The 72,089-nt window shown below is 32.6% G+C and overlaps 2 protein-coding genes across 3 annotated transcripts; both read right to left on the reverse strand.

Annotated features, from left to right (window-relative positions):
* Positions 1-36,926: 36,926 nt before the first annotated feature.
* On the reverse strand, positions 36,927-57,409 carry LOC133703226 (cation-chloride cotransporter 1-like). Of its 2 annotated transcripts, XM_062127684.1 has the most exons (13): positions 56,861-57,409; positions 56,701-56,788; positions 56,514-56,605; positions 55,218-55,332; positions 46,532-46,632; positions 46,296-46,357; positions 45,937-46,164; positions 43,322-43,436; positions 42,247-42,441; positions 40,446-40,846; positions 38,550-38,711; positions 37,147-38,262; positions 36,927-37,066 (listed from the first exon to the last, which is right to left on the reverse strand). In XM_062127684.1, the coding sequence occupies exons 1-12, from the start codon at positions 57,115-57,117 to the stop codon at positions 37,172-37,174; spliced, it is 2,907 nt and encodes a 968-aa protein (XP_061983668.1). In that variant the 5' UTR covers positions 57,118-57,409; the 3' UTR covers positions 36,927-37,066; positions 37,147-37,171. The 2 variants fall into 2 exon arrangements, with proteins under 2 accessions (XP_061983668.1, XP_061983667.1); XM_062127683.1 differs by having other exon boundaries at positions 36,927-38,262.
* Positions 57,410-63,909: 6,500 nt separating this feature from the next.
* LOC133703715 (BTB/POZ domain-containing protein At1g30440-like) lies at positions 63,910-70,214 on the reverse strand. Its single transcript, XM_062128328.1, has 4 exons — positions 69,451-70,214; positions 67,075-67,144; positions 65,516-66,727; positions 63,910-64,690 (listed from the first exon to the last, which is right to left on the reverse strand). The coding sequence occupies exons 1-4, from the start codon at positions 69,507-69,509 to the stop codon at positions 64,142-64,144; spliced, it is 1,890 nt and encodes a 629-aa protein (XP_061984312.1). The 5' UTR covers positions 69,510-70,214; the 3' UTR covers positions 63,910-64,141.
* Positions 70,215-72,089: the final 1,875 nt, after the last annotated feature.

The raw sequence follows: 72,089 nt of genomic DNA on the forward strand, positions 1-72,089 counted from the left end.
CTCTAGATTTATTAATCAAATATTTAATTCATTAACCAAACATTTTATGAATATTAAAATAAATAAGCCTTAATTAATAAATTAAATATATTTAAAAAAACAAAGTTAATATCATGTGTAACAAATTGATTGGCTACAAGGCATATACACTAACAATCTCCATTTGTATTAAAGCTAATCACTCATATATCAAATACCATATTACTTTACTTGACGATAATGCTTTCACTAAGATATTGGCTTAGTATGAGGGTCTATAGGGTTCTTTTCAGTAGTTACTTGCTCTATCTTTATATTTATCTTTTTTATGATATTGCAATAAATTGGAATTGTTTGAGTATTTTTTTAGATCATTGATGAGACTTTAGTTTGTTTGCTTATACAATAACTCCATTGTTATCACAATATAGGGCTACTGGATCAACAATGTTAGGAAACACAATTAGTTCATTAATGAATTTCTTGACCAAACATCCTATTTTGTTCCCTCAAACATAAAGGTGTACTTAACTATAGTTGTAGAATCTACTTTGGTATCTTATTTGGAACTCTTCGAACTTACAACACCATTATTTAGAGTAAAATATAACAAGATTTGATTTTCTATTTTTAATATCTTATTGAAAACTAGCATCCAAATAACCATGAACTACTAGTTCATCCCCTTCATAGACCAAAAAACATTCTTAATTCTTCTAAAGTATTTTAAAATATTTTTAATTATGTTTCAGTGACTCTTACCTGGATTAAATTAGTATATACTCATTATGCTCAAAGCATAAGATACATCTAGTCTTGTATATAACATCACATATATTATGGATCTTATATTCGTAGTATGTGAAAGTATTTCCATCCTATCTCTCTCAACTTGTTTTATAGGGCACATATCCTTGGAGAGACATATCATATGCGAAATATGTAAGTATCCTCTTTTGGATTCTTTCATTTTAAACTGTTTCAACATCTTATCTATATATATGGATTGAGACATCCAAACAACCTTTTAGATATATCTTTATAGATCTTTATTTCCAATACATAGGTTGCTTTTCTCATATCTTTCATGGAAAAATTCTTAGACAACCAGATCTTTACTAACTAGAGTAAAGAAATGTCATTTTTTATTTAATAATGTCATCTATATATATTGCTAGGAAAACAACTTTAGTCCTATTAACCTTTTATAAATACAAGGCTTATCCACTTTTTATTTTTATTTTTATGAAATCAAACTATTTGATTATTTCATCAAAATGGATATTCCAACTCCTTGAAGTTTGCTTAAGTCCATAAATGGATTTTTATAGATTGCATACTTTATTGAAAAATTCTTTAGATTCAAAACTTTCATATTATGTCATATACACATCTTCTTAAAGATTCCCTATATAGGAATATAGTTTTGACATCCATTTGCCAAATCTTATAATCATGTTATGTAGCTATAGCAAAAACAATCCTTATGAGTTTTAACATAGTTTTTGGCAAGAAGGTTTCATCAAAGTCAACCTATTTGTTATTGTTTGTAACCTTTGTCAACTAGTCTAGCTTTGTACATTTGTACATTGCTTTCCATGCCAATCTTTCTCTTAAAGACCCACTAATATCCAATAGGTTTTATCCCTTCAAGTGGATCAACCAAGGTCTCTACCTGACTAATGTACATAGAATCCATTTCAAATTTCATGGCCTCAAGTTATTTCTTAAAATCAATAACATATATTGGTTTCAAATAACTTGTAGGTTCATTAAGTATGAGCAACTAGTCATTTTTAGCTTTTATGAGAAGTCCATATCTCATTAGTGCATGACATGACCTACCATATTTGTATAGTTCTTATGTTTCTTAAGCTTTAGGTTGAACATCCAATGTTATAGCCTTAGATTTAAGTTTTATTTGTATGTTAGTTTGTGGTTCTTGAATTTCTTCAAGATTTATTTTTCTCTCACTACTCATTTAAAGAACAAAGTTTTTATCTAGAAAGGTAGCATGTTTCGAGACAAACACGTTTTCTCAACAGGATGATATAAATAATATCCTATAGTTTTTTTTTGGATATCCCATAAACTTATATTTATCTGACTTCACTCCTACATTTTCAAATACAATTCGCTTCATATAAGCATCACATCTCAAATCTTTTAAGTATGATAAGATTGATTTCTTACCATTCTATATCTCATATGGAGTCTTATCAATAAATTTTGATGGAACCCTATTTAAAAAGTAAATAGTAATTTGTAGGGCATAACCCTAAAAGAAAGGTGGAAGGTCTATATAGCTTATTATGGACTGCACCATATCCAATATGCTACAATTCCTCCTTTTAGGAGATGTCCATTATGAGAGAATCTCATTCTCTTTTATATAATCTTGAAAATTTTGATAAAGTATTCACACTTCGATCCGATCAAATCATATTAATACTCTTTCCAATTTATTTTTTAATTTTTAATTTGAATTTTTTGAACATTTCAAATGATTCAGACTTTCATCAAAATCACATGACCACATCTAAGATGCTCATGAATGATGTCACATGTGTATCCATCTATGACATAAATCATTATTGGTCTATATATATCTGTATGTATAAGACCTAATAATTCACATCTTTCACTCTTCGATATATGGTGTTTTGGTTATCTTACCCAATAAATAAGATTTACAAGTTTCATATACTTCATAATCAAAAGGATCAAATATCCTTATTTATGTAACTTAGTGATTCTTATTTTGTTGATATGACCTAGTCTATAATTCCATAAATAATATGGATATTGATTATCTAATTTGTTCTTCTTGCAATTTATATTGAACTTGGACATTTTAAGATCAAATATATACAAACCATTTGTATAAGTACTAAATCCATAATAAACATCATTATTATAAAAGGAACAATATTTACCCTTAATAATAAATTTAATCCATTAAAAAATGGATACAATGTTTCTAGAAAGTGTTATAATAAAATAACAATTATTAAGTTCTAATATTAGTTTATTTGACAAATTTATTGTAACAAACCTTGCTTCATTACCAACTCATAGGTTCATTTTACCTGTATTCAATCATAAACACACTTGAAGAAAAAAATTCAATAAGCTTTTTAGTATTCATGGTTGTAAGATAATTTTGTAATTCCTTTTTTAATGGTTGTCCTTGCCACAATGATGACAAGTTCCCTTATCATTCTTGATGCCCTATGTAGACTTTTATGCTTGGATTGCAAGACCAAGTCAATGCGTAACTCATAGTCCACAAAGATCAATTGGCCTAATATCTTAAAATAGCCAATCATCCTTAACATTTAGGTGTTCATCAAGAAATCCTTTGTCATCTTACTACATAACAATTCCTTAAAGGGTCTCATACCTCTTAGTGCATTAGCTGCAACAAACAACTTTTGAGATGCATAATTATTATATGGGCATCTACATTCTCATGTTGTTTAAAGTTCAAGTGAAATGCTGGCTAACATCACACATGTAGCCTGCTCATTGTCATCAATATGACATTGAAAATCAGTCTTTTTTTTTTGTTATCAACGTCTTTGTTAAGAACATGAGGAATTGGATTTTCAAGAATATATAACATTCTTTCTTGTTTGAGAACAATTGTCACATTTTGATATCAGTCCAAGAAGTTTGGTTCAATCAATTTATTAGTATTAAGTATGCTATATAGGGATATATTTATTTTTACTCATGGTAATGTATCAACCTATTCATATAAAGATAACGAGTATTGATTTCATGCATAAATATTTATAACCAAATTTATATAAGATCTTTAATTATAATTTTATCTCCCACTATTTTCCTATAAATTAATAGCCCTCACAATTAATTCAAGAAATCTTGCTTAGATCTCTTAGTGGGCTAGGATCCCATTTAATTTATGTGACCTTAAGTAACTTAACAAATCACAATAAATTAAATGAGGTAGATTACATAGCTTATCAATCAGATATGTATATGACTCCTAGATCAGTTGAGTGATAACTTTTGTCTAAGCATATCATATATGTTTTGCCTAACTACTGCCTCTAATCTTAAATGATCATAAGTAACTTATCCAAATCATGTAAGTTAATTAATTATGACCTAATTTTATAGAATTAAACATATTTGATTACCGATAACCTTGAGTAGCTCAACAAGTTATCCATAAATAAAACTCTGGTTTTCTGCATATAAAACCAAAAGGCAACAAATCATATTCTTAACATATACTTAATATATTAATCAAAGATTTGTTATTTTAATTAAGTCTTATGCCATGGCATTAGTGATATATCATACATAACAATTATATATAAACAAACACCCCAATCATGCCATTTTAATTATATGATTATGAACATATCTAAACTAATTCACTCGAGCTATCAAACTTAGGTAACTGTTGCAAATCTTCATATTAAAATTTTATTTAATACAAATTTTATTTGAAAAAAAATTTTCAAAACTTAATAAGAAAATTAATCATATTAAAATTTTTATTAACATCCTAAACTATTTTTGGATCAAATAAATTAAATTTTATGTCTTAAAAACTCTCTTTATTTTAGAAAAACTATTTATTTAAAAACAAAAATATTATTTCATTAAAAATTTTAATTAAATCCTAACTTAAATAGGATATTACAAAACATAAAAAAATCTGAATGAAACATTTTAATTAAATTCTAATCCTATTAGAAAAATTAATTCTATAATTAATTTAATTTGTTTTTCAATTTTAAAATATAAAATCAACATTTTATATAAGGAGGGGTATAATCATAATTCTATCTCTAAAGCAAAAAAGTAATAAGGAATAAATGACAGGGATAAAATCATAAATTACACCCCCAAAACCTTTTGTGATTAATTATAAGTGGCAAGGGTATAATAGTAACTATATCTAAAAACTAAAAAAAGGCTCCAAGGGTAGATCGTAAATTCTTTGCCTTCTTCATCTTCATGCTACAATAGCTGCTGTCACTACTGTTGATGCGAGCTACCAACGCCAATTCAATTCCCTTCAAGGAGAGTGGCTGGAAGCCCCTACTAGAGATTTGTAGTTAGGAAATGTATGTCAAAGATACATTATTATTATTGTTTCAAAAATAAACTTACATTTTCATTGGACATTATACATCATGAGGTGATTTGTCAAGATTCAGGGAGCCTATAGAGTTTGGCATGAAACAATGAGATTGGTAACTGAGGTCCATTCTACGGTAGTTGAGGGAGTGTTTATAGAGTATCGACTATGTGCACAGGTATCGCAATGGTGCGAGTGACCCCTAGAGGAACTTGGCGAGTATGAAGGCATAATACTCTCCTGGAGGTTATTTTGCCCAAGCTTTTTTTGGGAAAATAATTTTGAATTGAAATTAATACCAATAACAATTAAAACATGTAACAAAAAACCCTAATTGTCTAGAGATGACTCTTATACCATTGTTGAGTTTCCTGAAACTCATACACATAGTAGACTTGGTAAATTTAATTTTTTTTGGGAGTTCTAGGGATCCCGTTAGACAAATCTAAAGTTTTTTAGGGTTTATGCAAAGATTACTTGAAGATCTGAATTTTTTTTCGACTTTGAATATATGCTTCAAAACTGGGTTATCACAAACCACAAGTTGTTTAATTGTCCTGCCTCTAACGGTAATTCACATGAACCACCAGTGAGAGATATCCTAAACTCTTTTAGGAGAAAAGGGATGCTATACCTAAACTCTTTTAGGAGAAAAGGATTGCTATACCTGAATTCTTTTGAGAGATATCCTAAACTCTTTTAGGAGAAAGGGATTGCTATACCTGAATTATTTTGAGAGATATCCTAAACTCTTTTAGGAGAAATGGATTGCTATACCAAAACTATTTTCTTTTGTGTTTAGGTGTTTATGCACTGTACTTTTCTCACTTTAAAGGGATGTTATAACTTTTAGGAGAAATGGATGCTATACCTTAGAGTTCTAGCTGTTTTCTTTTGTGTTTAGGTGTTTTTGCATTATACTCTTCTCACTTTAAAACTCTATCCACAGGAAATAAAAAGTATAACTTTCTATTTATAGGGAAATCTAAAAACCCTTTTAATGATAAAAAATCAATTTGCTCCTTAAATAATATCATATATTTTATTTTATTCTAATTTTAGAAATTTATTCAATCAAGTTCCTAGTTGATTTTTTTAAGTCTAGAATTGTAATTTCCTGTATAAATTACACTCTACTGCTCAATTCATAAAACTTAGTTATAATCAAGTCATACTTGATTAATCATCTCATTTTAATTTCTGATCAATGATTCTTATGCGTGTGACCCATTAGTTTTCCTAATAAGTTGGCCCAAGTATAAATCACAATCTTAAATAAAATAGGATTAAATGAATTAAATAAATTAACTTATTATCAATTTAACAATTGATTGGTTTATATTTGGAGATCAAGTACAATGTTTAACAACTTGTCATAATCCCTAAAATATTAGGAAAGTAAAAAATGATTTGACTTAACTTTTCAGTGACTAGTTTTTTAGTGTAATTATTATCGTTTCATAAAAAATGCTTTGATTTAGATATTATAACATGAAGTGTATCTACTATGTCAAATTATGTTTGTTATTAACACCATAGTCATTGATTTTTTGGATAAGATTTGAAATTCTATATAAATCTCACTCTATTTTGCGCAAGGATTTACAATTAATACTATTTAAGAACATATGGAATAATTTCTCTAATTCACCAAGGGTGATGAATCCTCTCTTGATTAATTAAATACCTTTATATAAAATATCTACCCATTCATTACCCTTGATTAGGACAACGTGTAGCAAGATCAAAACATAACACTCCCTATATAAAATAATTTAGTGATTTCAAGTCTAAGGATCACTTACACAACTGTCACGTGAGCCTTTTCATAGACATATATGATATCTCCATATAGAATTCTCATACGAGCCAATTCATTGAACATGTAATCTGATAAGCACCTACATATTAGTTTTAGGTATCTCTCATACCTCAACTTATGAATAACTACTTCATCTAACAAAAAAAAGAACATAATATGTATCAGTCTCAACATCTCTAATTAATATCTAGTCTTAATAGAGCATTGATCAATAGTATTTTAGAAATATTGCTTTGATGAATAGAAATTCTATAATTATAACAACTTTATAATTTTCTTTACAAAACAGTTTTTTTTTCCAAAATACTTTATCTTTACTCTAGATTTGTTAATCAAATATTTGATGAATATTAAAGATTAATAGTTTTTATTGATAAATTAAATATATTTACATGAACAAAGTTAATGTCACATGCAACCAACTGATTGACTACAAGACATATACACTAACACCGGTATGATTGAGTTAATATAAAATTCTTCTTTACTACTTTTTTCAATTGTAAATATTAAACTCCACACCTCTTGGATTTTGGATCATTGATAAAACATGTATGGAAATGGAACCAACAATCAAGTGAGAAAACTCAATTCTATAGAAGGAATTGCTCCAACTTGCTTTCTAAAATTGGATTTCATGCACACCATTGAGGTGTCATTTGATCTTATTCTATTTGACATGAAAATTTGAACAAGTTATGTATGATTTCTTAGGTTAGGATTGTGTTGATAATTCCATGGACTAAAGAACGTGGTCTCACTATAATTACCATTCCATCAAACCAAAACTTATTATGCTAGATTCCCCATTTAATGGCCTCGACATATTCTTGATGTTCTTTTTTTTTAAATCCACAAGATATAAATCCAAGGTTACATTGATATTTTAAATAACTCATATATTTTACAAAATTATCTGATTAATCTTTCAAATATGATAGCTCATGATACTTATGAAATGGCTTCTAAATCGGACTTTGATAACGCCATCAGGATTTTAAACACCTGAATGGTCTTTGTCTTCATAGATAAATTCTATAGGGCATATTTATTGGTGGTAGTTAAAATTATGAGCTTTTATAAAAGATCTCAAACACTATTCCATTTCTAGCTAGTCCATCAACTCCATCCATCATCAATTTGGCCATGTGACATTTATCCTAGAAAACTCATGGACGATATGATGTGTAGTTTTGGACATAAGAAATTCAATCATACAACCTTCATTGTCACAATTAGTAAATTGACTAGTGCTAGTATCTCCATCATATAACCAAAACACTCGAAGTTGATAAGTGATGAAGGTATCCACGTGTTAGAGTGAATCAAATCACTTTCTAATAAAATTCATAACAAAAAAAATGTTTGGAAATTTTAGATCCCAATAAGTCAATAGAAAGAACTCTGATGGTTTCAAAAACCCCCCTAGAAAAATCTGACATAATGACATTTGAAGGAAACATATCTTATTTTTTTTATACCTTGGTAATTATAGAATAAAGTAAATTATTGAGAGCTACCACATTATCAACCAAAACTCTCAGAATGGGGAATCCCACAAAAGTTAACTTCAACATGGAGGTTTTATATGTTGAAACATTATTGGGGTCAACCTAATAAAGGTCAACACTACTCCATCTTATTGCATTTTGAAGTCACAAGTACCTCATCAATAGATAAAATCACTGTTTCCTTCTCTTTTTCATTTTTATCATCTTTAACTAAAAATGAAGGTTGGCTAGATTTTGTCTTAAAGGAATATAGAATGAAAAAGACCATATTGATTATGTATGTTCTTATCTAGGATTGAGAATCACTCATATCAACTTTTTTCTTAGATGGATTGTCATTCTCTTTACTTTCTTCTTAATCTATGACTCTGATAAACTCCTTTGCAAGTTTAGGAAATAAAAAATTAAGGAGTCAAAATCTTTAGTTTGCTTTGGACTTTACTTATCTAGTTTATTCTTTAAACTAAAAATCAAAAGGACCATGTTTGGTTTCATTTATCTAATAATAGGATGAGACTACTACTCTCTTGCTCTAGTCAATACCTGAATTATATGATAGTTTTATTTCTTTTATGGCTCAACCTTCTTCTACATTCTATCATTTTGATCATTTTTATATTTGAATATGATGAGTCTTATAATGGTATTTGGTGACTTGATATGAAAAGCTAAAAGGATTGATAACTGATGATGTTTGGTAAGTCAAGTGACTAGTAGTTGTGGTAGTAGCAGGTAGTACCTAGTAAATCAGGTGACTGATAGCTGGTATTTGTAAGAGGTCCTTTTTTGATGGACATGAGAACTCTCTGATCGTAAAGTCAGTAACTTTATAGAGAGAGAAAGCACAATGATATTTTAAAGAGATAGACTCTAAGAATATATATTCTAAAAATATTGAGAGTGAAGAGATTGTGAACCTTTGACTTGAAGGATTCATGGTGTATTTATAACCCATGAATCTTATCCTTTTTGTGGAGAGGAGGGGCTGAAGTGTAATTTCATCCTTATGATATTTTGAGTTGTATTCTACTTAAAATAATACATATTAGATCAATATAAAATAATGAGGAACTCATGTGGGGTCCGGAAAAAATTTCCTAGCAAGTGTTGGGCTCGAGCAAGGTGCTCAAGCCTATTAGAGGTGAAAGTGGGTTCAGACGCATTGTTTGGACCCAAACATACTGGGCTCAGGTGTGACAACTCGAGCCCATGAAAGTGCTGGGGTGCATGTCCAACACCCTTGGTGGTGGGCAGCACGCCTAGTGCATTGCATGGGCATACATGTGTTGGGCGAACGCCCAGTGCACTGTATGACAACCATGCAGGGTGCATAGGCTAGGGCTACTTGCCCGAGCCCATGTTCCTGGTACGTGGGACTGGGCTCTTTACCCGAGCCCATGTTCTTTAGGTGATTTTTCAGGGTTTTTTTAGAGGATTTATTTAGGTCTATTTTAAGGGATTTTTGAGTCTATTTTATTTAAATTCATCAATAGCCCCTTAAGTCGACCTTACTCTTGATTGGATCCATTTTGGGGGATCCATATAAGGTTTCATAAGGAGCCATCCGCACATAAGCTTGATAACTGTTATTGTAGGTAAACTCTACAAAGTGGCAAATGGTCCTCCCAATTTCCTCAAACCCTAATACACATGCTCTTAACAAATCCTCTAAGGTCTTAATTTTTGTTTTAGATTGCCCATCTATTTGAGGGTGGAAAGCAATGCTTAAATTCAATCTTGTTCCTAAGGTATGTTGTATACTTGGCCATAAACAAGAAGTGAACCCGAGGTTGCGATATGAAACAATTAACACTAGTATCCCATGCAATCTTACCACATCGTTCACATATATTTTAACTAATTTATCGACTGAATTTGTTATCTTCATATGTAAAAAAAAAACTATACTTGGTCAATCCATCGACTATAATCCAACGATATCATTGCTTTTTTTTCCTAAGCAAACATGATACAAAATCCATAGTGATGTTACACTTTTAGTTGCTAAAAAATACCATAACTAGCCACATATTTAGTTATCTCATTTTTCATATTTTTCCATCAGTAAAACTCTTTTAAGTCTCAGTACATCTTAGTGCTACTATGGTGTACAACGAACCTCGACTCATGGGCTTTTTATAACACTTCTTCTTTCAATGCCATGTTTTCATGTAGATATATTTGTCTTTCCATTACTATCATTCCATCTTCTAAAAACTAGAAAGGAGTTTCAATCCCTAACTTTAATTTGTCTCTTATTTTACCAACTTCAACATCTTTTGTTGAGTTTCTAACACTTTATCCTAGAGCATCGACCTTACTCTTAATTGAGCTATTAAAGAGTGCTCAAGCCTTGTTTCTATATTGGCATTAATTTTTCTAAATTCTAATAATTCTTTTTCATCATAATCATTCAACTCAGTAGTCACTGCTTTATTTTTGTGATTAAGGGCATCTGCAATAACATTTGCTTTTTTTGAATGATAGTTTATTACACAATCATAATTTGATTAATTTTACCCATCATCTTTGTCGCATATTCAATTCCTTATATGTCATCAGATACCTCAGAGTATTATGATCTATAAAAATTTAAACTTGAGATCCATATAAATAATGTCTCTATACTTTTAAAGCAAACACCACAACAATTAGTTCTAAGTCATGCACCAGATAATTGACCTCATAAGGCTTTAACTGTCTTGAGGCATAAGCAGTTACTTACCATGTTGCAGTAATACACAATCCAGACCTTTCTTTGATGCATCATTATAAAACTATAAATCTTTCAGTTCCCAAATAAACTGTTAACATTGGGGCAATCGTAAGCCTCCTTTTCAACATCTGGAAGCTCTTTTCACCTCTTTAGGCCATTTTCATTTTGTCTCCTTTCGAGTTAATCAAGTCATTGTAATTGCTATATTGAAGAATCATTCAATGAATCTCCTGTAATATCCAGCTAACCTAAGAAAACTATGAATTGCAGTTACATTCATAGGTCTTTCCTACTTTGATAATGCCTCAACTTTCCTATGATACACAAATATCCCTTCGAAAGATATGACATGCCCTATAAAAACCACTTTCTTTAACTAAAGTACACACTTACTTAGTTTAGCATACAATCGATGCTCCTTTAAAATCTGTAATACTTGTCTTAGATGCTATTCATACTCCAAATATAAGCTAGAGTAAACCAAAATATCATTAATAAACACCACCGCAAACTTATCCAAATATGGTTGGAAAACCCTATTTATCAAATCCATAAACACTATAGGATCATTTGTTAATCCATATAGCATCACTAAGAATTTGTAATGTCCATATCAAGCTCGGAACGCACTCTTTGGCTTATCCTATTCCTTCATGTTCCTTAACCCTTAATTGATAGTACACTGATCGCATGTCTATCTTCATACATAACCATTTCATTCCTAGAATAACATCAAAATCATGTAACTCGAAGAGTATTAGATATACTCTCATCTCATACCCCTTTATATCTATCTGAATTCCTTTAAACACATGATTAATATTTATATTTGTGCCTAAAGTAGTACTTCTAGTAAACCCTTTTTTTGCCCTACATTGATTGTTCCCTAGTTTCCATATAAGTTTATTTGTAACAAAGGAGTGTGTAGCCCCATAATCAAATAACACATACATAGGCAGAAAATTTAACTATAATGTACCTACCACTATATTAGGAGTAGCCTTAGCCTCTTCATGTATCATACATAGTACCATGCCCTAAGTCCTAATGCCCTAGGCCCTATCACTATGAGCTCAAGGTTGGCCTCTACAACCCCTGATCCCTCACTGTCTATAGTGACCGATTGTTGTTGGCTCTAAGTCTATTGTTACTGTTGGCTCTAAATAAACTCATTCCTCTGAGGGTAGGTCCTTGAAAAATATCCCTGACACCTACAATAATAGGACCTTTGGCCTAAATATGGGCAGTCTATGCTCTCCTCTACAAATATAGCACAATCATGGTGATGCAGAACAATACCCTGAATACTTTTGCCCATACTAAGCATATTACAGATAGATGATCGTCTTCTGCTATAAAGCTCCTCTGTTGAAACTATCTCTTGGGTTTGACTACCCTCCAATCGACCCTATATTAGCACACTGAGAAGATCTAGTTGTTACTCATCCCATTTCTAAACTACCAAATTGCCCTTTGCCCTTTTTTAGAATAAGAGGTCTACCTGAAGAATAATCCATATCTTTCTGTTTGCCAAACCCAGACTGACCCTCTTTTATACATGCCTTTAGGGCTTTTACCGCCTTGATGAGCTCTATGGCTGTGTCAAACTTAAATGTAATTAGCCTTTGTCTCAATTCCTACCACAATCCATCTTATAATCTCTCAATCATGTACTGTTCAGTAGGAACATAATACGAAGCAAACATGAAGAGGTTATAGAACCTTCTCTCATAGTTAAGTACTCATATGTCTCTCTATACCAAGGCTAGGAATTCCTTCTCTTTCACCTTATACTAATATGATAAATAAAACTGATTTTCAAATTGTACTCTAAAATTAGTTCATATCCATATTCTTACAGGTCTTATCGATCATACTATATCCCACCAATATATACTCTATTTAATAGTAAGTGAGTAGCATAGTTCACTCGTATATCCTCCGTTACGTGAATATGATCTATAATATTCTTAATTGTACGAAGCCACCTGTAACATCCCCCATTTCTGGGATAAAACAACAATCTCATGTCAATAGAAAAACAGAGTAGTTAAATTTTTTATATATATACATATTCATGGTCTTCGTATTAACATCTACCAGAATTTCGACGGAGTCCCCCCTATACCGGAAGGTCCCAAGTTACTGACATGTAACCTGTTTACACTTCTAACAGTTCACATCTAATAACTTAATTCCCGACCCAATCATCCTGGGTTTCAATTCCACAATTATACTCACACCTATCAACCATAATATTTATGATATGCATTATATAAGAAAAATATCATTATGGGTGGATAATTTAAATAAATATAAATACATAGACATGAAAGATGGTTATATAAACTACAGCGTTAAATTCATCCAATCAAGTTTAAACATTTATTATACAAATTAAGTTATACAAACATTTTCATGTTTACAAAATACAAGGGTATACTCCCTAGAACCTAGATTTCAAGAAGGGAACATAAGCTAGGATCTACTCCTGTCGTGCATGCGATGATCCTGAAACAAAATACATATTATTGCAGGTGAATATCACAATAAATATAACAATATGAATATCTAATAATTTCAACAGGGTAACATGCATTCATATTTCATCTACTTCTCCCTTCTAGTTTTTTTTTTATATTAAAATCCCTTCCTTATTCAAACTATTGATGACCGTTCCCTCTGCCACTATCAACCTTCATTCCAGACCTTATAAGATCAACGTGATTACTTTTGCTTATCATATTATCGACACCAATTTCACTGGTATCGTCATCACCACCCCATAGGAGTCGATATAAGGCGATCCCTTTACCCGGGATCCTAACATGCACTAATGTATGCTGTCAATACATGGTGATCCCCTTACCCGGGATCCTAACATACACTGAATGTATGTTAGCCAATACATGGAGATCCTCTTACCCGGGATCCTAACATACACTGAATGTATGTTAGCCAATACATGGAGATCCCCTTACCCGGGATCCTAACATACACTAAATATATGCTAGTCCATTCGTGACGATCCCCTTACCCGGGATCCTAACATACACTAAATTGTACGGTAGCCAATACAAGGTGATCCCCTTACCCGGGATCCTAACATACACTCAATGTATGCTAGACAATACATGGTGATCCCCTTACCCGGGATCCTAACATACACTCAATGTATGCTAGACAATACATGGTGATCCCCTTACCCGTGATCCTAACATACACTCAATGTATGCTAGTTTATGCCTCAAATCACACTTCTTATATTTCCTTTGTTAGTGACAATTTCATCACTTGGCAATTCACATAACAACTTTTCACCTTGAATACACATTCATTCAGTAATTCACATTTCACATCAAAAATATATTAAATCATGGAATTTAACTAGAAAGCATAGGTGTGAATCACCTACCTGCAATAGAAGCTCTACTCGTGCTCCCCTGCTGCTGCTGTTGCACCACGTCTGTGGTCCCTCCTACAAATCACAGGTTTATCTCATAAATTTTCCTCACTCAAGGATATGTTTTATAATAACCATATCAACAACCAATAAGTCTTTCTTTTAGTAATTTCTTAGTACTTTATATTTTTCTCATTTCACTCATTATTACTGTCTTTCTTTTTCCAATCCTAGTTATCATTCCTTTCTTTATATTTGGACTATCACTGTCCAACTGTTACTGCCTCATTTTTGAACTATTACTGTCTAATCTCTCCTCAGATTTTTAACTATATCTGGAGTTATGGAACTCCGATTCAAGCGAAATTTATGGCGTTGGAAAGGTAAGACATGAGGCTACAAGTTCTATGTTTTGAGAAGAGCCCAGTTCTGCCTCTAAGATAGTCAAAATTGCTCATTAACAAACACTTGGACTGTTACTGTCCAACTATTATTGTCTGACCTCTCCTCAGATTTTTAACTATATCTGGAGTTATAGAACTCCGATTTAAGCAAAATTTATGGCGTTGGAAAGGCAAGACATGAGGCTACAAGTTCTATGTTTTGAGAAGAACTCAGTTCTGCCTCTAAGGTAGTCAAAATCGCTCATTAACAAACACTTATATTGTTACTATCCAACTGTTACTGTCCATTTTTGAAATGTTACTATCTGACCTCTCCTCAGATTTTTAACTATATCTGGAGTTATAGAACTCCGATTCAAGCAAAATTTATGGCGTTGGAAATGTAAGACATGAGGATATAAGTTCTATGTTTTGAGAAGAATCCAGTTCTGCCTCTAAGATAGTCAAAATCGCTAATTAACAAACACTTGAACTGTTATTGTCCAACTGTTACTGTCCATTTTTGAATTGTTACTGTCTGATCTCTCCTCAGATTTTTAACTATATCTGGAGTTATAGAACTCCAATTCAAGCGAAATTTATGGCGTTGGAAAGGTAAGACATGAGGCTACAAGTTCTATGTTTTGAGAAGAACCCAATTTTGCCTCTAAGGTAGTCAAAATCACTCATCAATGAACCAGACCTACTACCCTATAGGGTCTGTCATGACCCAGTCTCGGTTGGTGACCCATAACTGGAGTTCTATGACTCCAAATTATGCAAGACCAATTTCATTAGTTAGTAAACATCCAAAACTACAATTTCTATGAAGGAACTTGATCCTAATTCCTTCATTCTCCTACCCAAAATCTCATTGAAGGTCAAGAGACGAAACTGTCCAGATTCATCAACCTTTCCATTTACACACAACACATGAAGTTCTTTACTTTAACAACTCTTACTTTTTCCTCAATTCAAGTCTAAGAACTCAATATATAAATTAACATCTAGGCATCAATTCATAATCGACTTGAAATGACTCATAAGACCAGGTTTAGAATATCTTACCTGGTGCGAATCAAGGCTTCAATCCCTCCTTTTGTTTCTAATGACAGCCGACCCTCCCCTCTTCTCTTCTTGTTCAATTTTTCTTGTTAATCCCTTTCCCACCAGGGTTTATTTTACCTATAACCCTCAATCTGGGATGGGTTCTTGAAATTTTGGTGTTTCTCTCTTGATTTGTAAAAATAGATATAAAAACTCCCTCTTTTCTTTCTTTACGTAGCTGCAGATCTGTTTTTTTTTAGTGAGAATAGGAGTATTTATGCTCTATAATTCTTCTTATTTGTATTTAAGCCCTATTTTCTTTAAGTATATTTGTTCTTGCCCCCACTTCTTTTTAGTTTAGTTTATTTTCTTTAATTTAATCCGACCTTGGTTTTTCTCGGAATTTACACCACCTACCCCCAATCTCAGCATATGGCTTTCCTGAATAGGGTTCGCACCTCAACTCTCATATGCTCTTTACAATCTGTACCAATGTGATTGCATTATCTGTAGATGTCATAACTACTAGTGTTGTTCACACTGCCAGAGATATTGGAACTGTCAGGGTTAGTGTACGAGGCATCACCTTCATCACTACACTAACTATCTGGGCTATGAATGCATGGTTAGTGTGCATTGTAGGTATTTATATAGGTGCTACTATTACTAGTAGGGGGTACCAATCGCTGTATCTACTGGCCTGGCCCCTCAAGTTATGACACTCTAGCCTGTCTCAAGATAACATCATCCTAGAGTCAAGACGCTTCTCCAGTCTTAACTGATGAGATATCAGTGGCATACAAGGGGTAGTATCCTTGAGAGGATCCTCTACTTCTCCTCAAGTTCTGTACGTTTGTCAACGTACCTTTCCTTGTAGAAACCATCCCGATACAATTTAATAATCATCAAATTTCATTCCAACTCTTGAACCCAGACCAATGCTCTAATATCAACTGTAATAACTCCAATTTTTATCGTACACAATATTCCATGTATACATATTTTATTATTGTTGAAAGCAGAAGAATTGTTTTTAATCTATTTATATTGAAATTTTAGCAGAGTTTTCTTTAATTTTTTAATAACTTATAAATACAATTTTCAATATTTTCCCATCATCTAGGACTTATTTTTATTAAACCCAACACGAGAATAAACTTCCTTTTCTTCTTCTTCTTTTTCTTCTTCTTCTTCAATGTTACTCAAATGAATCAATTATTATATTATTGAAGAAATATTACAAATAACTTGATGTGACAGTAATCTAATGACGACATGATTCAATACATATTTTTTATAAAACCAAAATAAATCTAAAATAAGAGTGCATATAATTACAGTAATGTGTTTTCAAAACAAGCTAATTTAGATAAATCGTTCATACTTAATTTAGATTCAAATATTTTTTCTTTGATACAAAATTACATTACATGGCAAAATATGCATTTGATTACCAAAAAAACAAAAACTACAAGTACAAGATCTACTACTCGGCATGACACTGCAAGGTACCTGAAAATTTACACAAGTAGTAATAATAAATATTCATTATGTATAAATTGATTGTATTGGTTGTTATATAAATTTTTAGGTACCTTATAATATTCCCATCTAATACAACTTGTATAGTTTAAGGGCATATAAATGTCCTCTCTAACCCAAATTGGGCATTCATTCCATTACTAAGAAGAGCATTAATCCTATTAACCTAGGAACTAGTTTCTCCTATTACCTATTAATCAAGACACTATCCCATTAACCAAAGAACTATTATCACAATTTACCCATTATGTAAGGAACTATTCCCATTTAACTAGGAGGGTAACTAGTTTATTCAATTGCCCATTAACTAGAACTCTAAACCCATTATCAAGGTAACTAGTTTCGCCAACAACTTAACATTTATCAATGACCTTATGATACATTTAAGAAAAATTACATTCACAGTTAAATAATACTTTAGTTTTAAGGTGTCGAGCACCTACTTTAGTTTCCAAAATCTAAAATACAAGTCCACAACTTTACTGAAAGGAAGAAAACTCGGTTCTGCCATCAACACATCTAAAACTACTCATTATTGCAACATCTAAAAATCATCTAGCAAAATTTAATCTGAACCTCCCTTAGTTTTAACCTGTATGGATCCCGGGTAAGGGGATCAACATGTATTGACTAGCATACATTTAGTGTATGTTATGATCCTGAGTAAGGAGATCAACATGTATTGGCTAGCATACATTTAGTGTATGTTAGGATCCCGGGTAAGGGGATCACCATGTATTGGCTAGCATATATTTAGTGCATGTAGGATCCCGGGTAAGTGGATCACTTTGCATCGACCCCTACGGGGTGATGATGATACCAGTGAAATTGGTATCGGTAATGTGTTAAGTGGAAATGATTCTGGTTGATCTTATGAAATCTTGAATGGAGGTTGATAATGGAAGAGGAAATGATTTTTAGTAATTGAAGGAGAAAGAGTTTCCAACAAAAACCAGAAGGGAGAAGTGAATAAAATATGAATGCATGTTTGTCGTTTTAAATTGTTGGATATTTGTGTTGCTATATTATTGTGATTTTCATGTTTCAACAATATGTATTTTGTTCTAGAACCATCGCATGCACGACAAGAGTAGATCCTAGCTTATGTTTATTTTTTATAGTCTAGGTTCTAGGGAGTATACTTTTGTATTTTGTAATATTACAACTTTTATATAACTTAATTTATATAATTGATATTTAAACTTGAATATATGAACTTAATTTTGAAATTCAAATAATCATGTTTCATGTATGCGTGTTTATCTCATTTATTCCCCTATAATGATATTTTGTTATATATGTTGTGGTTGTGATGATGATGATGATGATGATGATGTTTGTGGGATTGAGATCTAGGATGATTGGGTCGTGATTGAGTTATGAGATGTAAGATATTAGAAGTGTAAACAGGGTATATGTCGATAACTTGGAACCTTCCAGTATAGGGGAGACTCTGCCAAAATTTTAGTAGACTTTTATATGAGAACTGAAAGAAAGAAAAAATTAGTCGTATTTTTACGTACCAGATTATAGGAAAGTAACTATAAACACATATGAAAGTGTGGGGCGTTACAGTTGGTATCAAAGCTACTAGATAAGGTTCAGTGGGTTTATGAAATGCAAAGGATACAAGAAGTAACGCAAATAAAAATTGTTATATTGATAAGTGTTATATGATGGTAATAAAGCTTTTTAGATTTTATGGGAGATTAAATTGCCTATATGGTTTAGACAAATCAGGATAAACATATCAACAACTATGTGGTTCTTGATCCCTTAACTCATAAAGAGCTAGGGATGAAACCTTATGATTTAGATGGATTATAAGGAGAACTTTAAGGATATGGATGAATCAACAAAGGTTGGACCCGTTTTGAATGTTGAACGGTTATGTGACCAACACCATGATGAAACATACGATTTTATATTGGTAAAATATTGAACATAATTTCCGGTAACAAATTAGAAGAGCCCATTAGAGAGTGAAGAAAAAAGGGAGGAGAAAGCATATGATCTTTTTCAAAATGGTTCCAAAACGATGGGAAAGTTGTCTTTGCCCTTGATTCTTTTGAATTTGTAGAAATTAGCTCAGAAATGTATGGAAGTTGACTATCTATAGTATGGAGAATTCTGGAAGTCGTGTTTTGAAAAGGTTTAAAATGTGTGTAGACTCAATGTAAATGTGTAGAAAGGTGATAAGAAAATGTAAGGGATTATGTATGATTTTCTTAAATGGAAAATCCAGTTAAATAGGAAATAAAAGGAGGAAGTGGTGAAATGGGGTTTTGCACATGAATTGCAATGAAATGCTCGTTTTGTACTTGTTTTGAATATTTTGTTACAAAAAAAATGATGATGGCCGAACCATTTTCAGCAAAATATCACATGAAGTACTATACCAAATAGTATTCCTACCGACAATGTTTGGGATAAATGAAAGTTGTGCATAGAAATGGATGTTACGTATGTAGCACAAGATGATACACATCCTATGATATGATCAATGAGGATGATAGAGTACACCTGGAAGTCACATGATGAGAATAGTTTAAGATAATTCATACAAATGAAACTAAAAAAATCACAGTACAATGAAAGTGAAGGGAGCGTAGACGAATTTAAAATTTATATAAGTCTGAAGAACCAAGGGTGGTGAACATAGTTTAAAATCCCAGGAATGAGAACTAAAGTGAAGGCCCTAAAGGGGGAGACAAAGTTGTTGTTTTGATAAATAAGTTACGAACAAACAAAGGTCATGCTGGATGACTTAATAATGCATGATTAAAGGTTATAACAACATTATGGTGTAAGAATGGTGGCTGAATTTTGCTAATATAATTGTATGCAGAAGGTAATAGTTTTAATGGTGGGATTCCACATAAAAGGTTACTGCTAGACAACACATAATGGAACAATTTAAACTAGTTCTTTACGGTGTAAAGGTAAAACTATAAAGGTTGGAAAAAGAAGAGAGATGGGGTGATGCAATATAGGTGGTTGTGGACCATTTAACAAAGTCAGCCCTTTTTCCTACCACTAAGGATGACTGACCCAATAGATAAATTGGCCAATTGTATGTTAAAGAGGTTGTAGGGTTGCATGGGGTGACGATATCTATTATGTGTGACTATGACCTAAGGTTCACATCTAGATTATGGCTAAGGGTTTAAAATGTTATAGGTATGGAATTGAAGTTAAGCACTGCATTCCATCCATATACAGACGGAAAGACTCAGAAGATCATTCAAACTTTAGAGGATTTGTTGACGACATGTATACTAGACTTCGGGGGGTAGTTAGGAAGAATACTTGCCTCTTGTGGAATTCATGTATAACAATAGTTATCAGGCCACCATAGGAATGGCTCCTTTTGAAGCATTGTATGGCTGAAAGTGTCGTACCCCTTTATGTTGGGAAGATGTGGGAGATGTTATAGTTTCCATTTTGAGTTGAAGTTATGTATTGAAAATTATATAAATTATATGAAATGATGATGAAATTAGTGTGTAAATTTCATTGTAAATTGATTAATGATGTGAGGGATCATTGTTATATTTTGAGAAAAAGATTTTATACACACACACACATCACTTAAGGAATGGTGGATTAAAATAAAATGTGTGTCTGATGTTAAATGAATGAATAAAGATACAATTGAATGGTGATAATAGTTGAACCATTATTGATATGTCTTGGAAATGTAAAATATTTAAGTAAGGAATAATTAAATGCAAATTATATGTATGAGGTGGATATGATACTTAGGAGAGATAAGTTAGTTAGTGATTAAAGTAGTGATAAAGAGACTTGACCAATGATTATATAGAATTGATGAATTGGTAACCAAAATGATTTGTTGAAAGCTAGTGTGGGAATTTGAAAAACAGTAGGCTTGTGATCTACTTGGCTTGCAATTTTCATTGTCATAACCTATTTTTTGATTATTCCCTAAACTTTACCCCTTTTCCTTTTAAACATAAAAAAATAATAAAGGCAAGAAGATTGGTGATTTGGAAAAGGCAAGCAAATAGGATTTCAAATATAGAGGAAGATCAAACTGTAATTTTGAATGAATTGAGAGTCTAATTGTACCCTATTGTACTCAAAATTTAAGAGACAATGCAGATTTAAGGTTGAATTAAATTATTATTAAACGAATCTGCATAAAATTTAGCCTAAGGATATAATTAGATTTTTAATAGGTTAATTTGATTTAATCGTGGGTCAAATTAAAAGTTTAATTATGTTTAGGACTTAATTTGGGTCAAATTAAAGGATTTAATGAAGTGTAAGAACTTAATTATACTTTAAATGAGTCAGATTAATTTGATTAGAAACTTAATTGGTGAAAAATTAAGTTTAGGAGCCTAATTTGGACTTAATTAAAAAGATTGAAATTTTAGATGATCAAACTTATTTTTTTACAAAGTTAATTGGTTGAAACCAGGGGTAAAATTACAAGAAAATTAAAGTTAGTCAACTAAGGGTTAAATTGAAGAAATTCACACTCAAAGACCTTTTTAAAAAAGTTTTCGAACTCTAGGGACTAAATTGATTGAAATCAAGGGTCAAATAAGTACTCCCCGCACTTTTTGACAAAGAAATGGTCACCTTATTCACAAATATGCTCAAGACACCATACTACGAGCATGTGATGGGTAGTTCAACACATCAATTCACTGACGATGTATTTGTACCTGAGTGTATAAAGCAAGAAGTAATAAGTGGCAGAAGTTTTGCACCCATTGGTAAAAAGGGCTTCGAAACGAAGAAGAAGGAGGTCGATCATGTTGAAAGTAGCTACAGGGGTAAGAAAAACCAATTTTTAAACTACCGCACTCCATCCCCTTCATCCTAAATTGTCATCATCAACTTCAACCCTTTATTTCCTACCAGAAAACTTGAGCCTCAAATCAAGAAATGAATTGAGAGTTTTCAAAGAATCCAAGAATAGCTACCCCATTACCATTACCTTTTAAAAAAAATGTATCAAAAGCTAACAAGCATCAGGTATGTAGCTTCAGAACCACTCGCGTCTTTGCAGCCACTTTACCCCAACTGGTACAAGTCAAACCTCACTTGTGAATATTGTGTCGGCATTGCAGGACATAACATTCATACTTGCAATGCCTTCACAAAGAAGCTCTTGTAATTGATTAAAGCTAGTTGGATAACGTTCAAAGAAATTCCAAGTGTTAGATAAATTAACCCTCTACCCAATCATGTTTCAGATAGTGGATCGATAAATGCATTAGAAGTGGAATGCCTAGGAAGTTTAAAGGTGTCGATGGAAAGAATTTATGAAATGATGGTGAAAGAAGGGTGTGAAGAAGGTAGCATGAATTTTTGTGAGCATTATAATAAAGAAGGCCACTAGATCAACCAATGTGAAGGCTTCTACAATAAGTTGATACAAAAGATGATTCGAGGAATTCTTTGAAAAGAGGAAAGATAGAGAGGTGTCCATGATGGAGAAAGATGATGAAGAACTTATCATCCCACCACTCTAAACAAATTTTCCAAAGTCTGTAGAAGTGATTAGATCTGGCATGAGAAATCTTAACGACAATACTCTGGAATGCGAAGATAAGGAACAAATTGAAGAAGTGAGAGCTAAAATAGAAGATGAAGTTCTACCACAGCTTTCTGTCTACACAGTTGATGAGATCCCCGTAAGATCTTTTGTGAGAAGGTTGGCCGAAGAGGAAGTGTACCATAATTGGAAAAGTAATTGCTTGATCATGTCCGCAAAAAGTGTTTGGACTTACAATGTTCTTTTGACCTGTTTTAGTCGTGCTGGTAATTTGACTTATAATGTCACAAGACTATCCCTGTTAAATGAGCCATTCTTTTTAATAATATCTTGAATTTTCTTATGTTTATGACTGTCTTTATTCTTACACTTTTAGGGATCTTAAAAGTTCCATCAATTCACAAACTCACTACAATAAGAATAATTAGCTAAATTTTGATATTCCATCAATCAATAAAAATTGAAGTTTGGCCAAGAATTCGTTGGTGTGTTTCCTTTTCCCTAAAAAAAACTATACATTATCTCATGTTTTCTCAAAGGTGTCTGGAAAAATAAAAGTTTTGGTACAAAAACAAAAATCAAATCGGTGTTTGTTCTAATAGACACGTTCTGAAAATTCAAGTGATTTTTTAAAAAGGTGACCATACACCTAGAAAAACCTAATGAATTTAAAACTGAGTTATAGCTGAATGAATAATGAGAAACCATTTCTCAAGATCACATGAAAGAAAGCAAAGCTTACCAATCCTAAATGCATGCGTTTGAAAGAGAAAATATCGTTTTTTATAATCCTTTCATAAAGCTAAAATATACCTTTTGTAGTCCCCATTGAGTCTAATAAGTTTTTCTTGAAAAAATAATTTTGGCTAAGATCACACCCCACACTAGGGGGCAAGTGCAAGAAATACGCAAAAAAAGAGTCATCAATGATTAAAGGTGCCCAAACAAAGCTAGCAGCCTGAAAGAAACCAAAGAGTCAAGAAGGTTTGAGCATACTACAAAAATAACTAATATGATGACAATGCTCAAAACCAAATGAAGAAAAACAAAGAGAAAGAACTCAAGCTCAACACTAGGGGGCACGATGGATCATTTTGTAAATCAATTTAAAGGTCTAGAAATCCATGGATCAAAAAGTTCTTGAAATAAGTAGTAGTGATTCTTAGTCTTAAAATCCATTAAACACCTATTTAGCCTATAAATATCTTTTTTTTGTCATAACCAAGAGCTAAAGCCTATGTTACCTGCCCAATTAAGCCCTTTTTCTTTTTCTTTTTATCAAAACCAGGTAATTTGGATTGGTAGGCAATGTTTTACCATGTGAACAAGCTTTATTATTTATACAAATAAAATGAATGCTTTAAAGATCGGTTCTCTAAAACCTTCAAATTAAAGCTTGAACCAGTTTGGCCAACAAAAAGTCACTTCATACTTATACCAAAATAGCAAAACATGGACTTTCAATCCTACCCATAGGAATCACTTAAATTTGTTTTAGAACAACTTTGCTTGAAACTGATATCAAAATGGTTTTTGTGTTTAAAATAGCTTTGAAATTCCAAAAATCCTCTATAAAAACAATTCCTTGTAAATAATCAAATCTTCTTTCGCACAACCTCATCCCCAAAGAAAACCAAATTAAATAGTTAGGGGCATGACTAGGTTGGGGGCAATAAAAAAACACATAATAGGGTTGGCTTCAGAATTCCTTTTCTAAGAAAACAGAAAATATAAGGGCAGAGCTAGTAAACTTTTTGATAAAGATTTATAGGCAAAGAAGTATGTTGATATCATGCCATTCCCAGAGGTCAAGATCATAAGTTGTGACTCGAGTAAGGAAAAGCGAAAAGCCATGGAAACTTGCCTATAGAGGATTAAACTTTTAAAAATAAGGAAAGTCTATAAAGAAAAGGAACCTATATTTCTCAGGTTAGTATGCCTGCATATTGATCATAATGCATTATACTTTGATCTTTGACAGACTAGTGTCTTACCAACAAATTTCTTTTAAGTGTGTCTTTGAGCCCTTACCTCTCAAATAATATGCTTGCATGCTTTATCTTCTCTTTTGAAAGCAGCTTTGAGCCCTCATCTTTTATATAGTGCACATTTAAGCCCTATCTTATTCTTTTGAGCACGCCTTTGAGCCCTTATCTCTTAGATAATGCGCCATCAAGCCTTATCTCTTTTCATTTTGAGTGCTCCATTGAGCTCTCATTCCTAAATATGCACCTTTGACCCCTATCATGTCATCCTTTCAAGACATCTCTGGCCAAATCCTTTCGCCAGGTAAGTTATATTTTTCATCTGGTAGGTCAACCATTATAATAAGATTATTTGAAAAATCTTTGCAGTTTTTACCTAGACAGGTCACCCATTACAATGAGACCACTTAGAAAAATATTTGAATTCTTCACATGGATAGGTCACCTATTGCAATGAGACCATTTGGAAAAATCTTTGTATTCTTCACCTGGGCAAGTAACCCATGACAATTTGACCATTTTAAAAATCTTTGAATTTTACCAATAGGCAAGTTGGTTGGTATAATTATACCACTTCAAAAACATCTTTCAGTTTTTTCTTTAAAAATCTTATCTTCGTTTTCTATGAGTGCACTTTCAAGCCCTCGTCCTTTAGATAATGTGTTTTCTAGCCATATCCCTTCTCTTCTTGAGTGCGCCTTTGAGCCATCAACCTTCAGATAGTGCGTTTTCTAACCTTATCTCTTTTTAAATGGGCTTTCCAACCCTCGTCCTCTAGATAATGCGCTTTCTAGCTTTATCTCTTGTCTTCCAAGTGTGCTTTCTAGCTCTCGTATACCAAATAATGTACTTTTTAGCTCTATCTCCTTTTTCTATGAGTGCACTTTTTAGCACTCACTTCAAACACTTTCAAAAGGATTGACCATTTTTTAATCAAGTGAGTCTGTTATCTCTCTTTTTTTTTCTTTACAAAGCTTACTATCCAAAGTCTTTTATGAGACTTTTTGTCATAAGCATTGTAAAGAGAGGACAACTATCATAACTTATTTTTGGGTTATTCCCTAAATTTCACCCTTTTTCCTTTTAAAAATAAAAAATAAAAATAATGGCAAGAAGACTAGTGATTTGAAAAAAGTAATCTAAGAGGATTTCAAATATAGAGGAAGATCAAGCTACAATTTTGACTGAATCATAAGCCTAATTATACACAATTATACCCTAAACTAGAGAGACAATGCAAATTCAAAGTCAAATTAAATCATTATTGAACAAATATGCATAAAATTTAAGACCAAGAACATAATTAGAATTTTAATAAACCAATTTGATTGAATCATGGGCAAAATTAAAAGTTTAATTATGTTTAAGAATTAATTTGGGTCTAATTAAAGTATTTAATTAAGTGAAAGGACTTAATTATACTTGAAATTGGTCAAATGAATTTTTTTTAGGGACCTAATTGGTGAAAAACTAAGTTTGGAAACCCAATTTAGGCTTAATTGAGAAAATTGAAATTTTAGAGGACCAAACTTAATTTTTTACAAAGTTATTTGGTTGAAATCAAGGGTAAATTTGCAAGAAAATTAAAATTTAGGGTCAATTAGGGGTTAAATTGAAAAAATTAATAGCCAAAGACTTTTTTGGAAAAGACGTTGAACCCTAGAAACTAAATTGATTGAAATCAGCGGTCAAATTGAAGAAATCTGAAAGTTTAATGGTCAATTGAGGGTCAAATTGAAGAAATTTGAAAGTTTAATGGTCAATTGAAGGTTAATTTGAATAAATCTAAAACTAAGAACTTAAATGAAAAGGGTGTTAAAATTTGAGGCTGATATTGAATTTCAGCAGGGTTACATTGCATAAAAATAAAAGTTACAAGCCAATTAGGGACGCAATTAAATAATCAAAAGCCGAAGGACTAAATTGAAATTTTAGTCAAATCCCCAAATTAAAACACTAAAAGCCAAAACGATGTCGTTTATTTTAAATGAAACTACGTATTTTGACCAAAACGATGTCATTTTAACCAAACAGTACTAAAAAAAACGAACCAGACGACGCGTCGTGTGGTTGTTGTTAATCTTTTTCTTTCTTTTCACCTGACAAGCTACTTGGGTGGCTTCTTTTCAGGGGCATTAAATGCTTCGTTTCTTCACCAAATTTGACAAAACATACACCACTATGATGGCCTAACATTTGACTATACCCTGGTATGGTTCTATCCGACTAATTGACACCATAGAGGCCGCAACGCCGGCCCAAAGAGGCTAACTCAGGCAACCTTTAACTGTCAAAACTTTACAGTTCATGATGGTCACTTTAAGCCAATGGTTAAAATCCTTTCGGAATAAATCAAGGGCCAAGATTTGTTGCCAATAAAGATAAAATGTTCCTATTCCACTCCCTATAAGTAAGGGTGGATTCCATACATTGAGGGAGAAGAAATTAAGGTGCAAAGTTGGAAAAAAAATCAATCTCTCCCCTAGTTTTTATCTACTAGCCTCTTCCTTTTCTCTCTCCACTGTGTTTTCATCCACCGCCACCTCAGCACCGCCATGATCAAGTGTGAACAACCTCCTCCATCAACTTATCCTCTCACTGGCAACAAGAGTAACCTCACTGAACTTCTCCCTTTATTCCTCAAGTTTCTTCGTCCTACAATCAAAACCAACCTCTTCTTTCTCTCTCTCTACCGTGTTTTCAGTCGCCACTACCGTAGCTCTGCTATGACCAAGTGCGGACAACCTCCTCCACCAACTCATCCTCTCACCGACAACAAGAGCAGCCCCCGTGAATTTCTCCCTTTCCACTACAAGTTTATTCATCCACTAATCAATACCAGCCCTCCTTTCCAACAGTAACTTCATCCTCATCGTGAGCCACTGGTGCCTCCACCATCCTCACGTCGAACCAATGACGGCAGCCACTCCTTCCATGTCAGGTAGTCTTCTTCTTTCCTCTTCTCTCCCTATTTTAGTAAGTTGTAACATACATAATTCATTCTACATACAACAACAAATATAATTAACATGGTCTCTAGGTCGAGCCAGTGACCATGTGGGCTTGGGCCGAACCTGTTTTGGCCTAGCCCAAATGGCTAGGCCAGGTTCAACCCATCATAAAAAAAGAAGAGAAAATGTTGTAGGGCTGCAAGTCGGATAACTGGGCCGAGTCCATCTCGATATATAATACAATAAAAATGAAAAACAAAAAATTCCAAAAAAGTTCAAAAGGGATTTTGAAAATATTATGAGTCCCTCACATGTTTTTCTAACAATTTTGCATAATATCAAGTTGTAGACCTACACTGTAAGATACAGATCTGGTATTAAAAATACTTATTTTTCTCTAATTTTTTTTAAAATAATTTTTACAAAAAAGCAAAAAAAATGTTTTTTTTCGTGTATACAACCAAATTCTAAAGGTTTTCATGCATATTTTCTAAAGGGATAAAATCACATTTTTATCACGTGTTTAAAAAAATGCAAAAATTGATATCATAACTAGTTTATGATTATCTATTAGGATTTGACTAAAATGTCAAAAATCCTACAACAATTATTTTGTTTAATTAATAGCTAGAGTGTTAGGATTTATCTGTAGACTTTAATACTTGGGGTATAAAATTAAATTGTAAAGTATACCCTCAGGTATTAAAAATACAAAGTGCAAAATAAATGTGATACTAAAATTTAGATCTTAGAATGGTTAGGATTTAACCCGATAAGGTGGAGACTTCCTTACGAAGGAAGATCTGTCTTGGACCTTAGACAAGAGCAATGGACAAAAATGTGACTTAGAATAATAATCAAACAACAATGCAGCTTACCTTAGACATGGTGCACTGGGGTAATGCATCTTCTCCTTACACAACCGTCCCTTACCGGGACTCTCGCAGACCATTAGATTTTCTAGTAACCATAACACTATGTGGTGACTCCTGAACCTTATAATTATAATTTTGTGATTAAATCCAAAACTCATTTCCAACACATCTTAGGAGGCTGACTCGTCATTCGAGTCGTGCACGTTGCGACATTCATTATCAATAAAAACCAAAAATATCAATTAATGTTCTTTTGTCAAGGCATTTTAGTGTGTGGTTGTAATTAAAGCAAAGATCATCCAATGAATGCACGTTATTTAACCTTGAATTATTAAAGTTCTTGTTTACATTCAAAGCATTAAGATATTTAATTACTTCTTATGTATTGAATTATATTATGGCACAACATTGAATCTGGAATTACAAATCTAGAGTTATGGTAGAAGCATAGAATTTAAGTCTAAAATACAAATTGCACATATGAGATTCACTATCCAGCTTTGAAACAAAACCAATGTCCTTTTAATTGAGATAGACACAAAAAAAACCTACAAAATAGTATGAAAGTCAATTAACTTTTAAACCAATTAAACCACTTAATGTTAGGTATATGTATTTACTTCACACATTCTACCATGTCTTATTTTACTCAACATGGATAATTATTTATATTAATGTTAAATTCCCCGTATCCTCTTCATCTCCCCCTCTCGACGCATTATATATGATTATGCTTATTTATTTTTTAAAGAAGAGTTTACTATAAAGATGAAGAAAGATAGAGATTCCAGACTCTTCCTTACCTTGATAATTCATTATTTATATTAATGTTAAATTCCCCACTCCTCCTTACCTTCTCGATTCATTCTTTGCAAGAAACTTTGCAAGTCAGAGGTCATCAATATCCTTAGATTCCTTTATTGAACGTATAACAAAATTAATTTTTAATGCCAATTATCAAAGATTTTTCTCAATTATGGTGATATCCTTCATTTTATCACCATGGATCTCCATTTTATTAATGATTATCATCATTTATGGAAAATATTTTTTAATTGACTCTTCCATATTCATTCTAAACAATTTAAATTCCATTGAAAGTGCTTGAAGTTGTTGCTACCTCTTTGCTCTAATTGCTATTTGGTACTTCTTTTTCATGGAATCCTAAATATCCTTAAAGGTATCCTTGTTAAAAATGATTTCCAAGATTGATTGGTCAATTGATTGATAAATATAATTTTTTTCCTTGAGATCTTTTAATCCTTGCCCTTCTATCTCTAATTTTTGCAATCCTGGATTGTTGTTTTGAATTGTGGATCATTTATTCTATAAAGAATGACTTGACAATACTCTTTAGCCTTAAGAAATTCTCCATTAAAATGCTCCAATGATAATAATGATCATCAAAACATGGAATGGTTGGTTGAAAAATAAATATTGAAAGCCATGATTTGAGGCTTTTTTTTATCGCTATCAAAAGTTGGTTTCTGGTATGTTTTGGTTGTTGTTTTATTATGCCACTATATGGGTTTTTACTGCCATTTTTTAAAGGTTGATTTGCTATGTTGAAGGTGTTGTTTTTCTTCTATTATTTCAAGCTCTATTTCTTCCATGGAGGTTCTATTATTACTATTGTTATAGAAATTTTATGTTGTTAGTGTGTGGACTACTAGTTGAGTTGTTATCGTGTTTGTGTTAACAGTCTTGTTGCTACTGCATCTAAATGCTACTGTTGTTGTGTCTAATCTAGTATGGATTTTGACTTGCTGGGATATAAATCAAGTTGATGTTACTATGTCTGCTACTTCATAATTGTTGTTGTGTTTGTCCTACTTCGCTATTGTTAATGTTGCTTATGATATTTTGTTGTGACAATGTCTTCTCTTTGAGAGGGAGAAGTTTATCTTGTCTATGATTAAGTTCATATTGCACTCTCCTTTTCAACCTAATATTTGATATCAATTATTGAAAACACTTAACACACAACTTACCGAGCTTGTTTGGAATTGTGGTAGCAATGATGGTTCAAAGTGCTTTTCGCTTAGAATTGCATCAAAATAAAATTTTTTTATTTTTAAAAAATTATTTGTTACATTAGTACATCAAAACGATCTGAAAACATAAAAAAATATTATTTTAAAAAAACAAATTCAAAATTTTTGGGAACATGGTTTACACTGTGTTCCTGAACACACCCAATATACAAGTATTTAACCTTCAAGCTCTTATTTAATGATTTTCACACATAAAATATCTTGAATACAGGGATCTTATATTTATAGAATAATTATAGAATAAATGTAAGTTCAAACTATCATATTTGTACAAGGATTCTAAACTATAATTCAATAAGGATTCTAAACACAAATCCTTTTTTTCATCTAAAAAACATTTTCTTATCTAAACAATTTTAAAATGACTTTGACTCACAATAATAAATAGCATAATAAAAAAAAAAGTTTCAAATGACTTTGACTTGCAATAAGAAATAGCATAATTTAATAGCATTAGTATTCAAGTTAACCCTTCATTAGTCCATAAAATTATATTGTTTTATCTCTTATAAAATATCAATGAGAAGAGTTGGGTATAGTTATCAAATCCAACATAAAGTTTAACCCTGTTAAAGTCTTGGGTCAACAAATCATGGGCCAATATATTGCATCATTTAGTTGACATAGTAAGTCAATTACCATAAGAAATTGAACATTTTATTATTTGAAACCATACATATAATATTAAAGCTAAATTCAATCACTTGTGTTGGTGTTATTGAGTTGGCAAGGTCTTTTTAGATAATAAAAGAGGTTCAAGGTTTGAATTCTACTCTAAGTAATTTGATATTTATTTTATTTTTTTAACTTTTTGAATAACTAGACTTTGAGTCAATCATATTTAATGAGCTCAATGTCTTGATTAAACTAATCACTAGCCCAACTGGGTTAGATTCCAAGTAATTAGATTTCTAAATCAATATGTTATGACAAATAAAAAAAATAAAATATGGAGAAAAATGTAAATTTATTCCCATGTAAAGAAAAGGGATTCATATCAAGATACAAGTAAAAAAAAAGTTTAGTAAGAAAAAAAGGCTATTTTTGTTTATTTTATATGTCTGAGTGGAAGGTAAGGGGCTTTAAATCTTTCTTTTCTAATTTTCTTTCTCAGTTCAAATCCAGATTGCCTAATTAACTAAATTAATTCCTCCCTATTTAAACATTGGTGCATTAAAAAGTAAGTCAAATTTAATTTTAACCGTTTTCTCTTCCTTTAATTTTTATTCTTAATCTTATCATCTAAACAAAGAAAAATAACCTAATTTTCACTCATTCATTCCCATTTATATTATTTTCCCATAAACATACACTTAATGTTTGCATCATTCCTAGTATATTGATAATGATAACATCCATATAATAATAAAAAAAATTGAAGGCACATTGTGCTTATAAACACATTTCACTATTCATACAATAGAATAATAAAATTATATTTTTTTCCCTTTATGAAAAAACCATTAGCCTCTCATATGGGGGTATTTTGGTCTTTTTACGTAGCTCATTAGTCATTAAAGACTTGTGCAGGGTATAACTATCTTTTAAATTTTTTAAGTACAATAAAATGATTTAATTACCTTATATATTGGGAATTTTAAAGCTAGTTAAGAGGACTATTTTGATCTTTTTCATTTTTTAAACTATTGTAAAATAATAATTTTTCCCCTGGAATTAAAAAAAAAGATTAGGTTATGCATAGAGGGTATTTTGGTCTTTTCATATAGGTCTTTTTTTTATGAACTCCAGGATCATTGAGAGAACTTTCATCTCTTAAGTCTGATAAATTTACCTTTTAATCTAAAAACATTGCTAGTGCATGCGGTGCACGCACCAACATATGAGTGGTTTCTGCGTATTTTGGACGATGCGTGCAATACTTCTCGGTGATTGAAATTTTAATTTTAGGCGATGCGTGTCTTGACTAAGCGAAAAAACTGGTATAATTTAATTAGCTAATAAAATTCTAGATAAGAATAATAAATGAACCAATTTAAACAAAACAAATCTTGGGAACTTGAAAAAAAAAACAGTTACCGAAAAAAAAGGTGACAAAGTTAAGATTCTAGCCAATCAAATGGAGAAAAAAAAAGAAAAAAACTGAAAAAAGTAAAGGAAAACAAAACCAATGTGAGCCAACCTATGTGAGCGTGTCAAACATGCAAGTCAGGTCATAAGACTAGGATAAACCAACTTAAAGCAAGAAAAGAAATTGAATTCCAACTTCAAACAAATCCAATGTAATAAGATGAAATTGAAAACAAAATTATTTTTAAAAAAAAAAAGCCAATAAAACAACCAACAAACCAGGCAAGTCAACTAAACTCTACAACATAGATCATGTGAATGAGACAACCCAATAAAAGGTAAACAAAAAAAAGATTATGAAGCTTAATTCTTAAACAACTTAATAATGAAGGACAAAACGTTAGAAATATTGATTTTAAAAATAAAACGATCCTAAAAAAAACTCGATCCAACCTAGGCTAACTGGTTGATCATTAGAACCTCCAAAATATAATTTTGACTTTACTATCACAAACAAAATGATTTCATAGTATGATTGTGAAAACCAAGTCGAACCCAAAGGAAATTTTGTTTAATCTTCCTATAAGATACTGCAATAAAAAAGGACGGGGTGATTTGAATAAAAAATTAAAAAAACAAGATTTTGAAAATAAAAATGATGAATCGATATGTTGTTAACTTAGTTTAATGGTCTAGACATTCATTCCTCTAAATCTGTTGATCATCAAAGTAAAATAAAAATCATTGCAAGTCAAGCAAATAAATTCGATATCCCTTAAAGCTAAAGGAGATCAAGGAGATTACGAGTGAATTACGTAGACAAATCTTTTTAATCAATTTCTTACCATCAAGCAAATTTAATATTGGGAAGCAATTCTCATTCACTTAGAAGTAGCCTTAGGAGCAAGACTATTAAATTTATTCTATGCAACCATTCAAAAGCTTGAACAATTTAACTTAGTTTATTTTTTCCTAACAAATTAAGGTGAAAGTTGCAGTAATCAAGTTAATTCTTATGTTTTTTATTTTTGTTCCTAATAACAATTACGGATTGAGAGAAATTAGAAAACACATAGGTCATCTCAAAATAAATCAATAACATAATTCTAAAATAAGGATAAATAAGTACTTGAATATAAAATAATTATATTGACAATATTACTTCTCACAACTACTAATGGAGATGGAGTATATTTTTTTTGAACCGAACTCAAGAATTAGTTGCTCATCCTCTAGGAAAATTCCAATAGCCAAATCCCTTGTCACGTTGATCTCCTGGTGTTTTTGTTGCTCAAAAGGCACCCTTCATGATAAGATATCAGGGCTAAATATTAAAAAGTTACAGCTGTAGAAGAAATCTATCTAATCGCATCCGATTTCTTCTTAACGATAAGACTCCTAAACTGTTAGTTTCTTATCATATCAGGAGATAAACTCATCCTTCAACTTGCATCATGTTTTTCATCTTGAAAACATTTTTTCCTGACCTAGAGCCCCTTATAAAAGTTGTAGTCTTGAATGTGTAGATAAATTTGGGTTGAATCGCATAGTTTCAATATTTAAAGTTCAAGATATGCCCATTTGAATGTTTAGTGTGAAAAACAGAAAATTTTGCTACAAGTAGGATTTCAGCCCAATTTTTACAAGTCTATTTAAAGGTCCAAACAAACTTAGATTTCTTTCCATAATACATTCTTATAAAGTTTAATACATGTACTTCAACTTAGATTTAGTCCATATTCACATTCTGGAACTCTAACTTGGTGAAAAACCTATAACAAGAATTAAGGTTCGAAATATAAAATATAGAATTTCTTCTATTTTAGCAATTAATTTACAAAGTCTCTCAGGTATGTTAAACTCATAAAATAACTTTCAATAAGCTTAAAATACATTAACAAGCATAATGTAAGAGGACTAAAAATATATATTTTGCACTTATCACTAACCCGCTAAACTTATAGTCTAAGTGATGAGACCGAGATAAACAAATAGAAAAGAAATTGAAGAAAACCATGAAATTCAATATCCAAAAATTTCAACCCTGAAGGATGGAACTGAAAAGAAAAATTAATTCCCAACGAATATAATATTAGAGGATGAAATAAGAAAAAAAAAAGTCAATTTAAAAAATTCATCAAAGTAAATTTAATAAAAAACGACAAATAAACAAAACCAATATAAACCAGGTCAACCGAGATAAATCAAGTCATATCAAAATCATTGAAATTTTTTTATAGAAATCAATTAAATAAAAATAACAGAGCCTACTCTCAAATTAAATAAACAATGAAAGATAAAATTGAAAAAAGACGAGCTTAAAAAAAAAAAACAAGTAAACCTCGGCGAACCTCTTAAACCTTAGTTAATTCAAAAACTCACAACTCGTTAAATTCTAGAGTTCTGCTTAATCAAGAAACTCAATTTCCATGTTGAAGGATTAAATAGAAAATTTATTGAATTAATAAGTTATACCTACTATTGGATTTGAACCAGAGGAAAGAAAGAGTTAAACTCCGAACTAAGAGACAGTAGCTGAATCGAGAAATAGGTTTGATTGTCCATTTTTTTGAAAAATTATATCAATTCAATAAATTTTCTGAAGTAAAGAAAATAATATTCAAAAGAATCGAGATAAAATTTGATAGGAAAAAAACTTAAAGCAGATAAAATTTATCCCTTAAAGTTTTATAGACCAGAGCTTAGTCAAGAAACTTAATTCTCAACTAATTTAATATTTAAGGATGAAATTAGAAAAAAAATCAATTTAAAAAACTTGTCAAAATATATATATATATATATATATATATATATATATATATATATATCAAAAGAATGGGGATTAAATTTAATAGGAAAAAAACTAGAGGATAAAATCGTAAAAAATTACAATTTTAAAAACTATCTCAAATAAAATAAACTTGGCCCAAGACAACAACAGATAAATCGAACAAAGCAAACTTAACCCGAGTCATCGTAGTTTAAGCCACGAAACCCGCAACCTGACACATAAAATTGAAATAACCCTATAGAATTATAGAGATGGAAAAAAGATCTAAAAAAAACTTAAATCAACCTAAGCTAACCTTTCAAATATATGACTCAAGTCTTGAAATCAAAATTATCACATAGAAAGCAAACACGAAAAAATCATGAAGGCAAATTTTTTATTAACAAAATATTGAAGGATAAATTTTTTAAAAAAATCTCAATAAAAAAGAATCTAAAAGAAATATAAAAATTAAAAGAATGACGACTAAATTTAAAATAAAAATAAAATAAAATAAAATGTTAAAAGATGCAATTGAAAAAAAAATCAATTAAGAAAATGATAAAAAAAACAAAAAAAAATAGCAATGAAAAATTAAGGATCAAATCTGATAAATAAAAGTATTAAAAAAGAATGATATTGAAAATAATTTCAATTTCATAAATTATTTAGAATAAACAAAAATATAAAAAAAAAATTCAAATGCTTGCTTTGAAACTTTATAGCAACAAGTATAGGAATTGAGGTAAAGAGAGAGGATGAAAAAAATCATCGATGTCAAAAGTGCCCGTTATGGAAGGGGCCACTATGAATATTCAAACGCCATAACAAAAGCTGATGGCTAGCCAACAAATGACATTGAATGTGCCACCTGAAAACTTGATCACAACCGCATGAATAGAACACACTGATGTTTTTTTAAATATTAAATAATATTTTATCTTTGCTAAAAAGTCCAACTGTAAAATTAGAGAGAAAATAAAGTCAACGAAAAAACCCAAGAGCCCTAAGATATAAACTTCAAGAAATTTGAAATCAAGAGCAATTAAATCATGTCAATGTGCTATTAACAGCCCCTACACCGAGACTAATTTTTCTAGTTGAGAAGCAAGATTATATTTCAATCCACATTGCCAATATATCTGGTAAAAATGCTACACAATATTTGTTGCCATGAGTTCAGCTTTTTTTGTTAATATATAAAAAAGTTCAATGCAAAGGGAAAATTTAGATTAGTCTCGCTATCTCAAAATTTGACCTTGTACATTTCAAATGCGCATCCCCAAAGGACTGAAAAACTACCGAGTTTCTACCGTGACTATCACACAGGCGGATGCAATGCCACAGACTGCAAGAATGAATGTAACATTTAAACTAAAAAGATTGGAAAGATTGGAGGATATGGACAAGTAGGGATGCAGCATTTACCATCCAGAAAGTAAACCACCGGCAACTATGTGAATAGAGTTACAACATCTCTACGGTATCCTCTTACGATTAAAAGCCTTGGCACATTCTCTACTAATAGATCCATGTACTCCATGTAAAAGTAAGCAGGATGGTGTACTGGAGGCGGGGGCAGACTCACCAGCACAACAGCAGCCATTCTAGAGTATCTCAATATCGTTGAATTTAGCTTCAGGGTGGTGTAAAGAAACTTCTCTACCTGTTGCTCGTTCACTACTACAGGTTTCCCATCAGCCATCAGCTTATTCTCATCCCCCTGAGCCGCCCTCTTCATCTCAGCTAAGTAGCCAGCAATGCGCTGCTGAGCAGGTGTAAATGATTCCGACCATTCATCTTGTTGAGATCCACCCTCTATTTGTACATCCCAAGATTTCATAGATATTACAATCACTTCAGCCTGCATCCGAAGATCATAGAGAAACTTCTTCACATCAGCTTTGAGTTCCTCTGCATCTGAATCCTCCTCTGCAATGCAGAAGACCTGAATCTTACAATTCTCAAAACTCTTCTTAGTACGAAGGAGCTGGGAAAGAAGAAGCATTAGACCACCATCTCTTACAATCCAATACAAATCAATAGTTCCGTACTGCATTTGATACTCATTGGGCCACTCATCAAGACCCTTGACAATAACAACAGCTTTGTTTGCAACGATGCAGTCATTGATTATTCCAACAAAAGTGGCAGGTATTTCTTTTAAATTTTCACGACGCCAGATTTCAGGATACCGCATCACCACAATGTTGGGCTTCAGGTTACCAAGGCCCATAGTCTGGACAATTCCACGAAAACCTTCAGACATATTGGGGGCTACAACTATTTCTGCAACGCCCTCACAGCATTTGTAATCAATGTAGGTGCTTAGTTGCTTACAGGCTGCCTTAGCATCTTCAGCATGTTCATGATAGTCTCCATCTAGTATAGAGACAAATATGGACATCCCACGGCCTTTCTTCTTCATGCAGTTGGCAAAGTCGGCAAGCTTGGGATGGCAGGGAACATTTTCTGGCAGCTTTCCCCATGGCCGGCAGAATACAAGAGGGATTGGGTACCAATTTTTTGGGTGCACTTGGTTAGCTGCAAGTAATAGTGAGATATGTCAAGCACTATGAAAAAGCATGCATGCACACAAGCACACATAGGTAATGAGAAGAGAGAAAAAAGAAAAAAAGATATGACGCTAAAAACATATCGACCAAATTCCTTGTGCTCAAGATGTTTGATAGAAGCAGTACTGACTGTTCATAGCAAATTGCCATAATAGGCCACCAAGCAGAGCACATAATGCTTTCAATATTCACCAGCGGGATGCAATGACTCAAGAACTCTAAACTTTGTCATACAGCGAATTTAGGACAGACTACCTCCCAGTGATCGAAGACTGCGAAGAGCTAGTTGAAAATATGCACTCTTGAAGCCATCACCCCAGTCCCCAGCCTTTCCTTTAATGCTGACATAATAATAAATGAGGCTTGCTAGTGCCAGAGACACAACAGTGAACGACCAAGAAATCAAGAACATGATAACTGCAGTAAACCAGCGAAGGCGGGTAAGATCCTGAAACAAACACAAACAACTTCCAAGCACGCATGCATATACAAAAGGACATTAAATGTATAAAAGCACACACCAAGCTTATAGGCACCAAAATATTGAGTACCACAGTTATAGTAAATCTTGAAGATTCTCCCCAAATGGTGCTTGCTTTGAAATCCTAATTAGACCTAAGGCTAGTAAATAGGAATATGAAAATGAACCTGGCATAACCATATTTGTCAAATCGCGATTTGAATTGTTAATAGGAAAGCTCATTTTCTGAATAGTGAATAGTAAGATTCGTAAATGCCATAAATTTATTAAACAAAAACATAGAACAATAACAAATATACTAAAATAAAGCATCCCTGATTTATGCAATAATATGATTCAAAGTGTTAGTTCAATAAGTAACTACTACCTAGCAGTAACTCACCAACGTCTAAGTTCTAAGATTCAAGAAACTCCATGGTTTTAGAATTCAAAAGATTAAATTCTAGAACCTTGTGTTGAAATAAAAGATAAAAAAGTACTTTCATAAAATATCTAATGGATTATATTAAAAAGTACTTTTAAGTCTGAGTTGAAGCTTCTTTCTCTACAAATCCATTGTACATCTACAATTTTCTATCGAATCTGCTCTCTCTCTTGCAATTCCTCCATCTTTCTTTATTTTTTTTTCCAGAATTCCCTTCTTTCAGATTTGATATTTTTGGGGCAACTGAGTGAATTGTACAAAACACACAACTCAGGACGATTTCAGATGCGATTCTTGTATAAATCCAATTCATGTGCCTGAGTCAAATTTTTTGCTGTGTGAATCAAACAAATCATTCACGTGCAATTCGAAAAACCATCGGCATAACTAATCCCAACTTGACAAGCAAAGCAACTAAATAGGAATAAACTATTAAAGACTTAAGACGCTAATTCCTAGACCTACCAAATATCAAAATGACCACAATACTCTTGTTTTGCTGGAATGTGTTCAAATAACAATTTTGCCCCTGCTTGCAAAATAATCTATGATTCAAAAACTTTAAACCCCAAACCAAGAAATCTACCATAACAAATTGTTTCTTGATGAAGAACCATCTAATGCAGCCTTGGGTTTCCAAAGAGAGTTCTTTAAGTATAACATAGCAACTCCATCAATCTCAAGTCTAGCTTCAAGTGTTCATACATGTATATCACCCAAAGCGATCCACTATTAACATGATGAGCATAATATTTCACCTAATTTAGTGCACCCAAAGCATTTACGATTGAACAAAGCCAAAAGCACAGGTTGAGATTGAGGTTGAGGTTCATTTATATGCACATAATCCCAAAGCAATCCATTTTTAATACACATGGGCATTAACCTCACACATTACAGTGATTAGTATGACGTTCCAGAAAATATAGCTGAAATTAACACACTAAAGCATTCCAGCTTTTAACAAATAAAGCCAAAAGGTTGTTAACAGAAAGCTTTCTGCATTTCCAAATAGTAGAATGGACATCATATTTCCAAAAGCATCCGATGAGAGTATTAAACTCAGGCTGGCAAAGAGGACTATACTGCATATTTGTTCTTTTGGGATGCTATTAAGAACTCAGAGAGAAGAAGCTATGAGGTGCGGAAACACCACAGTCCTAAGGCCTCTCTAGGCCCTAAAAAATAATACCAGTAGCAAAACAATATGTGATTCTTTTTTCAAAGGGAAAAGTAAAAGGCATACCTATGCATAGTGATGCTCCAAGAAGAGAGAGGCTCCAATGGTGAATTTTCCACCGTGGTCGCCAACTGGGAGCATCTAGAAGATCTAGAAGGAAGCAAGACAAGTTCACGCCAGCATAACATAAAAGGTAAAACATAGTTACAGTTGGTGTGATAAGATCTAAATTCCCAATAACGACACATCCAATACAGATAAATGCAGTAAAGAGAGTAGCAATGTGTGGCTCTTGTCCATCTGCAACTTTGAAATAGTTAAGAACAGGGAGAATTTCATCATTGGCTATGGCTGCAAGCAGGCGTGGGGCACCTGTCATGCTTTGAAGAGCGGCACCCAAGGTTGAAAGAATGATACCAACGTAGATGATGGCAGGGAAAGGCCAGGCAACAGTAGCTGTAAGTAGCCTGCATAAAAAGTACAGTTCAGCAGTAAAACAGAAATAGTGGAGAGTTTTGATGTAGTGCAAATTCTACAACTCAAACCAACATACTGACCATTTATTATTCTCTTCAGCAGAAATGACCATGATGCCTAATGTATATTCAAAATAAAAAGGAGGCAACAAAGAACTGGGATGAAAGTATCGCCAAGTGTTAAAAAATTCTAAACTTATGGACATGTTGATACCATCCAAAGTGTACATGAGGAACCGAAAGTGACTTGCTAATAAAGCTATTGAAGACCCAGGCTACCTAACCTACTTTGAAGGCATTTAGGAATTCCCAAACCATAACCACGCATTCTCATATCATATCTTTCTTTTTCTAGCATGACAAGACATAATCCAGGCATCAGCATGATTCAAAGTTGTTAATATCTTTACTTAAAACATGATTTTTTTTCCCCATACAATCATTAAATTCAAACAGTATTTTACAATTTTTATTAATCATGCAAGTATGAGATGAAAGAATGAATTTTAATGAAAGGTAACCTGAATTAACATTGGTAACTGCATCTTTCTCTAAATTTTTACAATATCTCCAATTCTATAAATAACTAGAGATTTTATAACAGAGATTAATTCTACAGAAATAAATTTTGAATAATACAATAATCAGTATGTGTGATAGAAGCCTTAGAACTAGCATACGCCTAGTAACACTTTCTATATTTAATGCATCAGACCTAAATAGCTAAAACTAAACTAGGACCAGTAAAACTTTAGAAATCTAACAATGCATTAAGAGCATTTAGTATAAGCATTTATTGTATGTAACACACCAGCAATATAATGAGTCCTAAGTCACAGCATAAAGATGCAATCCACAAATTACCTAAAGGTGCAAGCCACTAAAGAAAATAAAAACGAAGAGCACAGCTACAATCTCATGAGAAAATCCATCATATGAACAAAGCATAAAGATGCAATCCACAAATTACCTAAAGGTGGAAGCCACTAAAGAAATAAAAACGAAGAGCACAGCTACAATCTCATGAGAAAATCCATCATATGAATGAACAAAGAAAACTCTGCTAGTCAATGATATAATTAACAGAAACTAGGTGACAACATTATTCCAGTAGACAGTCAAGTGATGATATATTTATGCAGATATGCTTTGCTAGGTATTAATATATAACTACAAGGCACTGAAGAAAGATATAATCGATAAGTGGCCTTGCAAATGCCTGGTCACTTGACTAAAAGTTGAATATTGTTAGTTACTAGAGAAGAGGGAAGCTTGTGATCCACAGTTTAAAGCAAATATCGAGGGATTTCATTCCACATTTGAAGAGGGGAAAATGTAAGATGTTCACAGCAAGTATGAAGGCTACTTGTGTAGAAGGCCATGCAAAATACCTGTCTGTCAAGAGAGCATCTCTAGTTGCAAGTGCTCCAAAGAATAACACAGACACTAGATATAGTGCAGTGGTTGCAAGAGTTGCAGCCAATGTACCGATGGGAATTGAACGTTGTGTGTCTTTAAGTGAGGCTGATCTATTAGAGCCCGCCATAATTCCCGTTACAGCAGGGAAAAATAGGCCAACCAATGCACTGAAAGAAATTAAGAAAAAAAATGAGAAAAGGCATAAAAAAATTCATCTCACCCCTATTTCAAGAAAATGCATTTCCATGCTTTAAAGGAATGTGTTGCTGACACAATAGAATTGTAACCAATAGAAGTGTTTTGGTAAGGGCCCGAGGCATAGTACTGTCTAACTGAGACATGAAAACCATGAAAAATTCAACTTCTTTTAACACCCATTAGCAAGATAACTGATTGAAATGCTTACAGCTATACACGATTGCATAATGCCCAACAGTTCCAGTGATGGTAATTAAAAAGAGAATGGTGTGTGCCTTGGGAGGGTGTGGCAGAAAAGCAAAGTGTATCAAGCTTGAAGGTAATTCCAGGAACATTAAAATCCATTAACTAGGGCAACTAAGATGATATAAATTAGATATTCGCAACTGCTGGACCATTAGGCGTTTGTTCATTATTCTTTTTTCTAGTGATGACATAAACTGTGTTTGGTTACCTGAACATGAAAAAAAAGGTGTAAAGTAGAAGAATCAAGTCTACCAGCTTCTGCTCCATGGTTATGGAGCTCCAAATTGGATTTCCATTCTACATTCCTTGAACTGTATAAGGAATAAGCATATTTCTTTCCAAACAATGTATAAAAATCTCTCATTCAAATTCAATTGCAAGTGTTCCCAACAGAAAACAGAGTTCAGATTGCTAAACCGAAGGAAAGAAACATCTTCTGGCAACTTTATTCAACAGTTGGAAATTAATATATACCAGAGTATTCTGGTATGACAATAAAACGGGAAGTACATCACTTAATAATATTGCAATCAGATCCATTTATGTTATTAACTTCAACAATCAACAAATACTATGAGATTGAAAATTCTTGTCGTGGCTTACTTGAAATTCCAGTAGACCTTTCCTTCAGGATCAGGTATGCCAGCATTATTAGTAAATTGATAATCTGAACTCCAGTTTTCTTTAAAACTTTCCAAACTCAAGCCCGTGATTCCATCTGTTAAAATCATGGAAAGAGAAGCATTTAGTTTTATTTCTCCACCAACCAATAAGAAAGAACAAGGAATAAGAGTGAATGCAAGACCATCAAAACATCAATCACACATACATTTACAATTAAAGTTGACAGTTATGAGCATATAGGTTAAGGTCAAAAGTGAATCCTGTTGTACCAATCAAAGAAATTGTTTGCCTTGAACTTAAATCAGCAAAGTAACTTGGCTACACTATGCTTTATGCAGAGATGCAAGTGGATAGTCAAATTCCATTGTGTTCTAATGCCACCAACAATTCCAAAGAGATCCAAAGCCACCAACCTATAAAGCTCAACACTAATAGTGTTCATCATGGAAGTCCAAACAATACTGTTAAAGTCAGAATGAATGGTTCACTGTTTATTCATTGACTAAATGTATCTAAACAATAATAAATTAATTAAAAAAAAACACACATAAAACATGAAGAAGAACGAAGACTCAATAAACATAAGCAGATAGATCTAAGCGAAAAAATGGTGCAAAAGCCTTCAAACAATGACAAGAAGAGGCTAGATGATAGCAATCTCCAACACTTTGACAATGCAGCACTAACCATTGACAAAGATCCTGTACAAACCGTCCTATACGAGATACAAAGATATGCAAATGAAAACTCCTTGTCTTCACAGACATAGGTAAACCCCAAAGTAGGAGTAAGAAGGATACAATAGGATGATTAATTAAAAACATTCGAAGTGAGTTAACCAATAATGTACAATGCCGTCTAAATTGATTTATGAGATGCACAGCTGAACAGGGAACATATGTTTTCAACTTCACAGATGCTGCAAATCTCTGTTAGGCGAGGCAAAATCCATTTATCTCGTGAAAAGACAAAAAATACATCCAAAAGATGGACAACTAAAAGTTGTAAAGTTGTAAACATCCCAGCAAAACCAAACCCTTTAATGAACCAAAAATACATTCTGCTAGTCACAGAGCTGATAACCAAAGCATTCAATTTCCTCCTTATGAAAGATGCACTTAAGATCTAAAGCTCTATCTCAGCTCATCACTTTCAATGATCATCAAGTGTATTCATCTATACACAGATAGTTCTAAATCAAAGGTTTTAATATCAGAACACAATTTTAAGTTCAGGATTCATAGTTATCAAAACTGAGCTAGATAGTGAAGCTGTCAAGGTACCAGGTCACTGATTGAACTAATGAATCAGATAAAACCCACAAGTAAATTCGCAAATTTATTTATACGTCATCCATAATAATTACTAACCAAGGGTGGCAAAAGCCAACCCAAATCTATATATTTTAAAGGGGCATGGGTCATAAAAGTGTCAGTATAAAATTTAAACGGATCACTAATGGATTGACCCAAAAATATTCTAAGATAAATGGGATGGATGGGGTTGGGTAAGGATCACCCATCTGGCCCATTAACAGATATAGCTCAAAGAATTGTAAAAGCCTTCAACATCAGCCAATTCTTCTTCCATGAGGGACTTCAATGAAGCAACATCAGGGAATTTCCTGTTCATCATATCGACCGACCCCATCAAATTTCATAGCTGGTTATGTGATTTGCGAGGGAAAACAAAATTTTTACTAATTTTCATTTAGCCCTTCAATTTTTGAAAAACTTATTTAATTTATTTTTCCAACGAATAAGTTCTTAGTTGAAAGCTATTTATACTAAATATATTTTAGTCCCTTAATTAAAATTTTCTTTTGCAATCAAGTTCCTGCACATCAAACAGTAAAATTGGTCAAACAATTTAAATGGGTCGATGGCTAGGTTCAGCGGGTTTGAGCGGGTGTAGGTACCCATTGAAAAAATAAATGGGTCATAAAAGGGTATGCGCAGAACATTGCCCATACCTATTTTGACCTAACTCATGCCCACCCATTTGCCACCTCTATGACTAACTCAAATAATATTTATATTTAAAACATGGCATATAATATTATCAAATTTACTTTCAAGAATAATTAAAACATAAACACAGAAGTATTGCTAAGTTGAAAACAAAATACTTAGAAAACAAATTGCTTCACTAGGTCGCCTGGTTGGTTCACTAGTCTGTCTGCCCAAACAAATTTTGTTTCTCATTAGGTTTTTGTCTTTAACAGTTCAATTCAAAATTCAAAATACTTTAGGCTACGATCATGAACATGGCAAGTCTTTTTTCTGATTCTGATAGTTAATATAGGTCAATGTAGCTATCAAAACTAAATTGTAAAAGACAACCGTGAATTGAAAAAACTACAGTGTAGCTAATTATTTTCCTCCAGAGTTAGAATGGATCAGGGTGTACACCACGTATGTACTCAACAACATTAAATTTGGTCAAGGATTTGGAACATGTACTCTAAAACATCATTCCAATGCCAGACTTCTATCATATTTAAATGCTCAATGCATCACCCAGAGTAGCTATGACAAGTAATAGGCAAACATTACCAAGAAAGAAGAAGAAGAACTTAACAACTTAACACTCACCGGCAGGGTAATCCTTCTTCGCCAAAAATATCCCAATAAATATGCAGAACAAAGAGAACAAAACAGGAATGAGAAAAGCAGGTGCAACTCGATTGATCATCTTCACACCACCAAACACGATAAAGCATATGACAATTGTCACAACAATCCCATAAATTTGCAGATCATGTGAACTTGGACTTTGTATGGGATGTGCAACTTCTGTTCCATTAAATGTTGTTATAGCCTCTACAGGGAAAACATGAACAGCCAAAGATATAAATTATCAGTGTTCTTTAACATTTTGAGATGGTAAGGTTAGACTCATGCTAACAGCTACCAATCATATATAATATCAGCAGAAAACTCTGAATCTTTACCTCTGAATAGCCCAGCAGCAGGAACGGCATTTAAAAAGGTTTCTACAGCTCCCAACACATAGCTAAAACAATGAGTAGAAGCAAATGAAAAGAATGATGTCAACACAAATACTTAGAGTATACAAATAGGCTATAAAGATAATAAAACTAATTGGAACCTCAAGTCCTAGAACATGGTCTAGGGCATTAACCATACATAACATGCTGGCATCAGAAAAGGGACAAGATATACTCACAGAGCTCCAGCAACTGCATTCCCAAGGAAGAAACATAATCCAATACTCACTCCAATCTCAGGACCAAGGGCACGACCAATGAGATAATATGGGCCCCCACCCTATATATAAGGGTCATACAACAAGTGACTTGCTTAAAAACTATTCCAAAATTGAACTTGTCATCAGAAGATAACAACTATAAGAAACTGAAAATGAGAAAAAATCAGTTGTGGTCATCAATCTTATAGAGCACCTAGCGTGAGTTAGTAAGGAATAATACACCCAGCAAACCACTACAAACAGCAGAGACTCATTTACAAGTGCAGACATGGCATCAGAAAAATCCAAGCACAGATAACCATACCAAGAAAATAATTTAGAATCAAGAATCAACCAATCCAAGGAAGATAGTTAGCTTAATTTTTTACTCCTGCATCAGGATGCCATAACACAGATATCAGTCATGCCTAGAAGAATTTTAAAGATTAACTAAGTTACTGGTTAAAATAGTTATTCATTATTGAATTTCTTAATCACAGTGACAACTATATAGAGTTCGTAAAGAATTAAGAATTAGAGAAACAAACAAATGTCAGCCTGTGACAAGAAACAAGCATGTAATCTAAGCACGCTTGAAATAAAGCAAACAACATGCTTAACAAACTGTAACTCAAGAAGTGTTGTTGATGCAATCAACAAGAGAGAGGCTTAGAAAATATTTTCATTTAACTTTAAATCCCAAATAGTTTATATTTCTTGTAATTCTAGTCCATTGAAGAATACTATTTAGTTTAGAACTATTGGTGCTTTGATGCCTATAAAAGGAGCATATTTTCAGTGTAATTGGAAATATTTTGATAATGCGATTATGAGTATTTTGGTTTTGTTTGAGAGCTGCAGCCTTGAGTGTCTTTTTCTCTTTTCTCTATGTGCTATTTTCTTCTTCTGTTTGCTATTGCCTACCTACTGCAATATCAGGTAGGTAACATTTACAGCCTTAATTCAAATACTAAATTCTACTAAAACAATCCCTTAATCATCCATAAATCCACATTTATGAAACCGTAACTCCCCAAATCCCTTGTGGGACATGATGACAAAGATGTCCTGTTGTTAAGAGATTGGGAGAATCAAGGCGTGTATTTTTTGAATAGAATGAATGATGAGTTGCATGGAAAGATTTCTAAGACATAAAGAGAAGATAGAAAAGTACAATGATAATTAATTTTCTCTATTAGCTCAAATGCTAGAGCAAAGGACAAAAAATTGTCATGGACCTCAGTTGAGGAAAAATGTTGTAGATAGAGAGGGGAAAGAAAGAAAGGCAAGAGAGAGAGAGAGAGAGAGAGAGAGAGAGAATGTATAAAGCAACTGACTAAATAGAGGAAAGATTTCTTTTGAGGCATGGGCTTGTGCCTTTGGATCCACTTCTCGGTGAAGTTGCATCACCGAGTTAAACAAAAACATTGGCTTTAGCATCCATGCCTTGTGCCTCAAGCATGCCTAAGGCATGGTTTTAACAGCACTGATCCCAACATAGTAGCAAAATTCTTGAACTTTTCCCATATTTCTCAATTGGGCAAAATGCAAAAAAGAACCTTTTAGTTTGGACTATTTACATTTGAGTGACCAATTTTCAAATTTAAATTTGGACATTGAGCTTGTGCTTTCCTCTCGTAGCATTTACCCCTTTAACTATTAATTAAATCGAAGGGATAATTGCATTATCAGTCCTCAAAACTTAGATAGATGTACCTTTTCTAAGAAATCTTAATCCTCTAATTTCTAACAATTTATTAGAATGTTATCAAATATGCTATACCAAACACTTTTACACATGAAAATATACCCTACATTTTATGTACTAATCATTATCATGATTCATCTTCTCATGATTCATCTATTCAAGTGTACCAAAAAATATATAAAATCATGAAATAGACTACTTTTTATTATTATTAAAAAAAATAAAACTATCCTAGACCAATGAAAAAACAGTACATGGTTGGAAAAAAAAAACATAATACATATTTAAGTTCTGTGTTTTCAATCAAGTTCATATTGATTCCAGAACCATGTCAGGTCAGCAAAGGGATAGCATTACATAAATTTGGTCCATTTAAAAAAAAATGAAGGATTACGACTCAATTACCTAAATAAAAAAAATAAAAAGATGGGATGATTATAGGCAATCATATCAGCAACTTGAATTGGAAAAAAAAAAAGGCAGGTGCTAAAGGAGGGAAACCACATGCCTCTGAAGAATCAAAATTCAAAGCTCGGTCATTGCATAGCAAATTGGAAAAATCACAAGATCATCCTTTGCATTCTTCCCCTTCTCAATTTTACCCATATTTTGAACAAACCAACTAAACTATAAATGTATCATTTTAACTTGAAACTAAATGCTATTGCTATCTCAAATGTTTTTCTAACAGCTTTGATCAACATAAAGTGTTTGACAAAGGGATATTCATTGTTTGATTACTCAAACCATGATCCAAATCATGCACCAATCTGAATTTCTATTCAATTTGAATTTTCAATTCAATACTTTCACAAACCTATATTGAACCACATAAAATAGCGTAACTGGTTTTATTGTTTGACTTACCAATTAATCTATTTATGCACTCCTCCATTTCAAAGAGTTTGTTAAATTTTCCATTTTGGGATGGTACAAAATTGTTTCCATTATGACCCACTTTAGTTCATAGACCCCAGCAACACCATTTTTCCTTTTCTTCTCCTTCATTTTTGCCAATATCTCCTACCTCTTTTCCCCGAACACCAGTACACCAAGGGTTATCCTTCACCATCACTCCTCCCATTGGCAGTAGCCACAGTCCTCAACATTCAAACCCTTCACCACGCCCCCCTGCCATGATTTTTCAACCTCGAAAGCTCCAAAAAAGCAACTGCCATCAACAGCAAGAAAAGAGATAGGAACAACTACAAGTTACGATAGAAAGCTTATTCTCCAAACATTTGCTTTGGTATAACAATAGATTCTCACTTCAGGGGTTGAGGAATTTTAGAAAAAAAAATGTGCATTTATTGAACACAATGTTTGAAGTGTGGTTTTGGCAAAGAAACCCATGGATCAGGCTAAGCATTGGTCCTTTGTTTCTGTACAAAAGTCTGTTCTTTTAATCTTCGGATACCAAAATGAGATAAGATGGTGTATGCATGCTTAGTTTTGAAGTGTTGGTTAAGTCTCTTTTTATGTTTTACTTGAATATGGATTGAGCTTGATCCTTTAGTACCTGGAAAAATAAAAGAATTCTAGGCAAGTTCATGAATGGTTGCTTTAATCTTTAAAACATGAAACTTTCTTCTTGGATTTGTTTGTGGATTAGGCCTTCAAGGCCTTTTGTTTTTATAGGAGTAAACTTGGGTTGTTTTGTTAAGCCCGTTGGCTCTTCTTAGATAAGGCTTCAATTCTTCTTTTTTTAAGCCCATTCAATTTCTTTGGACAAAGCTTGTGTTGGCTTCTGGTCACGCTAGGAAGCGCAGTCCATTTGATCGGGCTAAACCTTTAAGGTCCAAAATCTAACAAGGAAAAATTGCATCTTTAGTTTCTTAAGATATGTATGGCAAACATACCCTTAAAGCAAATTTTAAGCCTGTATTTTTTAGTTATGAGTGTGTTTGCGCGTGTTTGGCAAACACACCCTAACTTATTTTTCACACCCTTTATTTTCTTTTTTTTCTTGTGTTTAGCCAAACACACTCTACTTTAATTTTAATTATTTTTCAAATTTTTGAAGGACTATTTCGCAATTAATTTTGGACCTTTTAAATCACTTTTTGCCATTTTATATTTAATATTTAAAATTATAAACTTATATACATGAGATGCTTTTTCAGTATTATACAAACCGGGTCTTTTTGTAAAAAAAAAGAAAAACAACAAAAATCAATCTTTCAAAATATACATTTATGTTTTTTAAAATGAGCATGGCCAAGTTTCTCCAAAAAAATCATGTTTGCATTTTTAATAAAAATACAAAAATATGACAAAAAGACATTGCATGATTTAGCATACCAAAAAAAATCAAAAAATTGATTTTATATTTTGTATACATCATGGATTTAATAATAAGTTTATTAAAACCAAGAGGACTTGATCTAAATTTCAAAAACACCAAAAATTCAATTTATTTATTTTTAATATAAAGAATTAAGAACTTATACATAAGATGTATTCCCGATATTAAAAAAACAATGCAAAAAATATATTTTGGCTTTAGAATAGCTAGGCTTGACTCGTAAAGTCATGGTTCACTCTTTTAAGGTGAACCTGCTTTAACCATTAGACAGACCAATTGTTAGAAAAATACAACAAAACCTTAGTAATAATCAAACAAATGAGTTATGCAGCTATCGTAGGTAGGGTGTGCTAGGAGTGATATTGTTTTCCCTATACACAACAAATCTCATTATCCAAACTCTCAAAACCATTTAAGTTTCTAGTTACCAGAATACTAGGTGGCAACTCTGGTTTTTTTAAAACCATAAAAACACAAGAATTCTTTATTCTTTCCACACCACTCAAAATCTTGTTCCAAGAAGATGATCACCACGATGCTACATAAGTGTGATAATCCTCATGCCAAGCCACCTCCAATAAAGTGTTATAGATGCAATCAGGAAGGGCATAGATCCAATGTATGTCCTCAGAGAAGACTTGTGATCGTGGTTGAACGTGAGGATGAAGAGTGTAGAGAAGGTCATTATATATGGAGGAGTGTTGTGAACCTGATAGTGAGGGTGAGTATAAGGATGATGATGGTTAAGCATATGTGGTGAGATAATTGTTGTTCACACCAAAAGCTAATGATGAGATGACACACCAACAATTTTTTTACTTTATTCTTGATAGCAGTAGCGACGAGAATATTATTGCTAGGGAAATCACTATTAAATTGGGTTTGAATATTGAAAAACATCCAGAATGTTACACTATAGGTTGGATAAAAAAGGTACCAAAGATAGCAGTAATTGAAAGATGTAAAATTCATTTTTTCCATAGACAACTATATAAGGATGAAGTTTATTGTGATGTAGTTGACATGAATACTTGTAACTTGTTTGGTAGGCCATGGCAGTATAATGTAAATGCATGGCATGGGGGATAGGAAAACATCTATAGGTTTGTTAAGGATGGGATTAATTTTACTTTGATTCCTCTTAAGAGGAATTCCTAACCAAAAGCCCAAAAGGATGGAGGAAAGGCATTCCTTACTATTACCTAATCTTTATCAGAAATTGAAACAGATTTAAAGGAAACAAAGGAATTGCATGCTTTAACTGTGAAATTCTTGCTAAGTTGACAAGGCAGTTGAGGTCACTGGAGTTCTTAAGTCTCTATTGCAAGAGTTTCAAGAAGTTATTCCAGATGAGTTACGTGTGATACTCACACCATATTGACTTGATACCAGGGGCTAGTCTTCCAAATTTACCTCATTATAGAATGAGCCCAAAAAAAGGAGAGATCTTAAGGGAGAAAATAGATGAACTGCTAAAGAAAGAAATGATTCAAAAGAGCTTAAATCCATGTGTTGTCCCTGCTTTACTAACACCAAAGGATGGTAGTTGGCATATGTGTGTTGATAGTCATGTCATTAATATAATCATTGTGTGATATCGGTTTTCAATTCCATGTTTAGATAACATGCTAAATCAATTGTGTGGTGCAACAGTCTTTTTGAAGATTGACTTGAGAAGTGGTTACCATCAAATTCGACCAAGGGATAGGTGGAAAATAGCTTCCAAGACAAAGGATTGGTTATATGATTAGTTCGTCATGTCATTTAGGTTAATGAATGCACCGAGTACATTCATGAGGCTAATGAATCAGATTTTGGAATCTTTCATAAATAAATTCGTTGTGATTTATTTTAATGATATCCTTGTTTTTAGTCATAATGAAACATATCATAACGAGCACTTAAAGAGTGTTCTAGAGGTGTTGCTTATATCATATTGAGCACTTAAGGAGTGTTCTGGAGGTGTTGCATATATACAAGTTGTATGTAAATCTGAAGAAATGTAGCTTCATGACCAGCAAGCTGTTATTCTTGGGTTTTTTAGCAAGAGCTGATAGAGTTGAAGTCAATAAGGAGAAAGTGAGGGCAATCCATGATTGGCCCATGCCCATGACAGTTAATGATGTGCAGAGTTTTCATGGCTAGGCTACTTTTTATAGAAGATTTATTCAAGATTTTAGTAGTATTGTGGCACCAAGAGAAATGTCCTGTAGCCTTTTCCAGTGAGAAGCTAAATGAAACTCATTTGAAGTGGACTACCTATGATAAAGAACTTTATGATGTGGCAAGGGCTTTGAAAGATTGGAAGCATTATTTGATTAATAGAGATTATCTTGTATTCAGATCATGAAACTCTTAAGTCTCTGAATAATCATAAACAAATCAATATGGATATGATGGCCAGGTGGACTACATTCCTTCAGAAGTTCAATTTCAGTCTGAAGCATAAAGTTGGAGTTCAGAACAAAGTGGTTAACGCATTAAGTAGGCAAGTTGCCCTACTAATCACTTTTCGTAGCGAGATTATGGGTTTTGAGTGTATGAATGAGCTATAGGTGAAAATGTTGCTTTTCAAAAGATATGGTATAAGTGTTCTAATGGTTGAGTTGATGGAGATTTCCGTATACATGATGGTTATTTACTAAAAGGTAATCGATTGTGTATCTCTCGCACATCCCTAGGCAAGAAATTAATTCGAGACTTGCATGGCGAATTAAAGGGTCATGGAGGAAGAGATAAAAGAGTGTCAACTTTGAAAGATAAGTATTGTTGGCCTCAGCTCAAGCATGATGCCAACAAATTTTTTCAACATTCTTTTACTTGTCAAACAGCTAAGGGGAAATCACAAAAAATTGGCTTATACATGTCTCTACCTATATCTGAACATGTCTAGAAAGATATTTCCATGGATTTTTTGTTAGGTCTTCTATGAACTCAGTGAGGAATGGATTCTATTTTTGTTGTTGTAGATAGATATTCAAAGATGACACACTTTATACCTTGTACGAAAACTATGGATGTGATCAATGTGGTTGGGCTACTTTTCAGGGAGATAGTGAGGTTGCATGGTGTTCCAAAATCCATCACGTGTTATAGAGGTAACAGGTTCCTTAGTCATTTTTGGCTAACTTTGTGGAAGATGTTAACTACTCTTTGAAGTTTAGTAGTGTTGCTCATTCACAAATTGGTGGCCAAACAAAATCTCTAAACAGAACTTCAGGCAATCTGATTCGCAACATTTATGGAGACAAGCCTACACAGTGGGATGTTGCATTGACTCGGGCAGAATTTGCTTACAACAGTTCCAAGCATAGTGTTACTGGCAAGACACCATTTGAAATTGTGTACATGAAGCCTCCAAATCATGTACTCGATCTACATTCATTGCCTAAAGCTACTAGGTTTAGCAAGTCAGCAAAGAATTTGGCTAAATAGGTGCAAATTGTGCATCAAGAGATCAGGAGAAAACGGGAAGAAACAACTACTAGAAATAAGCATGCATCAGACAGGCATAGGTGGGTTAAATTGTTTCAAGAAGGAGACAGTCATGGTTTTCTTGCGTAAGGAGAGGTTTTCAGTAGGCAACTATAATAAACTAAAGATGAGAAAGTATGGTTCGTACAAGGTGCTGAAAAAAATCAATGGCAATGCTTATGCTATTAGTTTTTTTGATAGCATGGGCATATCGAAAACCTTCAATGTTGCTGATCTTTACGACTATTTTCCAGATATTGAACTCAACTCGAGGACAAGTTTTTCTAAAGTGGGGGTCTCCTGACGCAACGTATAGCGAAAGATAAAACTAGGGTTCTCAAGCTCTAAGGTTACAGACCAAATTGTAGAGAAAATTCTATGGTATTTTTATTGATTCTAAATAATAGTATTGATCTCCATAAAATAAACTAGGCATCCCTATTTATATTAGTACTAAAATCCTTTATAAAAAATGATTCCTAATTAAAATTTACCTAATTAATAGAATTTATCTAGTATTAGAATTCCTATATAGTAAATTACTAATTAAATTAAAAGTCTTAAGTTAGGAATGAAACAAATAATTAAAATCTAAAATTAACTAGGAAATTAATTAAAACAGGAAAACAGTAACTTCATGCTTCAATTTGGACCATAAATTCTTGGGATAATTGTTCTACATCAAAATTGTTCAGAAAGAATCCTCGAATGAACCAAATAAATTAAAAATCACAACATTACCATGCTTCTCTTGACCAAACAAGTATTAGACAACTAACATCAACCCTTGTGGTGGAAGCACATTTAGGGTGGTCATGCAATATCCAGTAGATGCAAAGTACCATCATAAAGAAAAAGAAAAAAAAGGGTAAATTAAAACAGTATATCTCTTTTAGTAAGATCCAGGGTAATTTTTTCAAAAATAACTACCGATTAGAACTAATTTATTAATCATGTTTTCACTTATGTCCCTAATATGCTCAATCTAAGAGCTAAAGAGCTATCATTGAAAATCGATCCCATATTTTCATTGAGAAAGAATTATTTAACATTTAACAAGCCATTAAGCTGGTGTAGAAAATGGCTGTGAAAATAGCCTTGTAGATACTAAACCCCAACAATACTTTGTCCAAAACATAAGTAAGAACTGATTTAATAATGCCGTAACTGATACTTACCTTCATTGCACCATTAGTTGCAATAGCGCTCAGTGAAATCCCGGTTAGGAAAGTACACAAACCACAAAATGCTACCAGCACCAGAGATTCGCCTATGCCAGCCATGCCAACAATCCTGCAATTTTTACAAAAACATAAAGCAATCAAAAACTATTGTATGAGAAAGCATTGGCATGAAATTAAATGTGCATCATCAACATCCAGTCAGTCTGAATGGAGAGAGGGGGAGGATGTAATCAACATCATTTAGTACAACTAGATTCAGATTAAATCATAGGAAGGAAGTAGGACCAGCAATTTGTTTTGAATATCACAGCTGTTCCTAATTTTCATTTGGTTATATAAACCCCATTCAGAATACCCTTTGATGTATGATTTCTGGCACAAGTCAATGTAAAGCCAAAACTTTTCCCCATCTTACCTCTACAAGCATCTAGCCAATTTCAAAACTGATTATTCTAGATTTACATTTTATACATAGTTGTGAACTTAAGTCTCTTAACACATTTTTTTCCTTCCCACTAACAAAAATGTAACTGACAGATTATCTATTTAAAAATAGTTGACAGAGTTTTTGAAAAAATTAACAAACTTGAAGGCTTTAAAAAAACACTAACTATATCAAAGGCCAGCAAGCCAATTAATAAACCAAACCTGAATGTCAATTTATTTTCCTTTACCTCAAGCTTGATTACAACCCACCATGTCCATATAAAATTAAAACCTTCAAGAATCTAAATACAACACAACTTATAAATGTCCATGTTATAGGGAACTTGAATTTTACAATCAGCTCCAGGTTCACGAGAGGACATCATAGTCCTTTATTCAATTGACAGTTAGACCACAGCTTAATAAAGAAGAAATGGAAAATATGGGTATATCCAAAAATGAGAACTCAGAGCTCTCAATTTGTTATCACTTTTAAATAGCGTTATTAGCATGTCCAATAAACGGGTAGTTCAAGAGAAAAAAACGAGACATTAGTTGAATCATTTATTGATATTAAAAGACAATTCAACCATATTTCTCAAAGAAAACTTGTATGATGAATACATATAAGAGAAAGAGAGAGAGAGAGAGAGAGAGAGATGTGATTAAATGCAGCACTTTGTGAAATTAAAAAGTATTCGACTGGATAGATTTCTCCTTCGAATTTCAAAACTTCATTGCTATCAATTAAAAGCATGAAACAAGGTGGATGTACCTGCACAGACCCTATAATCACTCACATTAAAACAAAATGCAGGTGCGGATAAAGGGAAGCTAAAAGGAAGCATCACGCGAGATAGTTACCAAGAAAACCGAATATAGTAGATAATTCCAAGTATGTTTTGCAAGCATGGGACGAAAACACCCATCAACGTTCCCAGTTTAAGATCATTATGCTGCATTGATGTATCAATAAAGAAATAAAGCATAAATAGTGGATGAAAACTAGTAGTGAGAAATTGCTAAAAAGAAAGGGAGCAGTAGCAAATACCCCTGGGCGATCTCGATCAAAGGTGACAGGAGCATCCTCACCATCCCCCCTGGGACTAGAAGGTGCGGCAACTTGCTCCCCTGTCATACTGGAAAAGCAAGTCATTCAACAATAATGTAGATAGATGTTCAGCAATAAAGGAATGAACGACGTAAGGTACCTCTTAAGACCAAGAATGTTGACGAGGGAATCAAAACCAAACAATTCCAATCTGTGCTCTCTTTCTGAACCATTTGTATTATCATTCAAACGATCGGGATTCGTGTTTGTTTTTTCTTGGGAAGAAGATCCGGGAGGAACGGAGGACATCTCAAGGACGGCGGGATCGTGAGCCACCACAGGCCTGTATTTGCGACCACTCTGCTTCGTGTGGAATTCGTCTTCTGACCCGCCACCTTCAATATCTCCGTTGTCCATTTCGTTTTGGCTTTCCAAGATCTAATCTTAGTCTGCAAGTATATGTGTAGGTATTATACACTGTCTACAGCTACTACAGATCCAATTCCAAACTGAAATGGTAGATCTCTCCAAAAATGCATACGATTGATACAAAACAGTTCTAGAGAGAGAAAAGAAATAAAGAAACGTAATTGAAAAGTAATTAGAAGAAGATTTTGCTCTCCATGGACTATGGTCTACAAATCAAAATAAGGGAAGACGGATTCAGACCCCCAAAAGCCAATTGTTTTTGTTATGTTTGGAAGTGTTTCCTCGTGTATTTATTTTGAACAAAAAATTATATCTTATTATAATATATCACCCACAACACAATACAAACTAAAAAAATATTATTTGAAATATTAAAAATGATATAATTCGGTTTGACAGGAATAAAGTTTCGCTCCACAAGTGAAATAAATAAATTAATGTATTTTATTATCAATATCAGATAAGAAATGAAAATAAAAAAAATGAAATGTGATTTTATTTATATAAAAAATAATATATATCATCTTATACTCTTTTTAGTTGTAATTAAATTATTGGTTATCCTGTCTGTCAAATTAAATTTTTTAATGTTAAAAAAAATATTTAATCATTATCAATATATTCATGAGATTGAAATCATTTTATAAAAAAACAAAAAAAATTATAAAATTCTATTTTTAATAGATTAAATATTGGATGTTGAGATTGAAATTAAAAGAAAAAAATTAAATTTATAAGATTATAATAAGTCCATAAAAAATAAAAAAATAATTATGAAACTCAATTTATAAACAACTTAATATTGAAAAATAAAATTAAACTAAAAAACAATTAAGTTATTGAAGGGTGAAGTTGAAAAAAAAATAGTTGAAAAAAAATATAAAGAATGAACCTAATCAACCTGAATCAATTTATCAGGTTTCTGACCTGAATCATAAAATTAAGATAATCTCATGAAAAGTAAAAAGAAAAAAAATATAAAATCTAATTAAAAAAATATTTAATTAAAAAAGGCACAAAAAAATAAACGGGATCAATCAATATTAACCTATCAAACCCATAATGTAGATCATAAAATCAAGATAATCTCATAGAAAAAAAAAATAGAAAAAAAATGCAAAGCAACCTAATGCAATCCAAACAACACTAAAAGATCTGTTAAAGATCTGTTAGAGGTTTCAATTAGTCATATTACAAGACTTAGGACTAAAAGATTTAAAAAGGTTTTTAATAGATTTCGTTATTATACGTGAGCTACGATGGACTTTAAAAATATATTAAATAATTAAGCATAAGCCTTGATTAATTTAATAGATTTCAATAAGATATTAAATAATGAACTTCAAAAAGATTTGTTAGAGGTTCTAGTTGGTCTAATAACAAGACTTATGGTTAATAGGTTTAAAAAGGCTTTCAATAGATTTTTTTTAAGATGCGCAGGCTAAAATGAACTTCAAGAAAATATTAAATAATGAAGCACAAGACTTAATTAATTTAATTCATGTTCAAGAAGAGCCTGTAGTTGGAGCATTTAAACATTACAAAAAGATTGAAGTAAGAAAATTTAAATCAGTCACTTTTCACCTTTCATTTTTCATTACTGTTTTGATCATAATTGGATCTATTGAAAAAATCTAAATGCAATTCTAATTGCATTGGAAAATAAGCATCCATGACTTTCCAGTGACATATGGAATGCCTTTTCATTCATTAATACAAAAGAGAACCAAACATTTAAAGTTGAGCTTTAATTATGCCAACAGATTACAAAAACAACTTTAGTCTTATTTAAATTAGTTGGGCTATTGTTTTATTTATATTTTAGTTATTATTAGGCTTTTTAAATATATTAGGGCCCTTATTTAAATTTAGGTTCATTAGTATTACACGTATGTGGCATTACGGTGATCGTCCTCTTGGGTTAAGATTTTTGTGGTTGTGAGTGGAAATAACAAGAATTTCTTGTCCTTTATCAATAAAAAAAGGGATTAGAGACACCATCTAATATTTTGGTCATTGAAAACCCTAACTGATCTCAAAATCAAGAAAAAAGGAACTGAATGAGTATAGGTAGAGCGTATCACCCCTAGTACACTTTATATAAAGTAACTTGTATTGTTTATCTGTCTGATATAAACTAAGATATTGTTATGTTTTCTAACTGTTAATCTATATAAGGTTTTAAAAAAATCATCCTCGGTAAGGAGGTCACTATCTTATTACGTTAAAACTTAGCAAATCTAATATCAAAACATATTTTTTATATATTTTTTTTAATATCAGGAATACATCTTATGTATAAGTTTGTAATTCTTGATATTTGAACAAACAAAATAAATTTTTTGGTATTTTTAAAATGTTGGCCAAGTTTTCGTGGATTTCATAAATTAATTATTAAATCCAAAAATACATGCAAATATATCAATAAAACTATTTTTCTTAAATTTTTGTATTTAAAAATGTTAAATTATGCCTTATATTGTTTTTGTTATTATTATTTAAGCAAATATGATTTTGTGTTTTAATTTTTGAGAGACTTGACCATATGCAATTTGAAATAAAATTGTATTTTTAAAAGAAAGATTTTTTTTTGTTTTTATAAAAGGAAACTAATTTATTTAATATTGAACAAGTATCTTGATTGTAGGTTACAATTCTAAATATAAAATAGGAGGGGGTGAAAAAACGTGGGGAACTCAAAATTAATTCCGAATAATCTTCCAAAAATTTGAAAATTTATTAAAATTAGATTAAAGTCATGTTTGGTAAAAACACATAAATGCATTTTAATCAAGTTATTTAGTCAAGATATAATCTCAGAATAAATTATTTATTCATCGTTCAACTTAAAATCAAGCAACATCAAAAATCCATACAAATCGTATTAATTTCATGAATTTCATTTAAATTTATTAATAAATAAATGTTCATTTATTAAAAATAAAAAAAAATCTAGAATATAAGATAATGGTTTGAAATTTAGACCTAACAATAGGATCTAATTTCACTTTTAAAATACCAACGTGAGATCTAAAAGAAAGGTAAACAATAAATTGTGTTTTGGCCCATATTCTTTTATTATGCAATTTGTATTCTTACTTTAAAAAATTTAACTTCACAAGAACAAAACTCTTTTAAGAAATTTACAGTACTTTGATAATTCTACAATGAAAACAAAATCTTATAATTTCTTTTGAAAAACTAAAAGTGTTAACCTCTGATGAACAAAACTCGTTTAAGGATTATACAACTCATATGTTAACTTTTGATTAAAAGAAAATAAAATTTTATTTACATATTCTTTTTAGAGAAAAAAGTTTTATATTTATTATTATTTTTTTATGACAAAACTCAACTTTTTAGAAAGAAAATTCTTTTAAAGATTATAATATTCTCAAGTCCATTATAACCGATCAACATTATGCAATGAAATCTATACAATTAACTATAACTAAAAGAGTTTAATGTTTCACTCTAGCGCGAGTTACTGTTCACAATGAATGAATTCATTATGTTACATTGTGGATGCATTATGAGTGCTTTCACTAAGGACTGCATTGTTTGGCAGAGGTATGGTTAAGCTGGAGGGTCGGGGCACCAGCTTGGAGGCAAGCCCCCTAGCGCTCGGTCTACCCGACCTTGGGGTTGGGGGTAGATCGGGGTGCCAGGCACGTCGCCACCTGGCGCTTAGGCAGCACCACCCCAAGCCCGTAGCACAACGCCACCTAGCGCTTGGTCTGCTTGCTTTTGGGTGTAGCCTAAGCGTTACATGAGACTTGGGTTGCCTATACTTTTAGTGTAATTACAAGTATTGATATTAAAAATATTATTATTAGTTTTCTTATTATTCTTTTTTTAGTATAATTAATTTTTAGAGTATTAATAGTAAAAATATTATTGTTTGTTTTGTTGATATTATTTTTTTAGTATAATTAATATTAAAAGAATTATTATATTTTTTCTTAATATATTTTTTTCCGTATAATTAATACTATTGGTGTTGAAAATATTATTATTATTTTAGTCTTTGATCTCAAAACTATTATTATTTGTTCTATTAATATTAATTTTTAGTATAATTAATAGTATTAATCTCTAAAATATTATTATATTTGGTGTTATAAATAATATGATTTTTATAATAATTCATATTATTGCTACTAAAAATATTATTATTTGTATTATAAAATTTTTAGTATTTTCATTAAAATTTATAAGAACATAAATATTATTATTATTATTATTATCATTAATAAATTTTTAAAAACTACTATTTTTATGGAAAGAATCACATTGAGACATGTGGCGCTTGAGTTCCCTCATAAAGACGAACAGCCCAAGCACCACGTGGCGCTTGGCCTGTTTCCTTTTGGTTGCAGTCCAAGTGCTAGGTGGCACTTTGGCTTGGGCACTCACAGGTATAGTCCAAGGCTAGCCTTGGGCCTGGCATGGCAGGATCCAAAATAGAATTGGGTCCTAGTCGTTGGCAGACCAAGCGCCACATGACACTTAGACAGCACCACCTTAAGCTCGCAGCATAGCACCAATTGGTGCTTGGTTTGCTTCCTCTTGGATGCAGCCTAAGTGCCACTTGACGTTTGGGCTGCCTATACTTTTAGTGTAATTACAAGTATTAGTATTAAAAATATTATTATTAGTTTTTTTATTATTGTTTTTAGTATAATTAATTTTTAGAGTATTAATAGTAAAAATATTATTGTTTGTTTTGTTGATATTATTTTTTTAGTATAATTAATATTAAAAGAATTATTATATTTTTTCTTAATATATTTTTTTTCCGTATAATTAATACTATTGGTGTTGAAAATATTATTATTATTTTAGTCTTTGATCTCAAAACTATTATTATTTGTTCTCTTAATATTATTTTTTTGGTATAATTAATATTAAAATTATTATTATATTTTTTCTTAATATATTTTTTAGTATAATTAATAGTATTAATATCAAAAATATTATTATTTTTGGAGTTATAAATAATATTATTTTTATAGTAATTAATAATATTAATACTAAAAATGTTATGATTTGTATTATAAATATTATTACTTTCAGTAAGTAAAATTTATAAGAATATATTTATTATAATTAATATTATTAATAAAATAATTGATGAATTTGAAAGAAAATATTATATCATTTACTAATTTTACCAAATCTAGATTTTAGATTGACTGATTTAATTCGAGAATTCTTGACTTTTATGCTTTCTCATGTTTTGAAAAATAGTAGATCATAAATGACTACCAAAAAACATGTCAAAAATAGTGACTAGCTTAGGGCCACCAACTATCGTTTCCATTAGGGCACGAACTAATCCGTTTCTTAAACATTTGGCTAACTCAAGGCACTTGCTCAGGATTTAAAACTGGCGGCAGTAGAACCTAAATGAGCTTGGGATCTAGCTTGGTATAATTCAAATAGGCTCGGGTCGTGTTCCTAATTTTTTTTAAAAGTCAAAGGTGAATTCGTAATGTACGCGGACTACCTAACTAGCTATCATTAAAATATAAGTCTCAATATAATATCAAAAACTCGTTCATACATGAAGGAATATCGTTAACTTGTTACAAATAATTCAAAATAACACAATCAATACAGGCAAATATAATCTAGTGCAAAATCATATACACATAATAAATTAATCAAAGCAAAATAAATAACAACATACAAACAAATACATATTCACAAATAAAAAATCAACACATGTTTTATAAATTATTCTAAAATAAATAAATTATATATTGGAGTTCAAAATCAATCTTTGCAGGCTGGAGTTGGTTGGAACTGGACTGGAACTACTAGAACAAAGGAGAATAATAGCAACGAGTGAGATGCACGCGTGGACAGGTGACTGTGACTTTTAATATAATTTTCACCTCCTAATGCATATCTAGAATCAATTATTTTTCGATACTTGTGGGAAATTAGCTTCAGATGCAAGTTTTTATAACTTTTGTTTTTGGGGAGTAATCAGATATGATTTTATTAAGCACTGACAAAAGAAATTACGTTGTTTAGGATGGAGGGTTGAACAGTTTCTGGAACCTCTTCCATGAATTCAGGCTCAACATCTGACGGTCTAGTCAAGTTGGGCATACAATGAGCAGCGGCATTGCTATTTCTTCAGACATGCACACGAGAGAAGCTCTGAAACTGATCGGTAACATCCTCTGTAATGACATACAGGTAGCTGTCATCTACCATTTTGGTTCCAAGGATTGCGGCATGCAATCTGTCTTCCAGAATAACATCATGAAAGACTAGAAATCGACTGCAGCTGTCCTACCACACTCTGACTTCTATGATGAACCCCAAACCTACACCCCGTTGCTATGCATCCAAATTTTAAGTATATTTCTTTTATGTTCTGCAAAGAAAGTAGAATCTAATCTAGAAAAAACTTCAAACCATGCAACACAAACGTTTTCTGACCAAAGTTTCTGATGTTTTTTCCTTTTCTAGTCACTTTTCCTGCGCAACATATCTTCCGCTTTACAATATTGTAACTTTATTTCCCCTTAAAACTGGGCATGCCTTTGCTTAATTTTATAAATTGCTGCACTGCTAGTGGATCCGCGCCCCAAACCCAAGCCACAGGATTTGATGGTATCATTACATCCTGATAGTCAGATGATATACACCCCCTCCTCCCCACATCCCAGAAAAATAAAAAATATAATCGAACCAACAGCTGTCTCTGTGAGCATGAAGTAAGGTTAGTTGATCGGATGTGAATGGAGAATGAGAGAGAGAGAGTGGGAGAACATGATACTGAAATAACAAGGACTGCTGCGACCGTCTCCATTACAAAGCAAATCTAAGACAAAGTGAAAGACGCAGAAGGGTAAGCGCATGAGAGATACACAAACAAGGATGTGCAATTTTAGTTTCTAAGCCACAATCCAAAGTACAATTAATAAGATTAAAGATTATAATGGGAAAAGAAACAAGGCAATCGAGAAAATGTAAGATGGGGGTCCTACTCTTCTTACCCATCTGAAGAAGAATTTTTCTTGTGCTTTGCATGCCTGTCCTTGGCCTTGTCAAGCTTGGCACTTACGTTATTCTGGTTGCTAACAGACCCTTCTTGAGCACTACACATCTGAGACTTCATCTTAAATCCAAGTTTTTTAGACACATTTCCCCAAGTGCTAGAACCCTTGGTGCCACTCAATTTCTCAATCTCATGTCTCATGCTTGAACACTCCTTCTCGAGCTCAGAAACCCGCATTCTCATGTTATCCATTCCCACCTTCAAAACTTGATTCTCTCTGACAGCTGTTGTCCAGCCACACTCAGTAGACCCAGCAAGGCCACTTCTCAACTGTCTTGATCCATCAAGATTATCAGAAACCAGAAAGCAGCCAGCAATGGAAGTCCTCAGCTGAAGCTGCTCGAAGAAGAGGACTTGGACTATTATTCTTAGGGGAAGCCTCTCATTCTGTGCAGCATGAGTACACGCTTCCAAGGAGAGCTTTTGGCAATCAATCAACCTGCAGAGCTGTTCTCTGTCAGACTCTGCCAACCATGGGTGTGACTGCAAGTTTGACCAAAAAAACAAAAATCAATGAGCTTAAATGGGCAAGTAAATATTTTTAATCATTTTTTCTTTTTCTTTAATTAAGATTTGTCCCCAATAATTTCTTCCTTCATCATTTTTTTTTCATTATCTTGAAATCTCAAAACCCATTTACCAAAATTCCCTCTTAACTTGAATATTGCAATGAAATGTTTATTTGTTGAGTAGTGTTTAGAATTTTATGATATAAACCCCCATTTAAATTATGAAAGAGTAGCAAAATTTTCAATCAAAAACCCTGAAAACGAGAGGTTTTAAGATATTTCTATTGTTACATGAAGTAAAGGAAAAGAGAATAAAGGAAATATTTAAAAGGAAACGAAAGGCTAGAACTGAAAAAAGGCTGAAGGTTGTTGTTAGCATTCCAGAGAGTCTATTGTGTCTAATGCACATAAAATTTGGAGTGGAGAGTTAAAGAGAGCCACCTAAGGAAAGTAGGAAATTATTGTCTGCAAAAGTAAAAAGATGCTGACTTTAATTAATACCTTTTCAAGTAAAAAAAAAAAAAACAATGGTGGTAGGATGTTTGAGGTGGAATAGAATATAAAAAAAAAAGGAAAAGGAAAAGAAAATATGACATGGCTATAACACAACAAGCTCTAGAAAAAAAAACGCAAAGGGAATAACAGATTCTACTTGGTCTTTGTTTAGTCACTTCCTGGCTTAATATGCGAGACATACAGTTTAATTTTGTTTTATGTTAAAATGAACCAATAGAAAGTTGCAAGAAATGATATAAGCTACCCATTTTCAAGATTTGTGCGATACTGAGGTGTTTAGTACCTTCAGATAAATGTCTATTGCACGGTAAAGACCATCATCTAAGGGCCTCGCATACTCAGGAACAGCAGCAGCAAGAGCTTGAAACTTGGGGAGCTTCAAATTAACATCAGGGGCAACCTCTACAAGGTACCCATCAATCAGCTTGGCTACCGTTGTGATTGGTGTCAATGATGGTGATCCAATCAACTGCCTGTCATCAACTGAACATGGAGAAGATCCACCTGTAATTTGGTCCATGGCAAGGAAGTGCTCAAGAATCCGCTGCACACAGTCAAAATCGTAAAGGGTCTCCATGGAATGAGAGAAATTGGGCATCAAAAGATCTTCAAGTGTTGCTTGATCAAGTTGCATCCCAATTCTCTTTTCCAAGTTTGCCAAACAGGAGGGGTTTGCTTTTAGAATCATGGCTGTCCGGAGAAGACCAAACAAAAACTTGGTTGGAACTAGACCCTTTTGCACTGGAAGTAATTCATCAATCTCTTCCAGTAAAACCTTCTGCTCTTCTGGCGGAGCCCCCAAAGTCACAGGCATCGAACGGGAGGTAGATTCATTGGCACCTTGATGCCGATTCAGCCCAGGTAGGTACTTTTTTGCATAGAGGGCAACGGATCCAGCAAGAATCTCCAATCTGATTCCGTGAGATTCCATGGTGGAAATCAACCTCTTATACAGTGGTAAACTTAAAGTCGATACATCCTCATACCACCAATCTGAACTTGAATGTTTTGGTATAGCTCCTGTGCTTATCCCATTCCACATGACACTTCCGCCAGGGCTCTGCATGGGTCCATGCTCCATCATTGGCCATCCAAAGAGATTTGGGTCAGTACAAGCCTTTGTGGTTAGTGACTCAATGCACCTCTTGGTAACATGATGTTCTTCAGCACAGGAAATATCATCACATGTTTGCAGTGCCTTTAGAGAGTCTTTCCAATTACGAAGGACAACTTGATTTAAAAATGTCTCGGTCTGTGTACCTAGATTTCCCTCCCCATATTCCTCAGTCATTTCAAGTTGTTCAGAAGCATAACGCAGATACACAACATTTGAGGCTGTAAGTTCAAGTTTCACACCATAGCAGAACTTGGCCACGAGCTCAAATGTTTTGGCACCACCAGGAATTTTAGGGAGACATATGACACATTTTTTATCTCCTTCTGACACTTCTGCAATCAACCTTTCCATAACTCCACTTCTAGAGAGCAAAGGAAACTGTATTAAGTAGTAATATCAAGCTGTAAGAATTGATAAATGGTGAAGAGCTTTTTAAAATAAACAATACTAACAAAAGCTGGATTTGGTAAGAGTGACTAAACTATAGAGAAGGACAATACTCTAATTTCAATTGACATGGAAAGCAGAATATAGGTTTATGTAGAATTGGTGCTAGTCATTTTTCCCCCATAAATTGTCCATCATATATAGTTTGTTTTTTATAAAAAAAAACAATATGCTATTTTCTAACAGGTAAAGCAACTTATACATGATCAATTAAATTTCATTAAGAATATCCAAGTAGAGCTTGTATAAACTAGAGAAGGTAAATAGTAGAACACTACCTTGTGAAGATGGAAGGACATCTCCTCAACTTCAACAACAATATCACTGGGAAGCCCAGTTGTACAGAACCTATATTCATTCCATATCAGACTGAAGGTTAATGAGGGATATCATACGAAATATGCGAGTCAGTTGCACAAAATAGAGATATCAGTACGTCAATGGTTAGTGAAAAAGAACAAGGATATCGTCTCTTCTTACAAAAAAAACAGGAGTCTCTCCTCATAAATGAAATGATACCACAACACAGATTTAAATGTACGTTTTGGGTTCCTCTGCTTCTTTTCACATTCATGGCAACATGCAATATATTACAAAACAATCCTATGTGATCAGTGCTTTATAATGTCATGCTTAGAGAGCAGACATTGTCAACAAAGGCAGTGCCATACACCACAGCCCCATAATCACTAGAGCCAGAATGATATAACTCGGTGGTTTTGGCTAATATACTTTGGCAGGTATAGCATTCATTTTTAAGCTGCCTGAAGAAGATCTCAAACATTTGTTCATCTTCCATATAGCAAATATATGCAGTTCATTGTGACAATTGACAATTTCATAAGCACAAGCAAAATGCTGTAAGGTTATTCTTGTAATTACCATCCCTAATGACCCTGTACAATTAAGATTACCGTTAGAAACATTTCTTCAACCATTTAAATTCCAACATGTTTTAGCAGGAGGCATTGGTACACAATGCCTTGTAATTCCGTTAATAATAATAGATACCAAAAGGAGCAAGCAAGCATTCCATGTACAGGAGTGGAATCCATCATTAATATGATATGCCTACAATTTCTCTCCCAAGGTTGTTAAAATTAAGGTGCAGCAGGTTTAAATCCCAACTGCAACCTACATATCCATTAGCTAAAGTACTTAATGGGTCACGTATTTTGTGCATAATGCATTACATGAACGAGCACATAGAAAGAAAACGTGGGTGCAGGTTAGGATGAAAACATAGAAAGAAAACCTGGGGGCATAACCCACATCAGAAAAGTGGGATCTACCAATAGTTTTTATTATAATGAGCAAGGTGCAGGTTAGATGAAAACATGCACCTGATAAACTAATTATCTCTTCAAATAGTCAAGTTAAACAACTAATAAGGAAGCTGACACTGTGGATGGGCTCAAGGAGTGTTGTTCCTTTCTCCTTTATTATCTATATTCAGTATGGATATGGTTTTCTCCTCTTTCTTGTGAATGTATGAAATTTCTTTTGGAGAAACTGGGTGATGAGCAGATGAAGATATTGCTATGTTGGCCTGGTCTCTATGGAAATTAATCTCGGAATGGTTTGATATTCGAACATAAAGCTCGAGCCCCTCCTATGGTGATTCAGGTTGCCTCCAAGCTGATGATGGACTATAAATTGGATAATGCTAGTCCTGCTGGAGGAATTATCGGTCAGAGGCATGTTGAATTAGTACGTTGGAAATGACCAACCCTGGATGTCCTCGAAATTAAAACAGATACAGCAGTTTGTTCGGAAGGAGCTGGTTTAGGAGTTATCATCAGGAATAGCAACGGAGGTTTTATGCAAACAGTCATGAATTTTGCGAGAATGGCCGGTGCTTCTGATATTGCAGAGGTCCTAGCTTCATGATATGGCCTTTTGGAGCTGGACAGCCAGTTGGTTGTTAGAGCTATTAATATGGAAAGTCAGCTTTTGAATTATCTGGGGTCTATAACAGCAGACATCAAGGACTTAATTATCCTCCTCCCTTTTTTCATTTCTTGTAAAAAGGATCCCAATATGGGCGCGCAGGTGCCGTGGTATGTTAGCAGTAGCTCATGGTAGTGAACAGGTGTTGAATGAGGAGTATCCTCCTGATATTTCTACTATTGCATGCACTGATCTTGAGTTTTCTTCTCTATAAAAGCTTAAGTTTGATTCTCAAAGAAGAAAAAGGATGCTGACACTGAAGGAAGCTATCATAGAGAAACTAGAATTGACCACCAGGGATTTAGACACGAGAGCAAGAATGTTGGTACTCTTTTAGCAGGTCCATCAACCTCAATCAACTCTGTGCTACTTCAACAAACCAATCGCTAAAAATCAAAGACAATTCACCTTACCTCAACGCACCCAAGTCGAATGAGTTTAGTGGTAACAACAGCGCATACATTGACTGGATAAAACTCGAAGCAACTTAACTATACAAATCTCAACTAAAAATTTTATTACAAGGAAAACAAAAAAAAGAGGCAAGGTACAAAGGAAAGCAAATTGGCAGATCTTAGCATGTATAGATGTCGTTGAGCTAATACAGAATTTACTTTGACGATAAAAGGAGAAAAATAACGAGCTGGGCAAGAAATGAAGATCGTAGAAGAAACTAAACTAGAAGATGAGGGAGTGTTACATACCAGGCTTGCCCTTGTCTTTGAAAGGCATTACTTTTGGATCCCAGTTTCATGCAAGCCATTGCTTCAGAAGGGAAGCAAACAAATCTTCCAAAAACGCAATCTCCCAATGCAGGTTAGCTTATTCAAGACTTAAATCCTATAATATATATCACTCTGAAAGCTCTACAACACCTCCAACACCCCCCCCTAAAAGAAAAAGAAAAAAAAAAGGAGAGAGAGAGAGTGTGTGTGTTCTTTTAGCGCAGTGACAGAAACCCACCCAGTAGGCAATAGTAGACCACTCTCAAACCGAAGCCCCCATAAAAAATAAAAAAAATCCCTCTTGAATTCCTTCAGCCAGACCGCAAATGCAGCTACTTGTCTGAAATGCCAGCCAAATCTACAGGAACATTGAGCAAACTAACATTGAATAGAATGTCTTCCCCAGAACCTGAACCTATCAAAAACCACTCCAATAACATACACCTGCCACCAAACAAAACTCAAATCTTAAATCCTAAATCCCAATCCAAACCCACGCAGTTTCCCTTAATCAGACACTATAATATCTTTAGGTCAGAAAAAAGAAACAGACAGCAGTTTTAGGTCAACCCTTCCAATTTGCTGTGTTAACGAGAGAATATTTTGGGAATGCGACACAGCTTGTTTTTTTAGAGTGTTTCTGTTTAAAAATATATTAAAATAATATATTTTTTATTTTTTAAAATTTATTTTTAATGCCACCAAACTAATTCAAAAATTTTAAATAAAACTAAAACAAAACATACTGCCATGCCAATCAAGTTCTTGGTTTATATACCCAGCAAATAATAACAAGAGATTCCAACGAACAAAAACAAGTACTAATGTGCTGATGAGCCGGTGGGTGCGCTGATGATGAGTCCTCATTAATTAATCTAGTATATTCAAAGTCATCATGATATATCCAAAATTAAATAAATAACAAGAAATTATCACGACGCTAATGGCACCAATACATGTTCTCTTCCACCCGTGGGCCATATAGCTTAAAACACACTCATTGCACTTCTAGAACTGGCTGGTTACATGTCTGTTTAGCATTATAATATGATTTGAAGAAGAATTATAAACTATAACTTGCAATGATAGAATTCATATAAAACTGGGGTGCCTGTCTTGAGAACTATAATTAAAACAAAACAAGAATTCAACCATGTTTTATTATACTCCTTTAACAGTAAGGATCAGAATATTTATTTCTTTATGAAATAGAAAAGAGTGTGGTAGTGATTATTAAGTATTCTTTAACAGGTGTTCCGAACCAGACATCATCATCATTAGCACAGGGAAGATATAAGACTGCCGACTAGATCAACTTATTGCAGGTTGACCATAAATATTGGTTCGGGTGGGCGATTTTATGTTTAATTTAACGACAACGGACATTTGAGGTTACAGCTATGATCTGCTTCGTCCAGCGAGGCCATGTGCATGCGTTTCTTCTTTCCATGCAATAATTAAAAAAGAAAGAAAGAAGAAGAAGCAATGCTAGTGCTCAATAAACACATTAAATGGATGGACAATGTACCTCGCAAATACACGAATCATTTGCATGCGTGTGATTGTACGTGGAGACAGATTCATGCCTTGTGCATGTAGATTCTAGAATTTAATAAAAATTAATTTTTTACTTAATAAAATAATAAAAAAAATACACAAAAAAATAATTGAATAAATTAAAAAATAAAAATTATGTAGAGATACATGATAAAATACACTTGGAAATTTAATCCCGAATAGTGGTTGGTAACAACTTTGTAAATCAAATAGAGTATGAAATTCTTAATTTAGTTTAATAAGTTTCTCAACAAACATAAATGTAGGGAAAATAATTATTTTTAAGAGTTCTAGATATCCCATTAGAAAATTTAAAGGTATTTAAGGTTTATATAAAGATTATTTGAAGAGTTATTTAGAAAACAAGTACTCAAATATATACAACCCTTACAAATGACATTACTTGATATAATAAGATGAAGTGTGACCAGATAAGAAAACATTTAGAAGATAATATCTATTTGGCCACTTATACAAGGTTATAATGCCATATTCAATATCTAATTTAAAGTTTGATAAGAAGTGTCGTAACTTGATTTTTACCTCTCATTTTGATTAAGTTTTTTTAAAATATAAAAACTCCTTAGAAATGCATTTTCAACATGATTTGTCCAAGTTTAGGTTGTTTTATGATTTTTAACCTTTTAACTTATCATATGCATGCATTTGATGAATTTTATATATATAAAGAAGAAAATAAAAGCAAATAAAAAGTTTAGTGAGCATAAAAACAATTAAAAAGGGGATATGTGACAAACATAAACATTACAAACCCCTTCTTCAAGAAACTTAAAATGATAGGATAAGAAAGAATAAAGAATAAAAAAAGGAATATCAAGTATGAATTTTAGATAGTATAAAACAACAAAGAAAGAGAAAAAATCTTTTAGTAAAAGAGAGAAAAGGAGAAATTTTTAGGGAAGAATGAAATGAAGTGAGAAAAATAAAAAAGGTGTGCAAAGAGAAATAGAGAAAGAGAGAGAAAGAAAAAAGAAAGGAAAAGAAAAGGCAAAGAAAACCTTTGTCTTCTTCCCTCTTTTAACCATAACAAACCCTAGCCA

The sequence above is a fragment of the Populus nigra genome, chromosome 9 (genome assembly GCF_951802175.1).
Source record: "Populus nigra chromosome 9, ddPopNigr1.1, whole genome shotgun sequence".
NCBI classification, from domain to species: Eukaryota; Viridiplantae; Streptophyta; class Magnoliopsida; order Malpighiales; family Salicaceae; genus Populus; species Populus nigra.

What these genes read in the sequence shown, in the direction of transcription:
- LOC133703226 (XM_062127684.1), bottom strand. Translation starts at nt 57,117, where the DNA reads ATGGACAACGGAGATATTGAAGGTGGCGGGTCAGAAGACGAATTCCAC. An exon ending in CAACTAATGGTGCAATGAAG is followed by an intron (nt 46,633 to 55,217) that starts GTAAGTATCAGT and finishes CCTTATATATAG; the next exon opens with GGTGGGGGCCCATATTATCT. An exon ending in TGGAGCATCACTATGCATAG is followed by an intron (nt 38,712 to 40,445) that starts GTATGCCTTTTA and finishes GGTTTACTGCAG; the next exon opens with TTATCATGTTCTTGATTTCT.
- LOC133703715 (XM_062128328.1), bottom strand. Translation starts at nt 69,509, where the DNA reads ATGGCTTGCATGAAACTGGGATCCAAAAGTAATGCCTTTCAAAGACAA. An exon ending in CAAAGACAAGGGCAAGCCTG is followed by an intron (nt 67,145 to 69,450) that starts GTATGTAACACT and finishes GAATGAATATAG; the next exon opens with GTTCTGTACAACTGGGCTTC. An exon ending in TGTCCTTCCATCTTCACAAG is followed by an intron (nt 66,728 to 67,074) that starts GTAGTGTTCTAC and finishes TACTTAATACAG; the next exon opens with TTTCCTTTGCTCTCTAGAAG.